This window comes from Saccoglossus kowalevskii, chromosome 8, assembly GCF_978046115.1.
Source record: "Saccoglossus kowalevskii chromosome 8, keSacKowa6.1, whole genome shotgun sequence".
Classification (NCBI taxonomy): Eukaryota; Metazoa; Hemichordata; class Enteropneusta; family Harrimaniidae; genus Saccoglossus; species Saccoglossus kowalevskii.
Genome location: NC_140648.1, coordinates 17,365,230 through 17,424,428, shown reverse-complemented (window position 1 = coordinate 17,424,428; position 59,199 = coordinate 17,365,230). Strand labels below are relative to the sequence as shown.

General features: G+C 34.9%; 4 protein-coding genes across 6 annotated transcripts; 2 read left to right on the top strand and 2 right to left on the bottom strand.

The window, feature by feature from the left end:
• Window positions 1-11,304: 11,304 nt before the first annotated feature.
• On the top strand, window positions 11,305-29,290 carry LOC100373558 (uridine phosphorylase 1-like). Of its 2 annotated transcripts, none has more exons than XM_002733240.4 (7): window positions 11,305-11,908; window positions 22,921-23,035; window positions 24,238-24,384; window positions 25,056-25,241; window positions 26,017-26,155; window positions 27,382-27,528; window positions 28,310-29,290. In XM_002733240.4, the coding sequence occupies exons 2-7, from the start codon at window positions 22,925-22,927 to the stop codon at window positions 28,444-28,446; spliced, it is 867 nt and encodes a 288-aa protein (XP_002733286.1). In that variant the 5' UTR covers window positions 11,305-11,908; window positions 22,921-22,924; the 3' UTR covers window positions 28,447-29,290. The 2 variants fall into 2 exon arrangements, with proteins under 2 accessions (XP_002733286.1, XP_085358406.1); XM_085502280.1 differs by having other exon boundaries at window positions 11,313-11,407.
• On the bottom strand, window positions 13,975-33,843 carry LOC102801895 (ADP-ribosylhydrolase ARH1-like). Of its 2 annotated transcripts, XM_085502278.1 has the most exons (10): window positions 33,779-33,843; window positions 32,192-32,372; window positions 30,854-30,907; window positions 30,116-30,214; window positions 29,183-29,252; window positions 21,738-21,925; window positions 19,470-19,566; window positions 15,417-15,569; window positions 14,942-15,095; window positions 13,975-14,537 (listed from the first exon to the last, which is right to left on the bottom strand). In XM_085502278.1, the coding sequence occupies exons 2-10, from the start codon at window positions 32,340-32,342 to the stop codon at window positions 14,475-14,477; spliced, it is 1,029 nt and encodes a 342-aa protein (XP_085358404.1). In that variant the 5' UTR covers window positions 32,343-32,372; window positions 33,779-33,843; the 3' UTR covers window positions 13,975-14,474. The 2 variants fall into 2 exon arrangements, with proteins under 2 accessions (XP_085358404.1, XP_085358405.1); XM_085502279.1 differs by lacking the exon at window positions 14,942-15,095.
• Window positions 33,844-33,870: 27 nt separating this feature from the next.
• Window positions 33,871-43,257, top strand: LOC100373709 (centrosomal protein 20-like). Its single transcript, XM_002733241.4, has 5 exons — window positions 33,871-33,947; window positions 38,199-38,396; window positions 40,772-40,856; window positions 41,821-41,960; window positions 43,100-43,257. The coding sequence occupies exons 1-5, from the start codon at window positions 33,920-33,922 to the stop codon at window positions 43,165-43,167; spliced, it is 519 nt and encodes a 172-aa protein (XP_002733287.1). The 5' UTR covers window positions 33,871-33,919; the 3' UTR covers window positions 43,168-43,257.
• A 4,694-nt stretch (window positions 43,258-47,951) lies between these two features.
• On the bottom strand, window positions 47,952-58,693 carry LOC100368467 (mitochondrial glycine transporter B-like). The gene is made up of 9 exons (XM_002733207.2): window positions 58,307-58,693; window positions 56,545-56,745; window positions 56,193-56,263; window positions 55,508-55,613; window positions 54,493-54,562; window positions 51,423-51,521; window positions 50,521-50,687; window positions 48,735-48,827; window positions 47,952-48,602 (listed from the first exon to the last, which is right to left on the bottom strand). Exons 1-9 carry the CDS (start codon window positions 58,394-58,396, stop codon window positions 48,576-48,578), a joined length of 924 nt encoding a protein of 307 aa, XP_002733253.1. The 5' UTR covers window positions 58,397-58,693; the 3' UTR covers window positions 47,952-48,575.
• Window positions 58,694-59,199: the final 506 nt, after the last annotated feature.

Below are 59,199 nucleotides of genomic sequence, written 5' to 3'. Positions count from 1 at the left end.
ATTATGAAGTCACGTAGAATTTCACTTAATTTATTTTTGCTGACATGTTTTCAAGCATTACATGTGAATCTAATTTTCACTGCGCTGTGTCTCAATATAGTATGAGGGAAATGGCATATTCACTGGAATTTATTTCAGGGGAAAAATGTTTTCAGTGATAATGAAGTATTATGACAGATACCTTCCCCGTGGCTTTCATTGCGTATGGAAGTTATTTTCACGAGTGATGCGGTGTATCCTGCTGCCGTACTTTCACGAGCGAAGCCACGGGGAGGGTGTGGGGTTCTGTTATTATACACATGTCCCATATTTGATTATTTCATATTAAAAAAAGAACGTGCAACAAACCGGGATAGAAATTTAGATCGGGGAACCCAATTGCCCATTAATATGCTCCAAGACAGTGCTGCGACCTAGCAACGCTTGTCAGTGTAGAACGCGTGTCGCTGTACGTGTGAAAATAAAATAATCAGACGTCTAATTTAAGTCATTGTCCGAATAAATAACTCGTGGATGTTTAAGCGCGGTGGTCGTAGCACAGCGCGTGTTCGAATTTCATGTAAATAAACAATGTATTTTACACGCGTTGTATACGTCGCTGTGAGTCCCATATCGAACAGGACGCGACACAACGACTGTCGCCCTTTAGTTGGGACCACGACAGAACCAGAACTTAAACTGGGCGACTACGATACACGGTTGATGTTGAAGTTAAAAGTTCCTCCACAGATCTGTACATTGGCAAACATGCCGTGCAACTGTGGTACTCCACTGACGGAATGACTTTCGTTGAAATCGGTCGTCGCTGACTCGTGAGCTGCACACTACAACCTCGTTTGTGATGTTGCTTGCTTGTCGTGGATAGACTGAGTCTTGGTTACCGGTTAAATTTTGCTAATTTGGCGTTGGTAATCTTTATTTGGAACTGAGTAACGCCGCAACGTCGCCAGCATGGTATATCGATGTTGATGGTTGCGGCTCCATATTAATCGGAGATTTTACTGCGGGTCCAGGCAGCGGGTGGATCTTCCGAGAGCCCTTCAAGATTTATAAAACTCAGATTCCAGGTGGTCAACAAACATTAAGTTCTCCCAATCCTAGTATTCTATGTGATGTACATCTAACATGCCAAAAATGCTGGTGAACGATTTGAACCTGACAAAAATACTTGAAATAGATACCAGGAAGGGGAGGGGGGTAAAAGAAAAGTTATATAACATGTTATTATTCAATAATTTATTAAAATACACAAGTTTGTCCAACTCCCTGTGATACAACACCTCAGACATAGCTCATTGTACTCGGCTGGAGTGTGGGCAAAAAGTTACTATTTGAATTTTTGATATCTTTTTTCATTAATGAGAAAGTTGACCCCGAAGTTAGAGTAACTGTTCAGCAGGAATGGCTTTTTAACTCTTCTGTGATTTTTTTTTGGCTTGGCTGATTTTGTCACGGTTCATACTTGACAGGCAGGTCGTACCATCACTAATTGAAAAAACAATCCTGACCCACCGCTACCATGGCAACAGCCAAAGTCTTGTAATAGCAGTGCCCAAATGATCATGCCTTTTATTTTGGCTACGTTGCGCACTGGTAAGAGATCACCGGCGCCGACATTGTTACCACTGTCAACGGAATCCCAACGCAGCTTTGAACTTTGAATAAAATGTAAATGCTGCTTCCAATCTAGAAAATACTATCGCAAAACGATTGGAAATTATACATTTAACGGTTGAATACGTCTTAACAATAAAATAAAGTGACTTCTAATGACTGCCATGTTATTTTGCAAACCTCGTATAAGGTGCCCGGTTTTAGTTATAAACAGACGTTAGCTTCACGTTCATGTCCCTTCCATGATAACAGCCGAAAACATATTGCTTGTTTTTTACCGGTTTTCATTGGCAACCGAAGTATTTTTATTTTGTAAACAAATTTTCGTCTGCTATTTTTATTCAGTTCAAATCGTTCAGCAACATTTTTGGCATATTAGGTGTACATCACATGGAATACTACGATTGAGAGAACTTGATGTATGTTGACTGAGTTTTATCATAGTACGAAGTACCAGGAAGTTACTCAGTTCCAAATAAAGATTACCAACGTCAAATGAGCAACATTTGACTGGTAATCAAGATTCATGTAATCCATGGCTAACAAGCAACATCACAAGCGAAGTTGTAGCATGCAGTAAGTCATCCCGTCAGTGGAGTACCGCAGTAACACGGCATGTTTGCCATCAGCATTGTATTCAAACGAATCACGTGATGTGCCGTTCTCGTTCAAACCCGGGATTCGATCAATAGGGGAGTCCCATTAAAAAAACACATTGCAAATCATGCAAGTTCAACATTTTCAAACCAATATACTAAAACAGAAATGCTCAGAGATGTAAATGAAGGATAGATATTACTTTTCACTATACACATCTCTGTTGATACTACTAGTATTCCTCACATATTCTACTCCCAATTACTCCTGCGTAAAATGGACTAGCCTCTTCATGTTGACATTCAGACTAAAATCACGTGAGAGGCTGTTAAAATTGGCTGTTGCATACTCTTTCGCCGGTCTGGAAAATGTGTTTAATTAACTCACATTCAAGCAACAATGCAGATTTCCCAGTGGGAGTGAGACTATTCAAACTCTGCCACTAAAAAATAGGGGTGTTTTCAGCAAAAAACGAATAACCCTGGAATACACACAATATACTGAATTTCGGAACAAATCGTGCATTACTTACAGCAGTAGAATACCACAGAAATATCAGACGAAACATGAAAACACTATATATTGTATTTCAGCCTGAACCCTCTATATTGCAATTCAAGGAATTAACCCCATATGTGCATCCATTTCCCACCTTGGTATCACCCACCCCTGAAAACAAACTCTTAATACCACGCTGAAGCGTTTGGTAAAAACTTTCGACCCCATGTAGCCACGTACGGCCGTCAGCTATATGAACTGTACTCCGTCTACAAATGTTCAGCTGCCGACACGTTATTGGACTTTCCCACCCACGATGACAACCAATAAATCATGTTTGTGACGTCTGGTCTGATTACACCCAGCAGCACAAGCTCTAAATCAGGGTCATATATTGCAGATTTGTATTTGAACAAATAATCGTGCATGGGCATCCTGTCTTCTAAGCTTTGTGAAAGCATAAGGTTTTGAAAGCATTGTGCATATTTACAACTTTCTCGCATTTCACACGTAATGCGCCATATACTGTAAAAGGATCAATTGTTCACCGGGTTTTAATTTGGCCTATTTCGCTGAATGAAAAATGCGCTAAATTAAAACCCAGTGAATATGTAAAATTTAGCATAGAATACATTATCTAAATGACAAAACCGTGAATTTAAAACCCACTTAATATACCTGAAATGGTAAATCAGCGAAATTTAAACCAAGTGAAAATTAGTCATTTTACAGTATGTGTATCGATGTCGCCATGCCAACGTTTCGTTTCGTCCTAGTTGTGATATTTATCTGTAAATGTCAGACCATTGGTCTGAGGTTCATCGCAGACTCTATTTGAAAGGCTGCGGTTGAGGTTTCATGTTGATCCGTCGAAAATGGCAGTTACTTATCACACAACAAAAACTTATTAGTTACGACAATATTTTCTTAACATTTTATGGAAACAATTCGTAGTGTGCATAAACCTTAAAGAAACATAATAGACAAAACAGTAAATTTTAATATTACTTGTTCGTGCTGTTTTGCAGCACTGCGAAGGAAAATGAAAGATTACAACAATTAGCACATATGGCTGGAAGTTACATTTGCTCCGTTGTGTAGACAGGTTTCAACATTTCATCAGATAATACAATTTATATCCAATCATCTAGAACAAACTTTTCTAGAGAACACACGCGCACAAAGATTTTGTGGTCTCGTATTGGGGGGGTCACAGTAATATAAACAAGGATACATTTTGCCGAGATATCCAAATCAGTCGCTATTATGATTTACAGAGGCGGCGGCACGAAATATCCCATGGAGGGGCAAGATCAGCTCATCACCCCTCGCTTACTAGGAGAACCCAGGGGCATACTCTTCCTTGAATTTTGAAATCTAGACCCTCTACAACCTAAGCTATTTCCTTCATTTTGAGGGGCAAATTGTGCTGACACAAAAGGTTTCAGCTTGATTTTCGATTGGCGGCATATTTTACGTGCCCCTGAAGTGGTTCTCGTTTTTAGAATATTAGAAATAAGTATCGGTCTTATTTCTGATCAAGATAGGTATGAATATCGGTAGTATTTTCCCAATTTGGTGTATTTATGGTTCCGTATATGATCGAATATCTCCACCTCAGATTCCGGCCTCATATCCCTAGGTAACTGTTTTATTCGAAATAAACAGTGAGGACAGAAATGGTACTTTGGTATAAATATGGGTATAGATTTTGCCACTATCCAGTTATAAAATTGGCCACACTTTTGAGCACTCAGGGGCACTTCCCTACCCAGCTATGTATCAACTGCCCCCCCCCCCCCCGCGTGCATGCCCGTGAATGTGGTTATGCAATAGAAAGTAATGTCTACACGTAGGTAGGGTTATTAAAATCGAGAAAACAAAATACGGGTATATTTTTTCCGACATATAAGATAAACGGAAAAGAGGTTACTAATCAATCTTCAAGTTTTACATTTTTGTAATTTCTTCTGTGAATCTCTCCGGCGAACCTACCAGCGAATCTCCGGTAAGGTATACTTAGTAGTACGTGACGTTCAGAATTCCCCCGCCCCTGAATAATCGCGAAGAACAGACTGGCGTGTTAACTGCATAAATATGTATAATTTCCTTCCTGAATACAGAACTTAGTTGATCTAATCGTTAAGGCGTATGATACATTTTGATGTGAGTTAATTTGTAATGAATAGTTCAGCCAAACACTGAATTATATCATGATGGTGGTATGATGAATTATATTTTTTTCAAAATGATATTTCTGGATTTCATAGAAGTATATTTTCATTTTTTGGCCGGCTAATGTTGGATGTGCAAACCTCATTCGGGAACATGTATATTCGGTGTTTAGAATAAAGATGGGCAAAATGCTAACAGGGCAATCGTTTCTATTGATGTGTTGAAATTACGCCAATAGGGTATGCTTTTGATGTTTTTGTTAATTGAATGTTTTTGTTGTTGTTGTTGTTGTTGTTGTTGTTGTTTTTAAAAAAATTGTGTACGTATTTGAAATTTATTTAAAAAGCTGAAGAACCCTTGTATCATCAGAGGGACTGTGCATCATCATAAGAATAGCGGATTTTGCAAGGAATAATGTTTACTTGCTCTCTTGACTGAACACTTAAAACCCAGAGTAAAGAATAAACTTTATAAAATAGTCGGATGGTTGAGGTGATCTACTAGTATCACATGGATATGTGTAGTTGTAGTTGGATGGTTGAGGTTATATACTAGTATCACATGTATATGTGTAGTTGTAGTCGGATGGTTGAGGTTATATACTAGTATCACATGTATATGTGTAGTTGTAGTCGGATGGTTGAGGTGATCTACTAGTATCACATGTATATGTGTAGTTGTAGTCCGATGGTTGAGGTGATCTACTAGTATCACATGGATATGTGTAGTGTAGTCAGATGGTTGAGGTTGTATACTAGTATCACATGGATATGTGTAGTTGTAGTCGGATGGTTGAGGTGATCTACTAGTATCACATGGATATGTGTAGTTGTAGTTGGATGGTTGAGGTGATATACTAGTATCACATGTATATGTGTAGTTGTAGTTGGATGGTTGAGGTGATATACTAGTATCACATGTATATGTGTAGTTGTAGTTGGATGGTTGAGGTGATATACTAGTATCACATGGATATGTGTAGTTGTAGTTGGATGGTTGAGATCATATACTAGTATCACATGGATATGTGTAGTTGTAGTTGGATGGTTGAGATCATATACTAGTATCACATGGATATGTGTAGTTGTAGTCGGATGGTTGAGATCATATACTAGTATCACATGGATATGTGTAGTTGTAGTTGGATGGTTGAGATCATATACTAGTATCACATGGATATGTGTAGTATAGTCAGATGGTTGAGGTGATATACTAGTATCACATGTGTATGTGTAGTTGTAGTTGGATGGTTGAGGTGATATACTAGTATCACATGGATATGTGTAGTTGTAGTCAGATGGTTGAGATCATATACTAGTATCACATGTATATGTGTAGTTGTAGTCGGATGGTTGAGGTGATCTACTAGTATCACATGTATATGTGTAGTTGTAGTTGGATGGTTGAGGTGATATACTAGTATCACATGGATATGTGTAGTTGTAGTCAGATGGTTGAGATCATATACTAGTATCACATGTATATGTGTAGTTGTAGTCGGATGGTTGAGGTGATCTACTAGTATCACATGGATATGTGTAGTATAGTCAGATGGTTGAGGTTATATACTAGTATCACATGTATATATGTAGTTGTAGTCGGAAGGTTGAGAAGATATACTAGTATCACATGGATATGTGTAGTCGTAGTCGGATGGTTGAGGTGATATACTAGTATCACGTGGATATGTGTAGTTGTAGTCGGATGGTTGAGTGATATACTGGTATCACATGAATATGTGTAGTTGTAGTCGGATGGTTGAGGTGAAATACTAGTATCACGTGGATATGTGTAGTTGTAGTCGGATGGTTGAGGTGAAATACTAGTATCACGTGGATATGTGTAGTTGTAGTCGGATGGTTGAGGTGATATACTGGTATCACATGAATATGTGTAGTTGTAGTCGGATGGTTGAGGTGATATACTGGTATCACATGAATATGTGTAGTTGTAGTCGGATGGTTGAGGTGATATACTGGTATCACATGAATATGTGTAGTTGTAGTCGGATGGTTGAGGTGATATACTGGTATCACATGAATATGTGTAGTTGTAGTTGGATGATTGAGGTGATATACTAGTATCACATGTATATGTGTAGTTGTAGTTGGATGATTGAGGTGATATACTGGTATCACATGGATATGTGTAGTTGTAGTCAGATGGTTGGGTGATATACTAGTATCACATGGATATGTGTAGTTGTAGTCGGATGGTTGGGTGATATACTAGTATCACATGAATATGTGTAGTTGTAGTCGGATGGTTGAGGTGATATACTAGTATCACATGTATATGTGTAGTTGTAGTTGGATGATTGAGGTGATATACTGGTATCACATGGATATGTGTAGTTGTAGTCAGATGGTTGGGTGATATACTAGTATCACATGGATATGTGTAGTTGTAGTCGGATGGTTGGGTGATATACTAGTATCACATGAATATGTGTAGTTGTAGTCGGATGATTGAGGTGATATACTGGTATCACATGGATATGTGTAGTTGTAGTCAGATGGTTGGGTGATATACTAGTATCACATGGATATGTGTAGTTGTAGTCGGATGGTTGGGTGATATACTGGTATCACATGAATATGTGTAGTCGTAGTCGGATGGTTGAGATGATCTACTAGTATCACATGAATATGTGTAGTTGTAGTCGGAAGGTTGAGAAGATATACTAGTATCACATGTATATGTGTAGTTGTAGTTGGATGATTGAGGTGATATACTGGTATCACATGGATATGTGTAGTTGTAGTCAGATGGTTGGGTGATATACTAGTATCACATGTATATATGTAGTTGTAGTCGGAAGGTTGAGAAGATATACTAGTATCACATGGATATGTGTAGTCGTAGTCGGATGGTTGAGGTGATATACTAGTATCACGTGGATATGTGTAGTTGTAGTCGGATGGTTGAGTGATATACTGGTATCACATGAATATGTGTATTTGTAGTCGGATGGTTGAGGTGAAATACTAGTATCACGTGGATATGTGTAGTTGTAGTCGGATGGTTGAGGTGATATACTGGTATCACATGAATATGTGTAGTTGTAGTCGGATGGTTGAGGTGATATACTGGTATCACATGAATATGTGTAGTTGTAGTCGGATGGTTGAGGTGATATACTGGTATCACATGAATATGTGTAGTTGTAGTCGAATGGTTGAGGTGATATACTGGTATCACATGAATATGTGTAGTTGTAGTTGGATGATTGAGGTGATATACTAGTATCACATGTATATGTGTAGTTGTAGTTGGATGATTGAGGTGATATACTGGTATCACATGGATATGTGTAGTTGTAGTCAGATGGTTGGGTGATATACTAGTATCACATGGATATGTGTAGTTGTAGTCGGATGGTTGGGTGATATACTAGTATCACATGAATATGTGTAGTTGTAGTCGGATGGTTGAGGTGATATACTAGTATCACATGTATATGTGTAGTTGTAGTTGGATGATTGAGGTGATATACTGGTATCACATGGATATGTGTAGTTGTAGTCAGATGGTTGGGTGATATACTAGTATCACATGGATATGTGTAGTTGTAGTCGGATGGTTGGGTGATATACTAGTATCACATGAATATGTGTAGTTGTAGTCGGATGATTGAGGTGATATACTGGTATCACATGGATATGTGTAGTTGTAGTCAGATGGTTGGGTGATATACTAGTATCACATGGATATGTGTAGTTGTAGTCGGATGGTTGGGTGATATACTGGTATCACATGAATATGTGTAGTCGTAGTCGGATGGTTGAGATGATCTACTAGTATCACATGAATATGTGTAGTTGTAGTCGGAAGGTTGAGAAGATATACTAGTATCACATGTATATGTGTAGTTGTAGTTGGATGATTGAGGTGATATACTGGTATCACATGGATATGTGTAGTTGTAGTCAGATGGTTGGGTGATATACTAGTATCACATGGATATGTGTAGTTGTAGTCGAATGGTTGAGGTGATATACTGGTATCACATGGATATGTGTAGTCGTAGTCGGATGGTTGAGGTGATATACTAGTATCACATGGATATGTGTAGTCGTAGTCGGATGGTTGAGATGATCTACTAGTATCACATGTATATGTGTAGTTGTAGTTGGATGATTGAGGTGATATACTGGTATCACATGGATATGTGTTGTTGTAGTCAGATGGTTGGGTGATATACTAGTATCACATGGATATGTGTAGTTGTAGTCGAATGGTTGAGGTGATATACTGGTATCACATGGATATGTGTAGTCGTAGTCGGATGGTTGAGGTGATATACTAGTATCACATGGATATGTGTAGTTGTAGTCGAATGGTTGAGGTGATATACTAGTATCACATGAATATGTGTAGTTGTAGTCAGATGGTTGGGTGATATACTGGTATCACATGAATATGTGTAGTTGTAGTCGGATGGTTGAGGTGATATACTGGTATCACATGAATATGTGTAGTTGTAGTCAGATGGTTGGGTGATATACTGGTATCACATGAATATGTGTAGTTGTAGTCGGATGGTTGAGATGATATACTAGTATCACATGGATATGTGTAGTTGTAGTCGGATGGTTGAGGTGATATACTAGTATCACATGGATATGTGTAGTTGTAGTCAGATGGTTGGGTGATATACTGGTATCACATGAATATGTGTAGTTGTAGTCGGATGGTTGAGATGATATACTAGTATCACATGGATATGTGTAGTTGTAGTCGGATGGTTGAGGTGATATACTAGTATCACATGGATATGTGTAGTTGTAGTCGGATGGTTGGGTCATATACTAGTATCACATGGATATGTATAGTGTAGTCGGATGGTTGGGTCATATACTAGTATCACATGGATATGTATAGTGTAGTCGGATGGTTGGGTCATATACTAGTATCACATGGATATGTATAGTGTAGTCGGATGGTTGGGTCATATACTAGTATCACATGGATATGTATAGTGTAGTCGGATGGTTGGGTCAAATACTAGTATCACATGGATATGTGTATTATATGTACATATCGGATATTTTGTCTTTTACGCCTTGATGAGTCTGTCACAGGGTTCACAAAGAATCACGTGTAACTGCCCCTTAAAAGAAAAATAACATTGCAAACTCCGAGGTTAGTATTAAAGCCAATCGGCGAATTTTGCTGGGGCTTATTGCCAGTAGCCCATATTCTCGAAACCGTGGCGAAATGAAACATTAAGCTCAGTGGTTAGTTTACGCATCTTTTAAATGTGTTTTGATTCACAGTGCATTCGGCAATCGACTGCAAGTCAGTTATGTGAATATGAATTGCATTCACTGGCAGCCGTACTAATGAACAAGTTGAAATCGCATTTAACGGTAGAAATATGATAATTCTTAAAACATCTACATTTCTATGAAAGGCCTCAGTACTCTATATTGTTTTAATTTGTATGTAGCTGTTGTTGTATTTTCTGATTTAGTAGTAAGTGCAATATATATTTCATTAAATGAGTGAAACAAAGACGTGGAATTCATCACCTAAACTGAGTATAATAATTTGTCAAAATAGCAATAGAAAATAATATTTCTTTGGCATTACCCAATCTCATTTAATATACTTATTAGACAACAGAAAGACAGACAATATGCAGGGTTACATCCTTAAATGACGATTCACCGTGAATGGAAGGGGTTCACTGCCAAGTTGAAGCTCCTTGTGTTGGAGAGGTATAGGTACATTCTGCGCTACGGAGTTCTCATTTCAAACTGTTTAAGCCCTCTTTTCAGTGTAATGTAGAACTATGTCTTATTATGACAACACATCTTCATCAAAATGTCGAAATTTGAATATCCATTTTAGTACAATTTACCCAAAATGGAGCCTGAGTTTTAAGACCTTTTCTAATATAAATAAGAAGTGGAGTTTAGAACACCTATTAAAACATACCATCTTACATATTTCGACATTGATTTTGCAAATAAAACATTCGCTTGAATGGTATCATCACACTGCTGTCATTTGAAATAAAATTTGCACTCTGAGAGAATTTATAAAACGTTATTAGTGTACTGGAAAATGCCATTCTCTGTAATAGCACGGACTGTGACAAAACGTGAAACCGTGAGTTCTATATAAGTTTGTTGAACGTAAATAATTCCATTACAGCATTAAAACATGAAACTTAGTGCTGATGGTCAATTCAAATAATGGGTCAAATATTTTTTTAGTCTATGAAGACGAATCATGTATATTTTATGTAATAGATTGAGAGTTTCCTGTCACCCAGATTATTTGGAAATCTGTTTTTCAAAGCTAAATTTAGATAGCACCGCAGTTCTATTCAACCCACACATTTATAATTATAAGCAAACGCTGTTTTATTTTAGAATTATCTTGCGAGCATCATTGTTTGTTGTCATCAGAGTACTTCGCTAGGACCTACAGGACTCTATAGTAAACGTGTCGCTCTCCATGACCAACTTCTACAAAGTACCGAAAAATCTAATTGTTGAAAACATCACTACCGGTAAGTTGAAGATTATGAACTGGAACTCGAAGGCCTCAAAACACATTCTGTGCCCAGGAATATAACGGCACACGGCGTTTGAATCAGTCACAGTACCGACCGTTACATCGCGAGTCATCGAATAGTAGCACCGCAAACCAAGGGTCATTCAATAACCAAACACTCCCTTGCTCCCTTGCTCTGTCCGACTGTGTGCGACCCGAGTCCACGTCGCGAGCTCAGTTTCTATTTACGAAATACCAAATATATTGATACTAATGGGCCCGGCAACGTTAAATTATAATGTGCCACAACGCCATTGAACAATCAATACGTCACTTCCTGAGTCCTATTCGTGAGGTCGTATCTGTGAGGTTCTATTCGTGAGGTATATAGCGTGCGCATACATCAATTGGTCAAGTCTGACCTCAACAACGCCATCAACGTCAGTTGATAGCTTTGAATGAGTGAACAACCCGGGATGGTATATCGTAAAACTTAGTAAAGACACGTGCAAAACAGGTTAGTATCAGTGTATTACCGTACGCGTTCTGCCAAAACAATGTTTGAAGACTGCGCTACATGTTTTCTATAAATATTACATAAGATCAGCCTCAAACTTTGAACTCGATGTAGTAGTACATAAACCTAGTGAACAATGCCCGACTTCGACATTGGAACAGTGGCCAACAGTCATATCTAAAGATATGTTATGTCAATAAACGAATAGCATACATATTGAAAATTACACTGACCATGGAGCTAAAATATTTTAGCTCCATGCACTGACAAAACACCAGTGGAAAAATTAAATCTCAAATTATGTAAGTTATTATTACAGGTAAACCAATCATCCACCAATCTAGCAGTAAGAGGAGAATTAAGTAGATACCTACTGTCAATATTTATTAAGAAAATATTATTGAAATTTTTGTTAAGAACAAGCACAAAAAACAAACAAATACTCTAATCCATGAGACAATGATGAGTACGATGGAAAATCCTCATGGGCCAAGTCAATGCAAAAGTTACTGGTAAAAAAGAAGAGGGTAACTTTTGGAATGGGAAAGAAAATAACATTCAAGAAATTTGTAAACGTGTAGAGACTGACTATGATTCAAATTGGAAACAAATTATAAATACAGATGGGACAGGGGAAAAGAATAAACTAAGAACATATGAATTATTCAAAACAGAATTTAATATTGGAGGAGTATGTAAATAATATTAAGGATGGTGGAATAAGAAAATAAATATTCTTGTCTTGTTTGTTTTTGTTTATGTATTGATGTATTGTTATTTAGTTATAGATTTGACTATATGTTCTACTCGAAATTAATAATGTCAATAAAGTTATTATTATTACTATTATCAGTACTTCAAGGTCATGACGATGACTGACTTGAGATATATTGAGATTTTTGTTATTGAAAAATATCTTGCCCCAAATAAGCCATAAATAAAATTTAAACATTACGTATTTTTTAAAGAGGGGGGGGGGGGTCCACCTGCACATGCGTCAGATGGCCATAGCGTGTCATTGTTTACAAACAAGCGTCTACCCATGAGCCTTTGCGTTTTTAGCATGTGTTGTTATCGACACTCGCGACTCAATTCCCTCGCGTGTGAAGGTGATGATCGTCTCGCTTTAAATTAGTATTGTAATATATTAGCCATAATATATATGACTGGAGATTTTAAATTAATTATAATTTCATCGGACTCCTTTTTATAATCATTTATCATATTAGACAAAAATTTGATTTTTTTGTCATACTAGGTGTAAAATAAAGTGGCAAAGTCATTCAAGGTCGAAGGTCAACCCTACCGATACTTTCTGACAGGTTTTTATTTTGGTGCGTAAACATGAAGCTGATCATTACAAATGAAATGGCCAATTTGATTGAATACAAAAATAACATTCACAATGTTTACTTATAAGGTAGAATGTTTTAAACTCATGTTTTTTTTTACATTTGCTGATATTTTATAGCAATGACACTATTTTGTGTCCAAATATGTTTATAATTACAGCAATCAGTTTTATGTTAGCAAACAGTATGTGGTTGTTGTTTTTTTGAGACTTGTATACTGTAGAATACTTTATTTTAGCTAGAATTAATTTTCGTTGAAAATACATTTTTGGCTGTTTGTTTTTTTTTAAGTTTATTTTTCACTTATATTTGCCGAATTGAATGTTAGATACTGTGGAATACTTTTTTTTTCGCTGGAATTAATTTTCGCTGAAAAGGCTTTTTTTGGCGTTTTGCTTGGAATTTATTTTCACTGATTTTTGATGAGATTAATGTAAAATATAGGAAAAAATGTATATTCGCTGGATTTTATTTTCACAGAATCATCCCTTCAGCGAAAATAAATTCCAAGCGAAAATAAAGTATTCTACAGTATAGGATTTTATTTTCACCATTTTATCCCTATAGCAAAAATAGTGAAAATAACTAACAATTAAAAATAAAGTACTTTGCAGTAAAATGCATAATATGTGTAATACTAAATATGAAAAAGTATATTTTAAGACTCTGTATATATTTTTTCCATCCTTTGGCACCAATCATAATTTCAAGATGTAGAGATATGTATGTTTATTTATTTATTAATATTTCACAAATATATAATACTACATGATATACAAACTGTACATGGTACACCAGTATACATGGCTTTCTCCAAAAAATAAGGCAACAAAAAATTTAAATGAAACTAAAAAAAGACACAGGAACTATTCATTGTTGGTGCTTGTTATAATTTTTTTTGTGTGTTCAAGACATACAGTTATTTTTTAATGAATTGTGCTAAATAAAAAGTCTAATTTAAAGCAGGGGCTAGTCTCCTGTGTTTGCAGCAGACAGCCATTGTTTTTCACATATATGCATTTACCCATAAGTCTTAGCATGTGTTATCATCATCTGGGACTCAATTCCCATGCATGCGTGGGTAATGACTATCCGCTTTAATTACAAAATTCTGTAATTTTTATTCATGTGTAACTCAACCAAAAATGACTATGAACGAACCATCTGTAGTGTAAATGTAACAGTTACTGTAAAAGTATTTCATCATTATATATTTAATGGCTTAATTGGTAAAGTTGCACAGCTAGCTGTTCTATTCTATCCCGGTATTCCACATACTACAAGACAAAAAAAAACTAAAAAGTTATTTGATAGAACAAAAACACAGCAAATAAGCAATAAAAATATATGTATTTCAATTTCTGGAAAGCAGAAACAAAGTTTGCACAAAATTCAAATAAATTCTGTTCATGCACAGCTGGGATCTACCGGGGTAATTCAAGAATAGCAACAATTCTTGATTTGGGTGCATTTTTTAGAGGCAAGGGGACCACCAATCAAGCATTTTGAATTAGATTGCTAACAAATACATGTACCTATGCATAACATGATATCATTTTCATTTACAACAAACTTTTATAAACCAATGGGAACTGAAAAGCATGTTTTGGGGAATTTTACTATTTTCCTATGGTATGGAGAGTTTCCCACCAAATTGTATACAATTGGCCATAATACTCACTTTATAATTGCATTCTGGTACACCTTGATATCCATAAAGTATACCCCACCAACATGCACCTATAACACCAGTAGAGTCATTGTCACCACCATGCAGAACACCACGTTTACAAAATTCTTCCCAATTTATAGACGCACCAAGTAATGCATCATAACTGAATTGTACAAATAGTAGAAAAACTTTATTTTTAATATAAAGTGAAAAACAGTTTATATTCTGATGAGATCTCTATGTAGAATTTAAAGTCAGTACAGTGTTCATGCTAATTCCAGACAAGTATTTATCAGGACCTATATCATAAATTTCTTACTCTTTAGAATATGGATATTCGTAAGCTGAAAACGTCCACAGACATATTTAAATCAATATGAGAAGAATGAACCAGTAGTCAGTGAGTTAAACTGCTGCGCAATTTCATCAATTTGGTGTAATTTCCACCCCCCCCCCCCACAAATCATCATAATATATTTCTTACGCTATCATTGGTGCATCATGGCCACTAGCCATATATATATAAAACAAGTCTCTTTCTTCAACGTCAAATATGTCAGGAAATTCTGGTTCAGATTCACCTTCATCAATCTTACGCAGTTTGAGATAATCCCTCCACTTGTCTTCAAAATAAGACCTAGAAATATGAAGACATGATAAAATCTTAACATATTAATATAGTAAACATTTGAAATATGACGAAACTGTACGTGGTCCTTCATATTGGAAATTGAATACTAGCTTATTGAGAGACACTGATTATATTGAGCTTATTGAAACCCAGTTCCCTAGTTGGCTAAAAGAAGGCAAGGATATTGAGGATCCGCGTATGGTATGGGACTGGCTTAAATATTGTATTAAGAAAACCTCAATAACTTTTAGTAAAGAAAAAAAGAAAAAACAAACAGTAAACTAGATGATCAAATTTGCCTAAACCCTACTGCTGAAGTATTACATGAATTTAGTCAAATAAAACACTCATTACAACAGGAATACGACCAAATAGCAGAGGGGCAAATTGTTAGAGCTAGGGCCAACTGGCATGAGTTAGGTGAGAAAAATAGTATTTTTTCACAATTAGAAAAATGAACGCTAGGAGATCTCAAATAAACAAACTTACTAGAGCAGATGGGTTAGAAGTGAGGTCCCAGAGGGAAATTAATAATGAAATTAAAATGTATTATGAAAATTTGTATGCCTCAAAACTTGACCAAAATGAAAGGGCAGGGAAGGTAAATGCTTACTTTTTTGATAATCCAGACATTCCAAAACGCTCTGAAGATCAGGCAAACATTTGTGAAGGCCTCATCTCTGTCGAGGAAGCCTGGGAGGTGATTACAACTTTTGTACCAAATAAAACCCCAGGTAATGACGGTCTGCCAGCAGATTTTTATAAAAAAATTTGGCCATTGGTTAAAAAATTTATGGTGAGGGCTCTAAATACGTCCTTTGAGAAAGGCAGGCTATCCACATCTCAACCACAAGCTGTAATAATATTGCTGGAGAAAAAAGGAAGGGATAATAGCAAGATCCAAAATTGGCGGCCTATATCACTCCTCAATTCAGATTATAAGATTGGTACAAAATGTATAACTAAAAGATTAGAAAAAGTTCTTCCACAGTTAATACATATAACCCAATCGGCTTTTGTCAAAAATAGATTTATAGGAGATGTTGTGAGATTGGTTGACTGTGTAATGGAGTACATGGACGAGAAGGACATCCCTGGTTTGTTATTAACAGTAGACTTTGAAAAAGCTTTTGATACCTTGGAGTGGCCTTTCCTCTTTAGAGCATTGGAGACTTATAATTTTGGCCCAAATTTTATAAAATGGATAAAAGTATTTTACTCTGACATCTCCAGTTGTGTTATGAACAAAGGCACCAGTACAGGATATTTCTTACTGGGGCGAGGAGATAGGCAGGGGGATCCAATTTCTCCCCTGTTGTTCATTTTGGGGTTGGAGATATTTCTGTGCTCACTGCGGTCCAGTCAGGATATTGAAGTGGTTGTGGTTTGGGTTTTGGTTCTTTTAAAAGTGCAGCGTTTGCAGACGATCTGACATGCTTCCTTAGTGCTCTCCCCTCATGTAGAAAACTGTTTGAAATATTGGGCCATTTCGAAAAAATATCTGGGTTAGCAATTAACCAGGATAAGTGTGAAGCAATGTGGATTGGAAACAAAAGCAAATGTAAAGAGAAACCCCTTGCGGTAAAATGGCCAAATATGATTCAAATTGTTGGTGTTTACTTTTCAAATGACAGAAAAATGGCAACGGATAGAAATGTCTCAATCCCCATAAAGAAACTAAAAGTATCTTTACACTTCTGGAAAATGAGAGACCTAACACTGCTTTGGAGAATCCAAATTATTAAAGCTATGGGTATTTCAAGAGTTCAGTATGTTCTTAGTCTCTCAGATTGCCCTAATAGATACCTGAAAGAAATAAACAAAATGTTATTTGTATTTCTTTGGAAAGAAAAAGATAAGGTGGCCAGGAAAACAATGATAGGGGACATTCGTGTAGGTGACCTAAAAGTACCGGATATTTTTGCAATAGTGAAGGCTCAAAGAATAGATTGGCTACGCCGTCTGTTTGACAATGATATAGTCCACCCTTGGAAATAGATTTTGCAGAAAAAACTGTCTCGAGTTGGGGGAACTTAATTTTAATATTAATGCCCTTCCCATTACTGTGAGGGGTTTCTTTCATAGTATGTTAGAGTCGTGGCTAGCAGTCACAGCTCCGCCAGATGGTGAAAAGCATCCCCTAAATCAAAGTATTTGGAACAACAAACATATTTTACAAGGAGGCAGAAGTATATTTTTGGGAGATTTCAGGGAGGCTGGTTTCCACTATGTTGGAAATCTTTTTGATAATAAGGGCCAACTTCTTCAGTGGAATGAAGTGGAAAAAAGGGGAATACCTCGCAAGAGATTTTTGGATTGGTTTGGAATTGTGGCCGCACTACCACGAGAATGGAAAAGGGAAGTAGATATAAACAAATTTGCTAACCCCGAGGATGATATGTTGGGTATCAGATTTGTGGGCGTTCAAATTCATTTGAAACAATGTTATTTCACCAAGATCTGAAATTTATCATGTTAAAACATTGAACTCCAATATTACTGAATGGGAAAGTATATACTTAGCACCATTTAGACTCACAATAGAGTCAAAGCTCAGGGAATTTCAATGGAAATTCAGCCACAATATCCTGGTAACCAACTCTGTTCTTTGTAAAATGACCCCACCAAAAATTGAATCAGGAGCCTGTACGTTCTGTAAGGGGCCTGACGAAAATCTGCTTCATCTTTTCTATGAATGTCCAATAGTAAAATTATTTTGGGATACATTCTTTGTGATATGGGGGACAAAACTGAGTTTCCCTCGGGTAAACGACCCAGAATGCTTCTTTTTTGGTGATAGTCTTCTCCCCCTCCTGTTAAACTTTTTGCTTTTGGTAGCCAGGAGGTTTATTTATATTTGCAGATTAACAAACCAAAATTTGAGGAATTTAAAGACTTCGTGCAGAGGGTACAGAAAACTGAGTACTTGATTGCAAACAGAAATAGTAAATTGGGCAAACATTTAAAAAAATGGGAAAAATTTATGAAAATTGTAACAACGACCTAACATATCAACATGACTACCTGAAAAAATGGTAATATTTTTATGGAGACTTTGTACTTGTTTGTTGTGCAATGTAATTTTTTGGTACACATGTAACTATGTAAAGTGCTTATGTAAATTGACTCAATAAAAATGTTTTAAATACAAATATAGTAAACATTGATAGATACCCCAAATGGTTCACAGTGACACAATCATGTAGAGTGCAGAGGTACTATGAGGTTATTACGAGGATACCGCAAAGTATGCACGAAGACAGTACAGCAGGAGTACTGTACTGTTGTAATTAACCTTATTATTATACATTTTTAATTCCTTCCAAGGACATGGAAATGCCGAAATCCAAAATGTTTAGAACAGAGGACGCTTATGCGCATAATCATTCTATATTTAGTATTTACATTTCCTAATATGGTAGGATGAAAATACCCTGTAAAATACTGCAAAATTACGGCACGCTGTAACTTATGGCGTTACAGTGACAGATGTATTATTTGATTTCGGTACAAATCCATGTATATTAATTAGGTAATTTGTATAATAATTAATCAGTTCTAGTTTGTTAGTTCCTGTCAGACAGCTGTCTGAAACAAGATTTATGTTTTGTGTTTTGTCTATGTGTTCAATCTTGGTTTCAGACAAATTTTCAGATGTTAAGTATGTAGGTCAGCAGTATTACGATTTGTTGCAAATATATAGGGACATAGTGTTAAACATGGAATAAAACATTTGTAGAAATGGAATTAAATTACCATTCAGTAAAAATCTAAAAATTTTCTAGCAGTGAAAAGTTTTCTTGGGAACTACAAAATGGAGTTGTCAGTGTCTTTTATGAAATTTTGTCTGAATTAACATAATGTTAAATATGGAATGAAACATTTGTAGAAATAGAATTAACTTACCATTCAGATTTACATTCCGACACATATCTCCCAGTAGTTTCTATATATTGCATGGCTTTGGGCAAGCATTCTATTAGGCCAGCTCCCCACTTATTTACTATGCATAAAAGACATAAAACATACGACTGTATGATAAGGTTTAGTGGCATTAGTGGTCTCTGCAAACTGATTAATTTCTCTCAATTCCCTATTTAGTAACAATAATTTATTGGATGTACAGCCAAGTGTCTGCAGTGGTTAGATCTCTATCTATCTACTAGTATCTAAAAAACTTATATAGCGCTGGTATCCAAAACTAAGTTTTTTTCAAAGGCGCTGAAAGCGAACACTACAAATCTGTAGAGTTATTCCACACTGTAGGCTTTGCTGAACAAGTAGGTCTTAAGTCTCTTTTTAAAAATATTGACATCAGTAACTTCACGAAGATCAAGTGGAAGGTCATTCCAGAGTTTTGGAGGTGCATATGAGAAGGCACGTCCACCATATGTTTTCTGTCTGTAGTTAGTGTTATGGAGAAGCTTCTTTTTCAAGTCCATAAAACACAGCAGAAATGCGATAATCCAAAATCTGATGAGAGTGGGTGAAGTCACTGGATATTCATGAAACAATAATGATAATAAATGAGACTGTAGGATGGCTGAGCACTGAGAAAAACTTCAGAATTCAGGAGCACAATGTGATAGTTCAGCATGCCTTGAGATAGCAGGGTCTAATAATATGAGGTTATTATGAGGATACCGAAAAGTATGCATGAACAAAGTATACACAGCTGTAGTATCGACCAACAATAGATATACAGATATATTAGTTTGACGATCCTATTAATGGTGGCCATTTTTGTGCTAAAAAATCATCAAATATCAAGCATTTCTGGCATTTATGGATGGATTTCGTTCAAACTTATAACATACATTAGCCATTACGGGTTCCTGATGCAAGTCATTTTATTTTTCAGATCGGATTCAAAATGGCTGACTGGTGGCCATTTTGTTTTAATGAATGTGCTTCTAGAGCCATATCTCTTAAATGCTTTGACTGATTATATTCAAATTTTATATATTCGTTATACATCATGTTATATATATATATATACATGTATTCAAAATGGCTGATTTTGAATGCTGTTCCAGAGCAATATCTCTCAATATAGACAAGTACTTGTTTGACGATCAGATACAAATTTCAATCATTTTAATGTTAAAAAATTATATTCCTGACATGGTTATATTCCAGCTATATTACTAAAAACAAAACTATATATCTTAAATTTGATAACTAACGTTATTATTATTATTATTATTATACATTTTTTCATTCCAATAATACATCATGGGAATGCCAAAATCTAAAAAGTTTAGAACAGAATCTGCGAACTTCTTTGTGTGGAGTCCCTGTCAAACCCTGGTGGCAGCCATGTTTGTTTTTATTATTAGAGGACGCTTATGCGCGTAACCATTCCATATTTGGAATTTGCATTTCCTTATATGGTAGGATACGTAAAATACTGCAAAATTATGGCACACTGTAACTTACGTTACGGTGACAGATGTATAATAATAATGTTTATTTACACTTACACATGGCAATGGTTACAAAAACAAAACAAAAAGACAATTACAGAGGGAAAAAAACAGTTGACTCACTCTCAAAATGATGAGAGATGTCAAGATTTTTTATATGGAGTTGCCTTAATGTTGCATGCTGATAATACACATTTTGTAAATGCAAAGTAGTATGCTGAATGTTTTCGCTAGCGGTTTGCTGTTAAACTGTTGGATAATGGTCTTACATACAACGTGAACAGATTCCTTTTGGTGGGCATAGTAATTGCTTTAATTTCGTGAGTGGCACATTTTGTCAATCAGTAAAAATCTCAAAATTTTCTAGCAGTGATATGTTTTCTTGGGAACTACAAAATGGTGTTGTCGGTGTCTTTTATGAGATTTTGTCTTAATTCACAAATGCTTTAAAATCCTGAAATCACGTAAATTTCTAGCAGTGAAAATGCAATCTTATAATGGTAACTTAAATTCAATGAAATTGCAAGTTGAGGGCAGGGTTGTTATACTGTATGTCAATCTATTAAGTCTTAAACCTAATTCTAAGACCTTAATATTCATTTTCCAGTGATGTAATTTTGGTTCTGTGTTTTATTACTGTGTCATTCAACTGTGAATATAATCTTTGAGTGAGGCTCACACGAATTCCTGCATTCAGCCATTTTGACGTGTTGATCCTACGGTAATGTGTAATTGTTCAAGAAATTACCTGGTTTGCCTTGAACTGCGTAAGCTGTGAATAATGCTGATACCAAACTGCCAAGGAACCCAGTCGGGTGGTGATGGGTCATTCGTCCACTTTCAATACTAACAGTAATCAAGTCATCTAGTTGTTCTGGTCTCGGGTAGCGTAGACCAATACACATAGATCGCATGGCTGCACCACAGCTACGAGCTCTGCAAATAAATATCCAATAAAGTGAATTTTTAACATTTTTACCACCAGTTCCCTCTTTTCATCATAAATTCACAGAATAGTCCTGTTTATAGTCTGCACATTCTTTTCGAAGATTGGGACAAAAATAGCCAAATTTTTTGAGTAAAAACTGAAAATTGGCTTAAATTTCGTGTGTTGACTTCAAAATTAGGGTTCATTTCCAGAAATATTGAAGAATATTAGAAACAAGTGCAGACAAATTGTGGTGAAAAGGTTAAGTCCGTGTTGTGGACTCATGCCTTTGGTTCTATTAATCTAATAACATTTTTCAGACAAGTCCTAGACCAAGTTTGTTCAAAGTTTGCACAAAGAAAAAACATAATAATACAAGTATACAGCTCAATTTGTTTTGGAATCTATTGAGGTTTGACTAACTGGAGCCATATTTGACGAAAAAAACAACATTTCAACCAATCATCGACTGATGCACATCTTTTGTTGATTGGTTACTACTCTTTTTCTCTGATGCTCTTTGTGAATCTGTAACCCAATATTTACTATCATATTTGATTGTAATCTTTCAGATATCCATTTTCTAGAAATACTGATAACTTGAATTTTATGATATAAGTGATCGTTATTGGCTAAATGTCACAAAAGAAAATTTTGATACAACGTAAAAAGTTGCATCTGAACATGATATATCTGATTGAAAAGCTAATAATTATGAATAATCGTTTACAATCCAGTCTGGCTATCAAAACAAAATATTAAAAAACAATTGTTACATTAGTACCAGAGTAATATTGTTATTCATAAACAAATTTGCCAGCTATATTGCAAACTTGCTTGACGGATTGCTTTTTTCTTCCAAGTACCGTAATAGCATTTCTTTTTCAAAGCAATATCTCACGGACACTGAAGCGAATGCAAACACAGACAACAGATCCCGTAAGAATAAATGGCTACATTATCGGTAGTTTACTTTTAATGCATGTATGTTGATTTTTTTCAGAAAAATGTATACAAATAACCAGCATCTAATGAAAGTGAAGGATCGTGATGTCTTGCTTCATTTTGGCCTTGCTACAGCAAAAGATAATTTTGAAGACATGTTTGGTGATGTGAAGGTATGCAGTATCTTAATTGTATTCACAAATTTGTGTCAGCCATAAAGCACTGAGCATTGTTTGTATATATAATTTCAATAATGAGCGTTGAAATTGTAGAATCCTTTTCAGACAGTTTTGTTTAAAAAGTGACCTCCATTCCAGACACAGTTTACTTGTAATAAAATTCAACCCTGGGTTTGGTTTTATGTTCATAATTTCAATTGTTAGCTAAATAATATTAATAATAGTAACTTTATTACACAACTGCACCTGCACGGTGGGTGCTGTATGGTAAGGATACAGATCAGAAAAAACAAACACAAATAAACAAAAAACAACAAAAGTTTCAAAATTACAAACAAAACAAAGGGTATATATAAAATACGTATTACAATTAGGTTTTATAAATTGTGTTTTTTAAGTATTTTGCAAGTGCAGTACTACTATTTATAATGCAGGTGAATATTTAATTTCGGTTAGCTGTACTACACATTTCTAATTTACAGTCTTCTAAGAGGGTATTTCTTTTTTGAGTGAAGAAGCAACAGTCAAGGATGAAATGTTTTTCATCTTCTACAGTACCTGTGTTGCATTTTTTACACAATCTGTAATTTGCCTCAATTCTTGGAAATTTTCTCCTGCCCAATTCTATTTCCAAATTATGGTCACTAAGTCTAAACTTGGTAACCATTCTTCTCAAATTGCAGGAACTTAAAACCCAGTAAATTCAATATTCTTGTCAAGCAAATCTCAGGGATTACAGTACAAGTTGACAACTTTATCAGGGGCCCTGATCGATATGTTTAAACACTTCAACATCTTGAGGGGCTAACCCTTAATCTGATGGCCTGTCACTGAAAATGTTATGTGTTATTTCCTGCAATTTTCTATGATTCCATCTTGTGACTGATTTCAACGAAATGGCGACTACTCAAATTTCATGTGGCCTTCTATCATAACAAAAAATATGTTCAAAATCACAGCTATTGTCTCAAGTTGTATAATTCAATTATCGTATTAATTATTAGTAGCATATGTACTTATAGGTAAATGACAGAGGTGTGCATGTCTAGGATAAACATATAGTCATATTTTAATTATCAAGTATACAATAAATCAATAAATACAATAAATCTGTGCACTTCTTTTGAAGTAAATATAATACCTTGAATCACGTCAAGTACAGGTAATTCATATTTCTGCATATATATTGTTTTCAGTTCGTGTGTTCAGGTGGTAGTATGAACCGAATGAAATCACTTGCTGCTCTCATTTCTAAAGAACTCAATATATCATCTGAACTATGCAATCTATGCAGCACAGACCGATACGTTTTGTATAAAGTTGGTCCTGTTCTTACTGTCAGTGTAAGTATAATTGTCATATCATTAAAGGGACAGTTGCTGCACCTGTCATTGTTTTTGAACAATTTTTGGAGGTAATAAAAATATTTCATTTCCTGTGTTGTTACTGAATTACAGATTAATATCATGAGAGTTGATGTCCAAGTTTGATCAATAATTTAATGGAAAGATACATTGTAGCTGTCATTTCATTTACTGCTCAGTAATAACTGCGATTGTTAATTGTAATTTTTCTTTCGAATATTTAATATAATTCTCCTTGTTGTGTGTTCAAGCATACATTTCATAAGGCACCCCACCACTCGCTACCCAAAGGTTTTGCTTTTCTTCATCTCGAGCAACAATTTGAAACCTGTGCGTCACACATTTTTTGTTGAAATTTGCAAACCAGTCAACTGCACCAACAATGTTTGTTGTATATTCCAAGAATATGTTTCAGGGTATTCTTTTTGTCGAACCGAATTAATATTTAATGTTTGTATTCGTTAGCATTATTTAATAAATGATAAATATTCTATTTGTTTTGTGATATTAAAGAATCTTTAATACAAAAAAAAAATTTAAACCACATCATTTTAAAACTTTTTTGGGTCATACCGAATATTTTTGTTGGTGAGAACGTCATAATATATTAATAAAAATGGTTCTAAATATTTTGTTTTAACTCCTTACAGCATGGTATGGGTATGCCGTCTACTACTATTATGTTACATGAAATAATTAAACTATTACAATATGCAAAATGTAAAGATGTTAAATTTTTTCGAATCGGTACGTGTGGTGGACTCAGTCTGGAACCAGGCACGTTGATTGTCACCGGCACAGCTGTTGATTATAAATTTGAACCAGTATTTGAGCAAGTAAGCTGACCTCAGTTAGAGTTGTTCATTTTGTGACATAATCTTCAATTCTCTATTTTTGACGACAATTTTTGTTAAAAAAATGCTATTTTTGACTTCTTCTTCAAACTACAAGCTCAATTGCTTTGATATTTGGTATGTAGGTACCTTGGGTAAACCTCTGTCAGATTTATTCATTTCTTGATGATATCTTCAATTCAATTTTTGATAAAAATGCTATTTTTGACTTCTTCTTCAAACTACAAGCTCAATTGCTTTGATATTTGGTATGTAGGTACCTTGGGTAAACCTCTGTCAGATTTATTCATTTCTTGATGATATCTTCAATTCATTTTTTGATAAAAATGCTATTTTTGACAACTTCTTGAAAACTACCAGCTCAATTGCTGGAAGGCTTTGATACTTTGGTATGAAATTGAGCTGGCAGTTTTCAAAAAGAAGTGTTATGAGTGTGCGTTGCTTGACTTGGCTACCACGATGTTTTTGTAGGCAGCGGAACTATTTCGCCCATCAGGACGCTTGTTTATATTATATATTGATCTATTTACCTCCAGATGTGCAAGGAATATTTAATCAGTCCAACAATGTGCGAGATGTGGCTGGATACGAATGGACATGCGCATGCACACATAGAGATCAATCCATAAGTCCTCCTTTCGGACTTCATCGGAACAGGGACTAATAATATCCAATTATTTTAGAACAGTTGTGCATTTCACTCTATGGACATAATAAGTGTGAGCGGAGAAAACTAATTTAATTTTTTTCCTCATAGCAAATTCTTGGTAAGATAGTGTCTACATCAACAACATTTGATAAGGATCTTGCAAAGGAGTTACTATTATGTAAGGATGACTCTGAGAAGTTTGAGATGGTTATTGGCAATACTATGAGTACCAATGATTTCTATGAAGGTATGGTAATTTGCAATCTATGTTGGAGTTTTATTAATTCATTTATCAAGAAATTTACTTTGAGTTGTAATGAGTTGATGATACAGGTGAAAAATAGGTTGATGTTTAAGTTGTTGAAAAATGGCTTAATGATTGAGTTGAGGGTTGATGATCGAGTTGTTGGTTGATGAGCAAGTTGTGGGTCGATAGTTGTGTTGATGAGCAGGTTGGAAAATAGGTTGAGTCATTGTAATTGGTTGTAATTAATATGTTTCACATATTTTACTTTGTTGAGTTAACAACATGTACCGTAATGCATATGCTTTGGATGCTAGTGAGAAGTGGAGGCCAACAAACCTGATATGTATCAATTCTTACAACCAATAATTGATTAATCGAATCAAGTTGAATACCGATATTTATAACCTTTGACAAAATCAGATATGAAAACAGTATATTATCACAGTGGTGTTCTCACTGGACGAAATAAGCCGTTGTCACAACCCCTCTTATTTGAGAGCGTTGTTAAAATGTGTGTGCGAACAGAATACACTGTTGTGGCATCGGCGTTTTTGACACCGTCGTAAAAGGGGTGGACCAGATCCTAAACGCCGTTGTCACACCGGCTCTTGCACAACGCAATGTGCCGTGTGAACACAATACGATGGCCAAATGCCCTCAAGATGGCGTTGGGGTTACAGGTCGAATGTCGAACTGGTTAGACGAAGAAACAAGATTACTGATATCTGTATGGAGAGAATCGAATATTCAAAGAATGATGGACGAATCAGCTAGGGATGCTAGAGTATATGCTGTGATTGCAGAAAATGTCAACGGAAGATCAAAATTTACGTATAAAGTACAGAGAAGTGACTGAGCACAACAACAGAAGCAGTAGAGATTTGAAAAATATGCCATTTTGGGATGAACTACATGAAATATTAGGTGGAAGGCCAGCATTCAACCCTCAACATTCTCACTTTTTACTAAGTGAGAATGCGAGCAGACAATTCAGCAGATTATCTAATATTTGCACAACAAAAAAACGGTGTCAACACCGGCGTTTTTTAGACGTAGCTATTAATCATGACACTGACATTTTTACTTCTTGAACACCAAGCATAGTTGTTATTCAAGAGGAGATTACAATTTTTTTTTTCTTCATTTTCCTGCCTATGAATTCCCAGTGTAGGACAAAAAAGTGTCAGTTTCTTACAATTTTAACCAACACTGAATGTCATTCTCAGGTCAAGCCCGTCTGGATGGAGCTTTCTGTGATTACACGGAAGAAGATAAAATGAAGTATTTACATGCCGCCTATGATGCCGGTGTTAAGAATATAGAAATGGAGGCATTGTGTATTGCATCTATGATGAACAGAGCAGGAATGTCAGGTAACATATGACTCTGTAGTTTACACTTTACTGTATTTGATCTGTTTTGTAGCGCATATGCTTACCTACACTATAGAGGTATTACTATGGTCAAATAGCGACATTTTAATGATTAAGTAGAAAATAAATACAATTTTGGTTCATGATTTTATTTGTGATTCGGTATATGTATGTACATAACATGGTTGTGAAACCACATTTTATATCCTTTAACAGGTGGTTGTTGGGTTAATATTTTGCCCATTTCTTCATAGCGATAAACTCCTACTTTGTCAGCCATTTTGGATTGGAAAATGTGCAAAGTACATAAATTGAGGTTCAAAAACTAGTTCGAGAATAATTTTTTTTTTCTGAATTTAAAACAGGCAATCACAATTAATAATTCAGTAAAGTTTTAGGAAATTCTTGTCAAAAGAGTTCATTAGATGTAACCATCCTTAATATACAGACAGATTCAGGATGTTCATTTAGATGGCATGCACCGTTACATTGCTCCATTTCATTGTGAGTTATATGTGTATGAGAAGCTATGGTTTAAGAGGGAGTGAGCGCTCCCTGCACTCCCCTCTTAATCCACCACTGCTTAAGGAGGAACATGTCACAAGTGATGATATCTTCTCAAATTATCAAACTTGATGTCACATACAATTGTAACTTGAGAAAAGATTCAAGATGTATATGTGGTGTTTTTTCAGACATAACATCATTTTCTCACCAGCTTTTATTTCAAAAATATTTTATTTCTAAAAGATTAAGCACACATTTTATTTCCTTTTGACAGCTGCTGTGTTGTGTGTGTCTTTGTTGGACAGACTCAAAGGTGATGAAGCAGCCACCTCTACAAAAGACTTGAATGATTGGCAGAAGAGACCACTAACTATTGTGACACGTTATATCAAGTCTAAATTAGAAAAGTGACAAGTCTTTTTTCTAAAGTATTACAGTGCCGGCAGTATGTGTCAAGATTGACAATTTTTTATTGATTAAAACCATTAATCAAGTATGGAATGTATGACTCTTTCAATGACAATGTCGTCTTGTTTCGGAAAATAAAGCCATATAATTTACTCCACGTTTTTTCAAATCTTTTGATCCTAACAGTAAATGGCAAATTATTTACACTTGCTCCAAAATTGGCAAAAAAATTATAGTAAAAAGAGGTATGATAATTTTGAAAAATATTATGGTGCTCACATATTTTGAGTATTTATTCACCGACTTTTGATTGACAGCAAAGACACCATAACTTGCGGTAAATTATCTCAGACTAGTGATTTGTGTATGGTGAAAAATACAAAGGAATAACAAGCGAAGCAGGTTTACTAAATAGTTATTAATTTACTGACACTCAAGAGCTATAACCTACTGCTTGAAACAGTAGGAAGACAACCGAGCGACATTACAAAACTTTGTGTCCAGACAGAAAACGTGATGGACTTGGGTGACCAGTAACACACTGGTCACAGTATACCAGTTTAATAGCTCAAATTAATTGCCAGCTACTGATTAATTACCCACCATTAATTACCCAATATAAATAATTGCTTTTATGTTAGATATGCAAATTCAGTCTGAACGTAAGTTGCATCTACAGCGTGTTGCCATGGTTATTGTATTAAGAAAAATTGCTCTTCAAGTGTCTTGAAATACTTACGTATTTTTGAAAGGTATCTGGTAGTCACCAGTTTTTTCTAACAGATGTACAGATGATAAAGTATTATTGCCTATGTAACATAATAAAGAGAAGAAAAAACAAGTTTGATACCAGATTGTTGAGTTTAATATTAGCTGATTATTGTTGTTGTAGAGAGATTCTCTATTTTAAATTCATTTGTTTGTCAAGAAAAGAATACATTATAATTACTGGGTTTTAATTTGATACTTTTAGCAATCAGACATAACTGAAATTAAAACCCAGTTAATAATTAATCCTATACAGTAAGTGTATAACATAACGCATTGACCCAACCCCCACCACCACACCCAACCCCTACCCCTACCCCTACCCCTACCCCTAAATGTGATTTGCAATAAAATGTGATACCACAGATGCAAATAATTAAGTATTTTGTATATGTCACACAAGACCTGTATCAAATATGACCTGGTGTCGGGACTGGATTATGTTTGCGATGGATAATTTTGACATGATGGTTGGACACAAGTTATATTCCACTGTTGGCGCATCTACATTATATGGACTTACTTTATTTTAGCTGGAATTAATTTTTCGCTGAAAAGGCTTTTTGGGTGTTTTGTATGGAATTTATTTTCACCGATTTTTAATGTGTTGAATGTAAAATATAGGAAAAAAGGTGTATTCACTGGATTTTATTTTCACTGAATCCTTCCTTCAGGGAAAATTAATTTCAAGCGAAAATGTGTTTTACAGTATTTTAGTTTTTGAAAATCCATTGACTTAGTGTGACTGCCTATCATGTTGATGCAAAATCAGTGGATTCATTGCTTGTTCACACTATGATCCATTGCGAGCAATTGTATACATATGTACAGAAGTGAAAAGCAGAGAGGTGAGCAATGAGAGGTACTTATTGTTAACTTGAATACTGCCCCCATAGGGCCATACCTGGTAATCTTCCATTCATATCTGTTTTACAAGCTGAGATGTATTTTCCAACAATTTCTAAAAATAGATCTTCACCAACCATTTTATTGGTAACAAGTGCTGAAAATATTGGTTACAGTGCTGTTATTGAGACAAATTTTTGTCAATATGTATTAAAGGTAGTTGCATTAAAACATGAACAGATTTCATTGACATAGTTTTATTTCATGTCGTTCACAAAACCCAGATAAAATATATGTTCAGCAAACTATACTACATCCTTGAAAAAAGGTGCCATAGGTTCATGTGGTAAACTGATCTTGTCATATCTAAAAATTGTGTTCACTTACATATGGGCATTAAAATTATATGTAGGTTTAAAATGGATATTTAATATGGTTGTCATGAAAATCTGATAAATACTATTTATTATTATGAAATGAATTCCTATGGAAATTGTTCTAAAAATATCTAATTCTACATTTTTTGAGACAATTTTTTTTCAAAACGTTTCTCAAACTATATAAAACAGTCGATGACTTGTGTTTGAATCAATATTTATGTAACACTTTCAAAACAAAAAAATGTAGTTTAAGTATTAGTATTCTTTCTATTTATTAGACAAAATATGACTTACCGGTAATTTTCAAATTCAGGCATAGTTAAAAGTAGTGATGAAAATCTTTATTCTCCACTAGATCAGTAAATATTTACTGAATTTATTAATAACAATCATATTTATGCATGATTTGTCCTTACCTTCGGCTGTAGCAATATGCATGACTGTGTCATCACTGACTTTCCAGTTGGGTACTGTGAAAGTATAAATATATTCATCTAGTTGATATAAATTATGTGCATATGTGCCAAATCTTGGTTATACCAAGATATATGAAGTATGAAGTACATGTATGAAGTCAGTGTTTCCTCTAACATGATTGATATTGTAAGATTTATTTGAGTCCAAGTCAAAATAGAATCAGTTTGTTGACTGCTGAGGAGAGAGGTCTTTAAAAAAAAAAATTGTACGTGACTTTAATAAGGCACAAACAATAATATTGTTGTCGCTGATTGCCTTCATTTTTATTTATGTGAATTTTGTTTTAAAAAATTCTGTAAATATAGTAAAAGGTTTTTCAAGATCACTTTATCAATGTAGGATTTTTTGTTGAATGTCACAGCAAATCTCTGTGGACCATTGGCGTGTCATATCACACAACGTAAGGAGTGAATATCAAGTGGCACACCTGCATGATTCAGGGCTTTTCTCAAAAATTCTTCGAATCAGGAAAACAAAAAATTTGTATTTTTTTGCAGGGATATATTTGATTCTTTACGAATAAACTGATTTTTTTTAAATATAAATTTCTGTACAACACTGTACACATAACCACAATTCCAGTACTACCGGTATTGTCTTGTCTACCCCATACTAGCAGTGAAAGAACCCCCTGTCCAGTGTGAGTTCTGTGGGTGGCCCTTTCAATTGCGATAAGCAGGCTTTACACTGCATATTTGAAAAAGTGCAGGCACTGCATATTAGAAGAAAGCAAGGTTTTTTAATTGTTATCAAAACTGTCTATATAACATAATTACCAACCTTATAGTTTTTTTTTCATAGCATTAAACAAATTTAACAATTTACAATTATTTTGCGTTCAGCCATTAAAAATTAATAACTCATTTGCATATCATTTTGAAATGAAATTGTATGCTTGTAATCAAATAATAAATCACTGTGTTCAAATGTAGAATCCTTCTAGGACTTATAATAATTCACTATATTTGTATTTTACAAAAAATTTTCACTACAATTTTTGAATCCAACTCTATAAATCCTATTTGAAAATAGTTCCATCTACTCACTATGTTTAAAACTAAGTGGTTCTCATTGCACTTTTGCCAGCCAACTTGTTGATGCGATACACAATACACATACCGGTATAAGTCAAAGTCAAAACAAACATTGCTGATAATGTTTCTAGAAAAACTGATTGGGAATTACCGGTATTGGTTTTTTCAATTATCAGATTACATTTATAAGTATAGATTTTTGACAAAATAAGTCATGTTTCCACAGCTGATACTCTTACTTACAACTCACTGTGATTTTATGAAGTCCGCCCAAGATTTCCAATTCTTTGTGAATTTCTTTGCCAGACATATTGAACTCCCACGCTCCATTTCTGTATCCTAATGCATCACCAACAGCACTCAGCACCATACCAGCTTTGTATCTGTCAAGCATTGCTGACTTGAAATATTTATTCCATTGCGTCTATGATGTCACAATGTGTATGTAAGAAAAGTCAAGTGAACAACTCTGTTGGTTAGTAGAAGAAAAGCCTTAATATTTTTTGACAATTTTGTAAACAAAAATGATATATCTAACCAAAAAATTATATTTATCTTACCAAAATGCAAAATGCGTCAGATGACCATAGCGTGTCATTGTTTACAAACAAGCGTCTACCCATGAGCCTTTGTGTTTTTAGCGTGTGTTGTTATCGTCGCTTGGGACTCAATTCCCGCGTGTGCGCAGGTGACGACATTCTCGCTTCAATAATGATCACAAACAAATCAATAAAATGATTATAATAATTCATGTATTGTACAGTGAACGACATAAAGCTGAGTTTGTTATAAACATTTAAAAAAATATAACTGTTTGTAAATCAAAATGACTTGTAGAATTCAAATTGACTAAATCGATAAAACGATATGGAGACATCATCACAAGTTCTAATTAATATTACTAAGCTAGGGGGCAAGTGGGGATACCTGGTACAGGTTAAAGGAAATAAAAATGGTATTTTACGTTTTACAGGAAATAAAATGAAAGTTTCATTTACAGAAAAAAATAGATTTTTACACTTTATAGATAAAGCAAATTCCAAATCACATTTTGCATTTTTATACATGTATTATATTTGTGTTGAAGAATCAAAATTTGAATTGTGAACGAATTATGACATTTAATGCAGAAAATGCTTTATACGCCTAAAAATTACAAAAAATAAGATCTTTGTACAAACCACGGATGAATAAAATAGCTGATTACATTTTACACTTTGCGCCTGTCTACGATTTTACGTTTTTTTATTTATTTAAATTACATTATTACGAAAATCAAAACAATTGATTACAGCTTTCAAAAATACCCCTTGCCGACCCCCAAGCTGGTTTAACATCACCAAATTAACAAGCCCTTCATTTTAAATAAGCAGGTTGCTACGTCATTTTTAGGCTTGCATGCACGTTGTAGGTATGGGCAAAATGAAGCTGTTGAGGCAATCATTATTGAATATTTGAATTTGAATGAAATCGGATGATCGGTATATACAAATTGTTATAAATATGGCTATAAATTAAGGCACAGCTGTCTGCCTTTCACTGTACAGTGTATTAATGTACACGATTATGAATATATTTCAAAGCTTACAGAGATTATAAACATGGGGGGGGGGGCTTCAAAATATAATATGTAACGCAGTGCTATATCTGGAGAATTGGGGACATTCCGCTTGTTGGGAATATCGAACAAAGCTATGGTGCTACAGTGTAGTTTATACTATTTGTGATGAATTCCCCAAGTTTCCACAAACAACACACAGGCCACCCGCCCCACACTGCGTGAACACACAATCTATAGCGGCAACAACTATCAAATTCTAAATGACTTACTGTGTACCGGAAATAAAACAAAACACGGCACAGATTTTAAATTGTAAACTTTCTTTCACCTTTGACCTTTAACATCTTACCTGTGCGCCGCCAACGTCAGAAAACCAGAGTTTGCACAGAATTCAAAACACGGATTTTAGAATGGCGACGATTCAAGAGTTGAAGTCAGGTAAATATTTCACTGTTTTTATTATCTTTTAGCATGATCACATCGATATAAGCCTTCAGATGCCGCAAGCCACCCCTTTGTAATGTAGTGTTACCACTATCGCTGTGAAACGTCGCAACCGATCACCAATTTGGGTGACAATTTAAAGTGGCGTCTTTCTTGCCCGACTTTAAATAGACGTGTTAAAACACATCAGACGTTTACTAGATATTTGTGTACAATGGTGTAACGGAAAGATATTTAAAAAAAACTAATATCGTACTATATCGACCCTTCGCTCATAAACGCGTAGTGTATATGCTTTGCTCTAGTGCATTCAGGTGACAATTTACTATAGACCGAGTTGACAGTACCACAAATTTCATTTAGAGTGGGAAATTGTTTCACATTAACACTTACAGCTGTATATCTCCTTGGTACTAGTATTTCACCAGGGACTGTATTGCAGGCCTTTTCCGCACAGTGTCTTCGTTATGAAATAGGATTGTCTGGAAAGATTACAGGCAAACGTTCTATGGATCTGAAGGACTTGTATACAAAACAATAGTTGAAGGAATGTGATTGAAACATAGTAAAAATAAAAAATAAATCCCTATGATTAGAAGATCATTAGCTTAATTATTTATTAGACACAACTGTCTCTGGAGATATCAGGGTAACACTGACTGTGGTTCAAAGTCCCATGTCCAGTTGTATTTACTTGTGTGTTGATGGCTTGCACTGGGAGTGAGCGGTTGTATGCAAATAAACTGTCAATTTTTAGTCCCCGCTCAGACGAAGTCCGAAAACGGGGACTTATAATTCGGTCTCCGTCCGTGCGTCCGTCCGGAGTCATATCTCAGAATCCCTTGGACCGATTCCGTTCATTCTTTGCATGTGCCTAGTACTTTATGTGGGACATATGCACATGCAGTGGTTTAGCGAATCGATTCAAAATGGCCGACTGGCAGTCATCTTGCGTTTTGAAAATGTTGTATTTTGGACATGCTTTGTCAGTTTTCATTCAAACTTGGTACACAGATTATACATATTAGGATACATGTCCATGACGATTTATTTCACAATTGGATCAAAGATGGCCGACTGGCAGCCATCTTGTTTTTGAAAATGTCGTATTTTGGACATGCTTTGTCAGTTTTCATTCAAATTTGGTACATAGATCATACATGTTAGGATACATGCCCCCAACCGTCCGTGAGTTCCTGAGTCTGTCCGTCCATGTGTCCGTCGTCCGTGCGTCAGTCTGCCCAGGGTCATATTTCAGAATCCTGTGGACCAATTCCGTTCATTCTTTGCATGTGCCTAGTACCTTATGTGGGACATATGCACATGCAGTGATTCGAATCAAAATGGCCGACAGACAGCCATATTGGTTTTTTTAAATGTTGTATTTTGGACATGCTTTGTCAGTTGTCATTCAAACTTGGTACATAGATTATACCGTATTACCCCGGGCACGCACCCAGGGGCCTGAACATACAAAATCGGGAAAAATTGGGGGTGGGCGCTTACCCGAGGACCACTCCATCGTATGATAAGGTCAAACAAAGGAATGCTTTCGTACACTTTGTACACATACTTATTTCTTGATTTATGCGAGGTTTCAATAAACGTGAGCACTCGGTCAAGAACTGCTGGAACACTAAGACACAGGGTCGAATTTCAAGAATAAAACTTGTTTTATGTCAGCAAATGAAGTTGTATTACTCACTGAAATTGGCTACAAAGTATGGTAAGTATTGTAATCAATGCACGGTTATTTTTTTAGTAACCATGATCAGTGCAAGTCGAAACGGCCGGGAAAAACTACCGATGATTTATTACCGCTTGCGATGACCTCATTAGCATAATTTTGTTCATGCACGTATTGATACATCGCATTCTAATTACTGAAGAATAGCAGACAGGTTTATGAAACAAATAAACCTTTTATTACTGATGTGAAATGTTTACAAACTATTGTGAATACATAAACATATCCAAATGGCGATACATAAAAAACAGACTGAAAATAAACTCTGGTCGACCTCATTAACATGATTTATTCACGTACCCACACATAGTTACACAAGTTACGCCACGTGCATGGGAAGTTTGAAAATTTGTGTTTCCTATGATTTCCACAGTAAATGCATAACAATGTTAGGGTGAACATCTGACAGTTTCTATTCACCTTCACGTAGTCACCATGGTTAAAATTATGATGCAACAAGTTCCCATCGTCAACATGCCTCATTATGGTTATCGTAATAAACTTGAGTCGGCAAAATGTTTTTTCGTCAACGACAGAAAAATAATCCACATGACTGTAATGTCATAGCTCAGATGAAGGATGGAAAGAAAGTAGCAAGTTTACGACGTGATGTCTCAAAAGTGCTAGCTCCCGTTATGGATTTACAGTCAGCGAAGTGCTACGTTTTGAAACCAAAGCTAAGTGCTTCAAACCACTCACCAAGGTATGGATTATTGCAATATTGGATTCATCGTGAATGAAGAGAAAGCAGAACGTGTGCGCCACATGCTGCGTGGTTCATCTTACGTCGTTAAGCTCCAATGAGTTTTTACGTAAAAACACAAACATAATGGCCCTTTTCCGGGCCACCACACACTCCAAAAAGAGAACTACCGTAACAAACACACTATTTAAATAAATTAAACGCGTTCGTTTTTGACAAATAAAACTTTATTGTTGACCCTTTATTGTTGTTCTTGGCTAAAAATCACCCTGGGCGTTTAACCGAGGATGTCCCCAACATGTAACTTTTGTGAAAACAGGGGGATGGGTGCTTGCCCAGGGAGGGGCGCGCGCCTGGGATAATACGGTACATGTTAGGATACATGTCCATGACGATTTATTTCGCAATTGGATCAAAGATGGTCGACTTGCAGGCATCTTTTTTTAGCTCCGCTGTCGACTTTGTCGAGCGGAGCTTATCATATGAGTGATTGTCCGTCGGCGTCCGTCGTCGTCGTCCGTCGTCGTCGTCCGTGTCAATGTTTTACTTTTTCGACTTCTTCTTGAAAACTACAAGCCTGAATGCTTTGATACTTGGTGTATATGTACCTTGGGTAGACCTCTCTTAGGTTTGTTCATTTCATGTTGATATCTTCAATTCTCTAATTTTGGTGAATATTTTTGTCATTTTTGGTAAAAAGTGATATTTTCGACTTCTTGTTAAAAACCGCAAGTGCAATTGCTTTGATATTACATATATAGGTACTACATGTGGACCTCTCTCAGATTTGTTCATTTTTTAATGATATCTTTAATTCTCTAATTTTGGTGAATTTTTTTGTCATTTTTGGTAAAAAGTGATATTTTCGACTTCTTGTTAAAAACTGTAAGTCCGATTGCTTTGATATTATATATATAGGTACTACATGTGGACCTTTCTCAGATTTGTTCATTTCGTGATGATATCTTCAATTCTCTAATTTTGGTGAGTATTTTTGTCATTTTTGGTAAAAAGTGATATTTTCGACTTCTTGTTAAAAACTGTAAGTCCGATTGCTTTGATATTATATATATAGGTACTACATGTGGACCTTTCTCAGATTTGTTCATTTCGTGATGATATCTTCAATTCTCTAATTTTGGTGAGTATTTTTGTCATTTTTGGTAAAAAGTGATATTTTCGACTTCTTGTTAAAAACTGCAAGTCCGATACTATACATATTGTTCATTTTCTAATGATGTCTTCTGTTCTTTAATTGAAATGTGCATTGCTAACAGCGGAGCTATCTCAGCCGACAGGCTGCTTGTTTTTTTATGCGGTATCTTGGACGTGTTCTGTCAGTTTTCATTCAAATTTGGCACATACATGTACTTTATACATGTTAGGATGCATGTCCATGACAATTTGTTTCAAAATCTGGTCAAGGATGGTCGATTGACAGCCATCTGACTTTTTGGCCTTACTACTATATTTCCACAATTTATGTACCATTTTCATTCGTATTTGGCACATACATCATTTATATCAGTGTGTTTCATAATCAGATCAAAGATGGCCGAATAACGGCTGTTTTTATTTTTGGCCATATTACTACTACATGGAACACATGTTTTGATGTAAATAAACAATCTGTTGTATACGCCACTTGGAACTCAAGTTTCAAAGACATGCTCGTGACAACCCCTCCGCTTTAATATGACGAGCACAAGGAGAACTTTCAAAAATTGAACGGGAACTGTGTCATTTTCAATGACTTGTTAATATATATTTTCATGGACATCTTTTGTTCTTGTAGTATTAAAGGAAACTTTGGAGAATCGTGGCGTTCTTGGTCAAATTCAGGCCAGGGTACGAGCTGAAGTCTTCAATGCCTTGGATGACCAGACAGATCCCAGACCACCTCTGAGTAATGAGAATATGCTGATAAATGAACTAGTCAGGGAATATTTACAGTTTAATAAATACAAATATACGGAGTCAGTTCTTCTTGCAGGTTAGTGTTTATAACAATAAATTTCATGAAGGCATGAATGTTTTTTATGGAAATTTACAAAATATTTATAAAACATTTACTCTGTTAGACCCTCACACTCATTCAAAGCTGGAAAATATTCTTTCATTGGCTTAGCCTAGTCCCCTGCCCCAATTTTTTAACCACCCTCATTGAAATTGGGGAAGGGGACCAGACTATCATTGGCTATAAAGCCATTTGGGAATTTATATTACCGTTAAAATCCTATTATAAACCGCGGTTTATATTACAATGTATCAAATAAAAAATTGGGATCAACAGCTCAAGTTCGGGGTGCGGTTTCTATTACGGACATATTGCAATCACTAAATGGGCGTGGTCATTTTTTCCCCACATCACTTGCACAAAACAATACACCGAATAATCTTTTGAATATAAGCGTAACTCCAATTTAGATGTCAGGGAAGAGTGATAAACGTCACGTCACAAAATAACTGTTCACATGAAAAAAAAATATTCATATATTCAGTAATATGCATTTATTTTTTTAATTTTCTTCGTAATGGAAAGTATATTTTGACAGGAGTTTCAAATAAAATCAAGCGCTAAAAAAGTATGGTACCGTAGGTACGGTAACGCAATCCGGCCATGCTTCGGCTCACAAGTGAATAACTTACTTGTTTTCGAAGTGTTGAAATTGTTGATTATTACTCAGTAGTGATTATAATAATGCACGAAAAATAAATTCGTTGAATTGTTATCAAATGCAAGTAAAATTCAATTTAGTTTCACCGTAAGCGAATTAATTCGGTCACATGTAAACGATCGATGCGACATCCACCATGTAGTTTGAATGCACATGAGACGTTACTTGACCAGATAGGTCAAGTCGCTAATTAACCAATCAAAATGCTGCCCACGTGTTCAAATTACCTTGGTTCATTTAAATATGTTAATGACAGGTCACCGACTTCATGGTGAACGAAACCTGGAAGAGATTTACCGATAATGTAGTGCGATCTTTTGGCTTTGATTTCCATGGGAAAATGACATGACTTTTTTTTAAATCAAGAAATTAGTTGTTTTCGAAAGATAAACTGAGCATTGAAAAAGCATTTAACAGTTTTTCGATGATAACAGCTCATTGTCGAAAATTTGCGACGCGGACGTATTCATAAGGAGTATTGACAAAAGTTGTCGCAAGAACAACAGCAGTTTCACTGTGTGTTTGACATCCTAACGCTACTGAACAATAAAGAAACAAATGAATAGGATTAGGAACAATGTATCAGCTGGTTGAAACAAAGTCAGTCACTGTCTTGTTGAATTGGGGGTGCGGTTAGTAATAGGTACTTTTCATGTTTCCAATTTTTGTTGAGAACTCTTTAACACTGAAGCCGAAATCGGGGGTGCGGTTACTATTAGGTATGTGGTTTATAATAGGATTTTAACAGTACTCATGTGTCTTTGCAGATTTCATAAAATCATTGCCCGATTTGCTGACATGCATTTGTTAGAAACATGCTGTGATTGGTCAAATAATTTTCAACTGTCTTTTGGAATTTATAAAACATTTGTAAATATTTTACATAAAAACTGTCATGCCTTCATGAAAGTGATTTTTTTATTAAATGTTACCTGAGTACAGTCTGCTTTCCAAACTTGCGATATTAGATTTGGTAAATAATAGTATAAAAATAATAGTAATAAAAATTAAAATAGTATATATTCAATGTTTTACACTCATTTCTGATAACCCATGGATGTTAACTATAGATTTTAAGTAGTGAATATATATATAAATGTAGATACAATTTCAAACGAGTGGTTATGCTTGGCTGTTTAGAAACCGTCTTCTTTGCACAAAACTTGATTGCTGATTGAATGATGCTCTTATGTCAAATTAACAGTTGTTGATTGGTCGAATGGATTTCAACTGCAATTTTGAGTTTATAAATGTTCTTTAAACAATTATACATAAATTGTAAACCTCATTAATGGGTAACCCGAAGGAGAGTGGACAACTTTTAATCAAATTTATTTTTGTTTCAAACTGAATCTATATCTTCTGATCATCATTTTGATTTTTGTCTTCGTCACAATGATCAGTACTCAACAACAGAAATCTTCAAACGTAAAAAGGTACGATAGCTTCTACCTACATCAGATTTTAATCAGATTGTATATTTAGCAAAAGTATTATCAGGCCTGGCCTTTTGAAAATGGCTGGGAAGCTCTTCTAAGGCAAGTTATGGGAATAATTTTAAAAAAAAAATCTAGTGAAACATGCGTATCATAGATAGATAGTATAGGTGCTTGCTGTCATTGTTTTATTAGCATAATCAGTGCTTAATAAATTATAGTAATAGCAAAGTGTGTTGTTTCCATGGTTTCAGAATCAGGGCAGCCAACCACACCATTAGACAGGCAGTTCTTGACAAATGAACTCAACATAACAGCAGACCGAGATACAGCATCAGTGTAAGTAAACGTGCGTTACTTTATTGTTCTAACTTTTCAATTCATTTTTTTTTAAAAGAAACTCAACTATCACATTCTTTTTATATCAGAATTCTGGTCCAACATGTTACAAATAGCAATCAACATTTCATCTCAACAATGACATCTGTTGTAGTTGAGTGCTACAGTACGTCAAATGAGCACTATCGTAATGAATCCATTATGGAGAAGCACATTGCAAATTACCCACAATTCCAGAAATAAATTCTTTATTTTGATTTCATTTAGTGATCTGATTGCAGTCAATAATGTTTACTAGATTAAATATTTTTTAAGTAACGCTTGTTATGGAGGACCTAGTAAAAAACATTTGTTGGCAAATAACATAAACTACTGATTTAACATGATTATCTATAATGGGACAGTTATTTTTCATGAGTAATGCAGTGTAACCTGCAGCCACATTTTATAAGCCAAACGAGTGAAAATACAGCATCGATACAACGCATCACAACGTGTAGCAAAAACCAATGTGATATAATTCTTTTTCTGCTTGTAGTCTTCATTTTGTGAAAAGAAACAAAAAGCATTTTATCAGGGTTTGCGATAGTGTCTCGGCAAGACGAGTCCCAATTTTATGAAATAGAAACTCTATTCTGGATAACCCTATTAGAGATTTGACCCCAGTTTGTCTGAAAAACTGGGTCCCTCTTTAATAATTGGAGTCAGGGAAGCAAAATATGGGGTTAACGCAATCCCTGTTTTATGTGATTTGTGCAAGTGTGATTGTTTGCATTCAGTGAACATTGTATGCGATTCTATTCCTGTCATGTGCTACATTGATGATGCATCTGATGAAATATCTGACATACATTTCCAAATAAGCAAGACATTTTAACACATTTTAACACTCTCATGAAACTTTTTACCACACTTTTTATGGACAAATGTATTAAATAATTTGATATATCCTTTTTTGTTCTAGACCTCTGTTGTACGGAATTATTGCTCATTTTTTAAACCAAAATAAGAAAGATAAAGCTAGCGCTAGGAGCAGTACACATAGAAGACAGCCGTCACCGAGTAGATTTAGAACTTCACAGTTAGCTGCTGAAAGAGATCTAGGTGAGATAAATTAGTATTGAAGGCTTAACCTTTTGAATGTCATATTTTTTTCCCGCCAAAATATTTGTGAAATATTTTATTTAATTTTTATGTATTTTTCTATCATTTGTTTGATGATTTTAGATCAAAATGACATAATTTTGTATTGGTTACAGATCAAGATCAAAATTTTGGAAAAAAATTATTTTATTTTGTAAATTGTGACAAAAGTTGACTTTTGGGGTGATAAAGGGGTTGGGGTTTTAAAGTGGGTTCAGTGCAAATGTATTTAAAACACTAGATATGTCGTATGCTTTTGAATAGGTGATGCAAGATTTCATATATTGTGAGAAAGGTGCAATCAAATGATTTAATTTTGAACTTGAACTTTTTTATAGCTCATTGTCAAAATCTCGATCTTTCAGAGGATCGTGTGGCATTGAAATGCCTTTACTTATCAAAATTGACCATCGTCAAATGTTGTTATTATTATTACGTGTGGAAATATCCCCAATATACTTTATTTCTGTTTATCAAATCTAAGGCGATGTTTTCACGTTTGATTTCAAGCGTAACGTGGGATCTCGTAGTAAACGGAAAATTTATTGTCGAAAAACAATGTATTTTGGACACATTGTATGTGTATTTTGCATGGGACCCATATCAAACATGTTGACTGTGTCATTTAAAATAGACCTGCTCTATTATGACTAGGATAGCCCTCAGTGTGACCTGATTTTGTTCCTTTTTTCTAAGCAAAAAATAGTTCTACGATTTGTTAAAGGGCCATAGTTGTGCTGCACATGCTTCGCAATGGGTCGCATTACAAGAATTGCATAATTTATCACTGTGCATTGCGCTGTTATCCGAATTAAAACAGGCTGCAGAAATTGACATAACCCACACATTTCGTTGGCCACAAACACCATCACAATTGGCTGGTCTTGAATTTGGATTGCTGCTTCAGTGTTGCTCAAATCCTCCTATTTAGTGCCTCATGGCTTCCCTTCACTACATAGCTTGTCACTATTTTGTCCTTGAAAGCAATGCAGTATGGGTAAAACATGCATAGTGTAAAGTGATGCCCCAACATCCCTTGCTCTGCGTTGGATAGAATTTACCAATTGGAAAATGATTATGATTTTTAATTTCCGTTTCAGATTTTCCGTCCACTAGCCATGGCTTGGAAGCGGAACCACTGGAAGTTAGAGGAGCAGGTGGCAGATGAAACTAAATAGCATGGAATAGTGGTGGCTAATATGTTATTATTTATCACAAGTGCTTCCAATCTTAATATTTGTTTTTAAGTTAATTGCCATAATTTGTTACCACACAGTACTTAATACTAGATTTTATTTTATTTTTCAAGATGTTCAACACATAAAACAAGACAATAGTTTGCATGTGCATGGCAACAGACCATTTCTGTTCAGTGCAATATCCCATGTCAAGTTATGTATGAAATGGAATGTAAAAACAGGACAAAAAAAAGGAATTCAAGTTCAAAATCAAATCATTTGATTTTTGTGGCAGACGTTTGAACCACGTCATTCACACATTATATGAGATCTTGCAGTGCATGGAAAATCGCGCATTTGTTTTGGGTTTCAATGAAATTTTAACCATGTGGTTTTGGGACCTTTTTAATTGTCTAAAAATCATCAATCGTTTTTCAGGTATACATGTACCTATGTCGATTGTAGGTTACTGAATGCACAACATTTTGTTTTGCAGTTTGATGTGAGAATTTGCAACTGCAGAAAAATTTAACTGTATGTGTTGCGTTGCAGATATCCTGGTATTTTTTATGATTCATTTCAATATGGCCGTCAAGCAACTTTTTTTTTAGCTCCGCTGTCGACTTTGTCGAGCGGAGCTTATCATATGAGTGATTGTCCGTCTCCGTCGTCCGTCGTCCGTGTCAATGTTTTACTTTTTCGACTTCTTCTTGAAAACTACAAGCCTAAATGCTTTGATACTTGGTGTATATGTACCTTGGGTAGACCTCTCTTAGGTTTGTTCATTTCATGTTGATATCTTTAATTCTCTAATTTTGGTGAATATTTTTGTCATTTTTGGTAAAAACTATATTTTCGACTTCTTGTTAAAAACCGCAAGTGCAATTGCTTTGATATTACATCTATAGGTACTACATGTGGACCTCTCTCAGATTTGTTAATTTTGTAATGATACCTTTAATTCTTTAATTTTGGTGAATATTTTTGTCATTTTTGGTAAAAACTGATATTTTCGACTTCTTGTTAAAAACTGCAAGTGCAATTGCTTTGATACTACATATATAGGTACTACATGTGGACCTCTCTCAGATTTGTTCATTTCGTGATGATATCTTCAATTCTCTAATTTTGGTGAATATTTTTGTCATTTTTGGTAAAAACTGATATTTTCGACTTCTTGTTAAAAACCGCAAGTGCAATTGCTTTGATATTACATATATAGGTACTACATGTGGACCTCTCTCAGATTTGTTCATTTTGTAATGATATCTTTAATTCTCTAATTTTGGTGAATATTTTTGTCATTTTTGGTAAAAACTGATATTTTCGACTTCTTGTTAAAAACTGCAAGTGCAATTGCTTTGATATTACATATATAGGTACTACATGTGGACCTCTCTCAGATTTGTTCATTTTGTAATGATATCTTTAATTCTCTAATTTTGGTGAATATTTTTGTCATTTTTGGTAAAAACTGATATTTTCGACTTCTTGTTAAAAACCGCAAGTGCAATTGCTTTGATATTACATATATAGGTACTACATGTGGACCTCTCTCAGATTTGTTCATTTTGTAATGATATCTTTAATTCTCTAATTTTGGTGAATATTTTTGTCATTTTTGGTAAAAACTGATATTTTCGACTTCTTGTTAAAAACTGCAAGTGCAATTGCTTTGATATTACATATATAGGTACTACATGTGGACCTCTCTCAGATTTGTTCATTTTGTAATGATATCTTTAATTCTCTAATTTTGGTGAATATTTTTGTCATTTTTGGTAAAAACTGATATTTTCGACTTCTTGTTAAAAACCGCAAGTGCAAATGCTTTGATATTACATATATAGGTACTACATGTGGACCTCTCTCAGATTTGTTCATTTTGTAATGATATCTTTAATTCTCTAATTTTGGTGAATATTTTTGTCATTTTTTGGTGAAAAGTGATATTTTCGACTTCTTGTTAAAAACCGCAAGTCCAATTGCTTTGATACTACATATATAGGTACTACATGTGGACCTCTCTCAGATTTGTTTATTTCGTGATGATATCTTCAATTCTCTAATTTTGGTGAATATTTTTGTCATTTTTGGTAAAAAGTGGTATTTTTGACTTCTTTAAAAAAAACGGCAAGTCCGATTGCTTTGATATTACATATATAGGTACTACATGTGGACCTCTCTCAGATTTGTTCATTTTGTGATGATATCTTCAATTCTCTAATTTTGGTGAATATTTTTGTCATTTTTGGTAAAAAGTGATATTTTCGACTTCTTGTTGAAAACTGTAAGTCCGATTGCTTTGATATTACATATATAGGTACTACATGTGGACCTCTCTCAGATTTGTTCGTTTTGTGATGATATCTTCAATTCTCTAATTAATTTATTTTGGTGAATATTTTTGTAATTTTTGGTAAAAAGTGATATTTTCGACTTCTTGTTAAAAACTGTAAGTCCGATTGCTTTGATACTATTCATATTGTTCATTTTCTAATGATGTCTTCACTTCTTTAATTGAAATGTGCATTGCTAACAGCGGAGCTATCTCAGCCGATAGGCTGCTTGTTTTACTACCTTATAGCCATACTATTATGGTACACAGACTCATTTAATTATGTATTATAAATGTTCTTAATTGATTTCTGATCTGATCATAAATAATAAAAAATTAACTGTCATTATCCATTTCTGAAATTTGAACAGATACCAATAATACATGTATTGCTTTTTCTTATGATTCAATAACACTGTACTTTAATTTAACACATGTGAAAGGCAGTGGTTAATAGCAATTAATGATTTTGCATCAAGTTATTGTTATTGTGTGAAATCTCTGTGACTTTACAGTATATAACTTCAAATGACAAATATTAGCCTTGCACAGAAATCCTGTATATAAAAAAATTTATACATTGTTAAATTCCAGGAAGTTTTGTTATCAATAAATTAAAATCAAAACTCTTTGACAGATTAAATGAGCTTTGACAGAAGTATCTTAACCAATTCGAATAAAAAAATAAAAAATCATTTCACTTTTGCATCAGTGTTTTGATTTGAGTCCAAATTAAATAACTGTTGGTTGTTGTAACTGTAAGAAAATTTATGGAGTCAACACCTTCCTCATGGACGTTTCCTGTTATCGGTACTTAAATGGAACATTGACAGAAGGGTTATCTACCCATGTTTTGAATGAAACTAGCCTCCCAGTGTTTGTGATAAAACCATCATACATAATATTCTGTCAATCAAAATAATTGTGGAAAAATCCTTGGGAGTCCAGACTAAGGACAATGCACCTTTTGTGCAACATAAATGTGCGTTCTGTTAGCTGAGCATGTATATCAAGCATGTGTGCTTAAAGGAGCACTTCCAGTTAAGCCTAATCGCACAACAAATTTACTTTCTGGATTAAAATTACAATGTATAACAAAAGATAAATAGTGTAAAAGCTGAGATTTTGGCGAATAAAAATAAAAAACACGAACCGGGGAAAGGGATGCGCTACTAATCTTGAATAATTAACTACTGTCAATCAAAGTCACGTTATGTTGTACCGCTGAAACAGGATGCGTCATAAGCTATGCAAGTGATTAACAACACTCATTAGCATAGCCACACCTCCAATTCACACTTACCAGGGGCAAGTGAATTGGGCCTTTAAGTTTGTATGGGTAGGCAGGGAGTGTACACTGACAACTTCATGATCAGATTAGTTAGTCCAACTGGCAACTTGCAACTCACTGTGGTATAATATACTAGTTTTTAGTGTGTTCCACTGGTTGCCATGTTACTGAACACGATGGCAGAAAGGGGGGTTGATTTTACAACCCGTCATCTGTGATCATCAGTTATTTGCAAGTTGAATATATACAAGTAAACCCCTCACCCCAACTCAAGAAATATTTTACATGGGTACAAATGGATATGTTCATATTTTTTTAATGTATGAAAGTAATGTATTAATGTACCTTAGGAAAAGTTTCAAGGTGATGTTCGAGGTCAAAATGCACGCTGCCAATTTTGAAGCAGGTATAAGTAAAACTGTATTTCAGCTGACTGGAAGTGATTCCATGTCAACCCCCCCCCCCTTTGCGTACATAGTAGGGAACCCAAAACTCTACTGTTATGGCGTGAATACCAAATATTCAGTGATTCTGTACATGAAAACACTGTCAACTTGCTTCCAAGTCACTGAAAACTGAAACTATCCCCATTCTGCAAATTATATACCTATTCATTGGTAAAGCAGGAAAATGTAATTCCCTTCTGTGTAACCCTAATTTCCTATCTTGCATTTCAATTCCAAAGGATAGTAAGGTACGTTGTGGGAACATGCATACTTGCTCATTAAAGTTGTGGCACAGTTGCCGGGGTTCAACCTCTGTGTACCAAACTTGAGTCAAGCATCTGACCTTTACACGTAAATGCCTGTCGCTTTTTTCCCTAGAATATTGCTCCATAACCTCCCATTTTTAAGTCCACTGTTCCATTGTAACCATGGTACATAGAATTTTAAATGCAATGATGTAAAAGAATGGAACACTACTTAAGGGCAAGTCATGTGACATTTGTGCACTTGACCAGATTATGACAGTCAATGGGTTCGAAGGTCTATTGTTGATGGCAGCCATATTGGTAATTAATATGCAAGAACACAATGACAGCAGCCAATGGCTTTTAAGGTCTATTGTTGATGGCAGCCATATTGGTAATTAATATGCAAGAACACAGTGTCATTTGATATCTAGAAAGGCACACTAAAACGGTATTTTTATAACGACAAGTCATTTTTTATTCCACATTTTAGGTAAAGTATTCTCCCAAAACTTGTATTTACAGTGAAGAAAAAAAAACCTATACATGTATCTAGTTTTTGAACTACAGATATGGTCATAATTTATAGTACTACTCGTAGTGTTGCACACATCAACTATTTAGTCCCAATACTTTAAAACAAACTTTCTTCAGTTAATAAAAATTAAATGAACAAAAATGTACATAAAAACATATTTATCGAGGTGAATTTTGAAGAGCTATAATTATAATAGTATACACTGCAGGGAAATTCTCCTTAATATTGACATCCCATTGTATGGTACAGGTAGGTAAATATTCCAACTCCACCATCCATCAGTAATTTCCACTCCTATTTCATTGTACGCATCATCTGTGTTGCATTTGTCACAATACGACAATCCACACAATTATTTAGCACCGACATGTTTTTTCCTCAAAAAGACAGTACCAATAAAATAATAAGTTGTGTAATGTCTTGTGAATAACATTGTAAAATACATCTTTTCCTTCATGAAACTGGTAGATCATGTCTTTTTCCTGGATATCAGTTCATTTTGCATCTTGCAATCAGCTGCTTTTGGTCCTTTTCTGGTACTTATTTTAATGCCATCTTTTGCAGGACCTGGGGTAATATAAAGTCTGGTTTTAGTTTCTGATAAATATTTGTACATTTGCTTTTATGTACTACATTCACCACCATGAAAGACGACTTTTACTATATTTACAAAATACAAATGTATTAATATGAACCCACCTGTTCATAAACAGTCCATACCATAGCAGCCATAAGTGTCCTTCTCAGACATCTTGGTAACATACCACGTAAAAGGCCTTTTGCACCATGAACCTATATACATCAAAAACAGCATGGTCAAAAAAAAACATAGAAAATGTACTAAACTGCACAAGTAGTAAGCATAACATGGTCAGACTTATCCGAGAAAACTAAGATCAATCTCATCCAATTTAAAGGGGAAGAAAATACAGGGATTTTACTGCTTGTACAGCAATATGTATGTATCCTGAGACAGTACCTTGAAGAATTTGACTTGTAAATATTATTGGGTTGAAACTGTGCAGGCAAAACTATATATTTTGGCATGCAACCATTTATGAGGCTTTCTCAGTTTGGACTGTGAGGGAGTGACGTGTTTAAGTTTTAAACAATTTAAATGACGTAGAGAGTTCTTATAACCATTCTATGGCAGCATGCAGATATCGCGTATACAAACTGAGTTATACTGTAAAAACAATGTTTTCAACATTGAAAATAATTTCCATATGCAGAGAATGGTTTTAACAGGGATACAGGTGATTTATTCCAGGAATTCAGAATTAGCAATTAGTAGATTAAGCAAAATCGCTACCTATATTATGGCTAGGGGGATGGGGGCAATTGTGTATGTGAAAATTGAATACATCTGTTATTTTTTAAAATCTGACCTAACATATCAATGCAATCTGACTGTATAAACAGGTCTACAGCTAATTTGAACATGACCTTTAATTTATCCACTGACCTGGGATATCAGACAAGTATGTTTGATACAACAATACTATCTGGCAAAGTTATAAATTTGTTTGTCTATATTAACATTTAATGTTTTCCCCTAACTTATTTGTTGTCTGATAGGTACATATTAACATTATGCGATTGTTTCACTGGCATAACTGCTTTGGGATTTTTGTTTACATTTGTTTGCCTCAATAAAAAATAATCACTACCATATTTGCTTTATTAGAAGCATATCTCTGAGGACAAAGATTTTAAAAATAGCATTTACTGTACGCTGGGTCATATGACCTATTTAATAGACCACATTTCATTTTAAGTAAGCGCATACACATTTTTTTGTATATACTGGTACATACCGTACTTAGTGCAAATGCTCAACTAAACACTCCCTCTTGGGACATTTTTATTTTTGGGTCATCCATCCCCTACAAAATTCTCCAAATTTGACTGTCTACTCATAAAACTTAGTCTTTAATCATTGAACTCATAATTATTGGTAATCAAATTGAGATAAACAGTATGAAAATGTTGTGAATGCGTAGACCGCGGTAACTGTACGTAAACTATGCTTCGAAGATGACCTGTTTAAAACCATCCATATTTAGTTTACCTTTCAAAAATTGCTAATTACCCGTTGTTTTTTTTAAATCATGCTGTTTCTTCAACAAAATCAATTCCAACAGATCATTTTTCGACATTGATTTCACTTTCGCATTGCTTCTGGAATTTGATTGGTTAATAATCTTGGTCAAATCATGAAAAAAATGATGATAATGATGAAGAAATTGACCTTCACTGTGTTCCAATTTTAATATTGTCAATTCTGAATCCTAAATACAGTCTGCAAATCAACTTTATTATTCATGTTCCAAAAAATTAATTTGCAGACAAAAATAAAGTATACAATATATAGTACAAACATATTTCAGTTTGATAGCTTGTGTGTCTACACAGATATGTTTTATAGTTTAGGGCTCAGAAAGAAAAGCCCAACTCAACTATCGTAACTTTTTGTCTCGCTCACCTTAATTACAGACAGCGTGGCATGAACAACACTTCTGTATTTATCTGGATAAAGTTGCATGTGAGTTTTGATCACATCAAATGGCTGGGTAACAGCAGATGCTAAAATACCAGCAAACACACCGCACCCAAAATGAACTATTGGAATTGCACTGTTGGGAACATTATCTGTTCAAAGAAAAAAATAACATTTACAGCATAGTGATTATTTGAATCTGACTGTAAGCAGAAAAAAAATTAAATTATCAGTTCATGCACATAATACATTATTATTATGTGTGTAACATTCAAATAATATGCACAAATTAACAACAGGTGAAGTGTACATGAGAGAAAGAATGATATCCAAAAATGCCATAGTACAATCTCAAGGCAACCTTAAATTCACTACCCAGGAAGCTCAACATGGAATGCAGTAAGGGGAGGAGAGAGGAAGTTTTAATAATACAGATTTAAATCTTTTATTTCTTTTGTTTCAAGCCTTATCGTCATTGTCATTTTTTTTTCAATTCATTATCGCTTTCGCTTATTTACTTAACAAACCAGGTTTGACTCCTGATTTTTAGCTCTGAAAAAACGATCATGGAAGAAGAGAGAATAATAACGTCCCATTTCCTTCCCTACTACATGTACCTTTCATGGTACCACCAATTCAATTTTGTGTAATCATCATAGACTCAATATAGGGGTAAATCAATGTGGGCGACAGATTGCAATGATGGTAGTGCTTATAATATTATAAGTCGTTATAATTAGACTTTAAATGATAAATAAAATTAAATCATATTAAAGAATAGTGCCACAAAATTGAGCCAGGAAACATGATGGCTTCAAAAACAGAAACAACTGTTTAGTTGGACACCTGATAATGAAAATATGCAACCATATGTTCGTACATCTTACCTGTGGGGATAACTTTTTTGGTTTGTGTATAAAACATGAGGTAAAGTCCAGAAAATGGCACATCTCGAAGCAATGTGGCAGTAGCTCCACAGTAAAGACCTGCAATTAAAACAATAATCATTTTTATTCACTGTATTGTTTTGAATTGAATTGTATGCTATACTTTGTATTATATGATAAAATTATGTAAATTTTAATGAGGCAATGTGGATAATTAGGATTTTTGATATTGTAAATTGTTTTGATTTTATCATGAATTAAAACATTTTTTTGAGGCAAATTGCACTTGTACTCCGGTTTGAACTTTATATACAGTAAATTCAAACCACACTGCGCCTCTAGTGATTCCACTCATTGAAATGCATACTGTGAATATTGCTACATTTACTGCAAAAACACCTTTTTTTGTTATTTTTGGATAAATCACACTATTGTTTTTATCCACATCGTCTCTTTAAATATTTGGTGTAACTTCAACTACAGCAAATCATTGATGTGTTTTAGATTCAAGGATAAACCTGGCTGCTCTACCAATCAACAACTAGAGTAACCTTGTGGTGAAACAGATGCATGAACAAATAAATGATTACCGATCATTATACGATTATTTACTCTACTAGAAGCACATCTTCTATATAGATCAAAAATTGCATTTATCGTACACTGGCAAGGTTTGAACTTTAGAGGAATAACAAATGGAATATTGAGAGGCAACGAAGCAAACTCATGGGGCATCAAAGCAATTGCCTTCAATGCCTCTGTTTTAGCCAGTTCAAGCCCTGCAATGGATTATAACAAATATACTTAGTTTGACCATAGACACACCTCCGCCATTTACGTAAGCGTAGGTACTACTAATAGAGCAAATCAGGTAACCTTGTTATCTTCAGTACAAACGACAGACAACAAAGTATTGATGCAAAAATTAAATGGAAATACAGATATGAAAGTTTGTTTTTTTTCCTAGATTCCCTCAATATGAGAAGATAAAAACAAATGTTACAATGGATATATATATATAAATACATGCACAGTGTTAAGGGGTTGGTGACTATTCATAACACTAGACAATATAAATCTACAAACAACTGAGTGAGATCATAAAACCACGTAAAATTCACTTGCGTTTAATTTCGCTATTTTGAGCATACATGTACATGTATTCACTGGGTTTTTTAAGTTTGCCAATTTGCCAGTGAAACAGCGAGTTCTATTGTTATTTTAAATGTTCACATGGATTTACTTTTAGCAGGTTTTACTTATTAGTGAAAATTGTGAAATTAAAACCCAGTGATTAGTGTAGAACCAGTGAAACAAGTCATTGTCAATGACACGTCCCCGTTCCGTTCATATTTGAGTGACATATACATTCAAAGCAGATCATGACCGAAATGCACCTGCATATGTACAACACATTGTGCTAAATCTGAACAAAATCCATCCATGCATGACTGAGATCCGGTTCTGGAATTGTGAAAATACGTGATTTTGATGCATTTTCGGCCTTAAAATGGCCATCATTTCGCTATTGTTAAGCAGATAATGAAACAAAGGCACATATCTATTTGTGACATGATGTACCATGTGTGTGTGAAGTTTGAACTTGATCAATCCAGACATGTCTTGGATACGGATCCAGAACTGAATTCTTTAACAAAATGGCCGCCAGTCGGCCATTTCAAACTTGATCCGAAAAAAAAAAGACGTGCATCAAGGTCCTATTATGTTTAATGTATGTACCAAATTTGAACAAAATCCATCCATGCATAACTGAGATACGGGTCCGGAATGGTGAAAATGTGCGATTTCAATGCATTTTCGGCCTTAAAGCGGCCTCCATTTGGCTATCGTTAATGAGATCATGAAACAAATGCACATACATATTTGTGACATGATGTACCTTGTGTGTGTGAAGTTTGAACTCGATCAATCCAAGCATGTCTCGGATACGGATCCAGAACTGAATTCTTTAAAACAAAATGGCCGCCAGTCGGCTATTTCGAACTTGATCCGAAAAAAAAAATGACGTGCATCAAGGTCCTATTATGTTTAATGTATGTACCAAATTTGAATGAAATCCATCCATGCATAACTGAGATCCGTGTCCGGAATGGTGAAAATGTGCGATTTCAATGCATTTTCGGCCTTAAAGTGGCCGCCATTTGGCTATCGTTAATGAGATCATGAAACAAATGCACATACATATTTGTGACATGATGTACCTTGTGTGTGTGAAGTTTGAACTTGATCAATCCAGACATGTCTCGGATACGGATCCAGAACTGAATTCTTTAAAACAAAATGGCCGCCAGTCGGCCATTTCGAACTTGATCCGAAAAAAAAAATGACGTGCATCAAGGTCCTATTATGTTTAATGTATGTACCAAATTTGAATGAAATCCGTCCATGCATAACTGAGATCCGGGTCCGGAATGGTGAAAATGTGCGATTTCAATGCATTTTCGACCTTAAAGCGGCCGCCATTTGGCTATCGTTAATGAGATCATGAAACAAATGCACATACATATTTGTGACATGATGTACCTTGTGTGTGTGAAGTTTGAACTCGATCAATCCAAGCATGTCTCAGATACAGATCCAGAACTGAATTCTTTAAAACAAAATGGCCGCCAGTCGGCTATTTCGAACCCGATCCAAAAAAAAAAAAAGACGTGCATCAAGGTCCTATTATGTTTAATGTATGTACCAAATTTAAACAAAATCTGTCCATGCATAACTGAGATCCGGGTCCGGAATGGTGAAAATGTGCGATTTTGATGCATTTTCGGCCTTAAAATGGCCGCTATTCGGCTATCGTTAATCGGATCATGAAAAAAATGCATGTGCATATGTCCCATATAATGTGTGATGTATGAGTGAAGTTTGAACTTAATCGGTCCATGCATGTTCGAGATACAGGTGATCACGGACGCACGGACGCACGGATGCACGGACGCACGGACGGACGGACGCACACAGGGCAAACCATAAGTCCCCGTTTTCGGACTACGTCCGAACGGGGACTAAACAATGAGGTACACGCTAATGGTCAGGATCAGTGAATTCATACCTTTTGCGCCTTCATGTAAATAAATGTTTTTTAAAGCCTGGATAACTCCTCTATAATGAAATCGACCACTCTAGTGAAGCAAGAAAAAAAAATAATTAGTATAAGACACACTGAATCACAGGTTAAAAATCATCATTACGGTTACAATCATTCAACAGATTTTGGGGTCTTTTAACTATCACGTGAATTAATTGATGTTTTGTATTTGCATTTTGTGGAAAATAACTTTCAATGTGTTTGAAAATGCTAAAGATCATTTTAGATCTCTATTGATTGTGAGTTTGAATTTCATTTTCTAACACACTTCAATAGTGTTCTGATGTATATAGATTCACAAAAATTAGCTTCTGTCTCAATTTAATTCAATACAAATCCACCGAATTAATGACTATTTCCCTGTCATTGACGAGTTCATGCATATTCAGAAAACCACACATTTCACATAATACTCCCATTACCACAATGAAGCTCTAAAGATGTGATAAGTATGTAACAAGATATTTGCTCCTAAATTGACATCAACAGACACTAAAGATTTTGTTTTTAATCGACCCAAGCCATAGGCTCGGTCGGACTGATACTACTTTGGCAGTAATTATGAATATCTGCTAATATGAACATGCATATTTCCACTGTCCGAAATAATCCTGAATCTAAAAATACATTGTATCATTGCACATGCCCTGTATGCCCAATATTGTTGACACGATAGAGCTATATCTCACGCTCACGCCTCGGTGTCAATTTTATTCGAAAGTGAAACAACTGAATCATAATTTTGAACATAACAACATTAGCATATATTCACCACAATCCATAGTTTTGGACAATTCACGAACCAGAAAGCTTCAGACAACTTTCAAGTAGCGTGCTCAACAACAAGTATGGACGTCAAATAATGTGACATGTATTTTCTTGTATTCATAACACTGGAGATATGCATGTTATGTATATCATAATAAAATAATATTGTAATGTGGATTTCCCATTTTCCCCATACAAAACACTGACTCACTTCAAATCTTGTTTTAACTACAGTTACTGGTAGCATGGTGAGACCCGAAACACATCTTGATGCTGCACCTAAACACACTGCCTGCAAAGGTGATGGCTCAATAAACCTGAAAACAATCAGATCATGTAATAATTTTAATTTTATATATAGCACTCCACACATTTTACATGAAGTTATGACTGTGTTTATGTTGATTGTTTTCATTTGCCATATTAAAGGTATTCAGACCAAATTCCTTTTGAATATAATGGTAAAATACAGTATATTGTAAAAATAAAAAATAAAAACATTTCATTACTGAAAACAAAGTTTGAAATTAAGCAATATAAAAACACAATAAACAATTGATTGATTTGCTACTAGCCGAATAAAATGCATCATGATGGAAATGTTATTTACTTTAGCTATCTAAAATCTATTTACAGCATGGGTATCACACTTCAAATGCTCTAATCAGTGATTCGCTGAGCTGTTTTGGATATCATGAATATTCATTTACTTCTTAAAATAGAGGATACAGTGTTATCACTGTGATCTGCCAACACAATCTGAAGTATTCTATTTTTGTATGCGAGTCTGTTGGTGAGAACTGTGTCAGGCTACAAACTCTCTGGCAGCAATAATTAACAGTGTACTTTCTCATTTTGCATATTCTATGTATAATCAAAGTGGAAATTAAACTCACCCGGTTGCATTTTTCATCCACTGAAGTGTGCAAAAATACATCCCAACACCTGGCACACATCGAGTTATCGACTGAAAAAAATAAGACTAAATATGAACCAAAAGCATCCAAATTATAGAAATAATGGAACAGATATTTATACTTATAGGATTATCTGGTAAAGAGGAACATGGAATTTAAAAGAGAAGAAGTGTTCAGGGAATGAAAATAAAACGAAAAGCTGCCTCTCTATCTCGCAAGCAAAATTGCCCGTCTGCCTGAACATGACAATGTTTAACAATGGCAAATTTTTCAGAAAATATTCAAAAGTTTGTTTCTGATGAATTTTTAAAAACCTTCCATGTCTACTCACTGGAACCATGCCCCGCCATAATCCAGCTATTCTCTCATTGCGTACAACCTTGATGAAGGTCTGAACCATCCCTGTATTGCCATGATGCCCAATGCTTATTGGTGCTTGTAGTTTAGTTTTCAATAAATCCAGAGGTTGAAATATAACTGTGGAACAGGTGCCGCTAACTGAACCAGCTAAAAAAGACTTGCATAATGGAGACTGAAATGAAAAAGAGAACATGCATGATATCAATGCAATGAATATCCTCAAGGAATCTCAGGATTTGTGGATGAAACACTAAGACCACATGGTCAGGCAGCATAACAACAGACACATGAACAAATCCACTTGGGAATCAGCACATAACCATAGTTAACTATAAGCATCATAAGCATCATTGCAGCTATTCCAGAGAATAATTCATACAGTACAATGACTTTGAATTGTGTCAGAAAATTGACAACCTAACTGAATAGTTTTTATTTGACTGTTGACTTGGAGGAAAACTAACGGTAGCTTGGATACAATTTTTTTGTTTTTATTTTGTGCTTGTCAATTTTCGCAAAAAAAATTCTTAATCTACATGTACCGGTAAGTGCAGCTCCTAATTTTGTAAAATTAAAGAGACAATAGCTGTATCTATGTTCGAGTTTTATTTTTAATGAAACATGTCCTGTGTCATAAGCATCAATTTGTAATGGCCATCGCCGAAATGTGGACACTGAAAGCATATATATGCTATATACTGATGTCGTACATTAAATAACATGGAAAAATACGGTTGCAGGATTATGTCTGGGTCTCTCAAAGAAACCGTCAATTGAAATCCAGTTTAGTCAAGCAAATCTTTATGAAAAATTAATCCGGGGCCCTGGCGAAATGTCAAATACGTCGTAATCTTGAGGGGATAAGCCTCTCTCTGACTGCCTCTGACTGAAGATTTTATGTGTTATTTCTCCATAACACGCAATTTCCCATTTTGATTCCCAAACGCAAATTATCAAATATATTATAAAAATGTAAAATCGGATTTGCTTTATCTGTAAAGTGTCAAAAAATATTTTCTACTGTGAATAGAACTTTAATTTAATTTCCAGTAAAAACGTGAATTGCCTTTTTTATTTCCTGTAACCTGTACAAGCTATCCTTGCCCAACTTCAAATAATATACTAGTATTAAAATAAATACTTTGTGGATAAACTGGGAATATTAATTGTATGAATGTCGAACGATGTTACACACTGAAACAACTATTGCAGAAAAGCAAAAACATGTAATAGGAGTCCCACAAACATCTCAAACTCAACGATACCGCTAATTGTTCTTTTTAGCTCCATGATCTGAGCAGGGAGCTGAGTTTGAGATGTTTGTGGGACTACTATTACATGTTTTTGCTTTTCTGCAATAGTTGTTTCAGTGTGTACCATCGTTCGACATTCATACAATTAATATTCCCAGTTTATCCACAAAATATTACAGCTCCCTGATCTGAGGGAACCGGTATAATCCTGTTCACAATACCGATAAACACCAACAGGTTCTTCGTAGCACAAATTAAATAACAAGTAGGTCACTCAGTCATTTGTCTAAACTACTTACACATTATCACAATGTACATCCGACAGAATATGAATATAAATTATTAAACATTATGAAGAGAATAAGTCATGGAGCTTAAAAATAAAAGCTCTACGGTTCGATCAGCTGGCTGCCAACCGCGCAGTGGCGTCAATGAAACCATGGACGTACATGATGAAACTAAAAAGTATTAGAAACTCACTGTAAATACGTAATCCATACTAGTCTTCGCAGCCTGCTTCAGTTTTGCACTTCCCTCAGTGCTGTTCTCCTCGGAGTGTGAAACAATCATGTAAAGATGATGCAGACAAATAAAATACAGACAAAGCAGCTGACTTATTTCAGTGCGATGATGAAACCTTGAAACTCTCCTGCGCGGTAATTCCACTGAACCACGTTAGTTAACTGTATTGGTCATTTACGTGCCCGCATACCTAAATTGTCTGTTCCCACAAAAACGAAGAGACATGGCGAGTATTGAATATCCTTCCAACTCACAGTTATCTGAATAATCAGTAGAATAAACTTAGGATATCAGGTACATCGCCAGCAAAATGGAGGTTGTTGACAACTGATCAAGGGAACCCCAGTCACATGATCATCGCCTCATTATAAATGCGGAATTACTCCGCCGAGTGAGTTCTATACTGAGACAGAAACAAAAGGTTATTATAAACTACTAGCTTAGAAATCAAACAGAATATAGTAGAATTCGTGATATATTAAAGCAATCTCCTAAATTTCTACAAGAAAACCATCTTTTTACTTTTACGAGGACTATTTCAGCGGAGGGAGTTTATACGTAGGTACGGTGGTTTTTACAAATAAGGGGATATACCCCGTCACGTGACTACATGTTGGCGACACAATAAAAGGGGCGGACCAATGCATGCTACAGACAATGCTGCCAGCGAATTTGTTTTTCTAAGGGTCAATGCGCCAAGTAGAATTTATTGCGTCATTTTGTATATCCGTCTCCTGTTATTTATATTTTATTTAATTTCAGCTTTATTGTCGGCACCACGTGATATCATCTATTGGAATGAATGACCAGTTTCAACCTTGAATTGTTATGGGCGGGAAAGTTTTTAACGT

Coding starts and splice junctions, on each gene's coding strand:
- LOC100373558 (XM_002733240.4), top strand. CDS start 22,925: ATGTATACAAATAACCAGCATCTAATGAAAGTGAAGGATCGTGATGTC. Junction 24,385..25,055: donor GTCCTGTTCTTACTGTCAGT/GTAAGTATAATT, acceptor AACTCCTTACAG/CATGGTATGGGTATGCCGTC. Junction 26,156..27,381: donor TACCAATGATTTCTATGAAG/GTATGGTAATTT, acceptor TGTCATTCTCAG/GTCAAGCCCGTCTGGATGGA.
- LOC102801895 (XM_085502278.1), bottom strand. CDS start 32,342: ATGCTTGACAGATACAAAGCTGGTATGGTGCTGAGTGCTGTTGGTGAT. Junction 30,908..32,191: donor TCATAAAATCACAGTGAGTT/GTAAGTAAGAGT, acceptor ATACTTTCACAG/TACCCAACTGGAAAGTCAGT. Junction 15,570..19,469: donor TCGGAATGTAAATCTGAATG/GTAAGTTAATTC, acceptor TCATATTTCTAG/GTCTTATTTTGAAGACAAGT.
- LOC100373709 (XM_002733241.4), top strand. CDS start 33,920: ATGGCGACGATTCAAGAGTTGAAGTCAG. Junction 33,948..38,198: donor GATTCAAGAGTTGAAGTCAG/GTAAATATTTCA, acceptor TTGTTCTTGTAG/TATTAAAGGAAACTTTGGAG. Junction 38,397..40,771: donor GGAGTCAGTTCTTCTTGCAG/GTTAGTGTTTAT, acceptor CCATGGTTTCAG/AATCAGGGCAGCCAACCACA.
- LOC100368467 (XM_002733207.2), bottom strand. CDS start 58,396: ATGATTGTTTCACACTCCGAGGAGAACAGCACTGAGGGAAGTGCAAAA. Junction 56,264..56,544: donor TATGGCGGGGCATGGTTCCA/GTGAGTAGACAT, acceptor TATTTTTTTCAG/TCGATAACTCGATGTGTGCC. Junction 51,522..54,492: donor TTTACATGAAGGCGCAAAAG/GTATGAATTCAC, acceptor TTTTAATTGCAG/GTCTTTACTGTGGAGCTACT.